General features: G+C 40.0%; 7 protein-coding genes across 13 annotated transcripts in view; 2 read left to right on the forward strand and 5 right to left on the reverse strand.

Moving 5' to 3' along the window:
• The window catches only part of LOC100700865 (flotillin-2a), a 22,275-nt gene extending 22,265 nt beyond the window's left edge, over positions 1-10 (reverse strand). The window contains exon 1 of one of the 2 annotated variants that reach the window (XM_005460854.4): positions 1-10. This exon is cut by the window's left edge and continues 204 nt beyond it. The gene's annotated coding sequence lies outside the window, so the exon portion shown is untranslated. The other variant, XM_003456133.5, reaches the window with a different exon arrangement.
• A 3,841-nt stretch (positions 11-3,851) lies between these two features.
• si:ch211-283g2.1 (sodium- and chloride-dependent GABA transporter ine) lies at positions 3,852-11,606 on the forward strand. 2 transcript variants are annotated; one of them, XM_003456132.5, is made up of 13 exons: positions 3,853-4,051; positions 4,468-4,602; positions 4,684-4,888; positions 7,038-7,170; positions 7,258-7,392; positions 7,516-7,619; positions 7,699-7,823; positions 8,759-8,871; positions 8,959-9,099; positions 9,204-9,303; positions 9,515-9,615; positions 9,721-9,888; positions 10,868-11,606. In XM_003456132.5, the coding sequence occupies exons 1-13, from the start codon at positions 3,877-3,879 to the stop codon at positions 11,018-11,020; spliced, it is 1,788 nt and encodes a 595-aa protein (XP_003456180.3). In that variant the 5' UTR covers positions 3,853-3,876; the 3' UTR covers positions 11,021-11,606. The 2 variants fall into 2 exon arrangements, with proteins under 2 accessions (XP_005460910.2, XP_003456180.3); XM_005460853.4 differs by lacking the exon at positions 9,515-9,615 and having other exon boundaries at positions 3,852-4,051.
• Positions 11,607-11,874: 268 nt separating this feature from the next.
• On the reverse strand, positions 11,875-27,995 carry dhrs11a (dehydrogenase/reductase 11a). Its single transcript, XM_003456154.3, has 7 exons — positions 27,598-27,995; positions 15,007-15,216; positions 14,139-14,233; positions 13,504-13,633; positions 12,802-12,894; positions 12,647-12,712; positions 11,875-12,565 (listed from the first exon to the last, which is right to left on the reverse strand). Exons 1-7 carry the CDS (start codon positions 27,727-27,729, stop codon positions 12,524-12,526), a joined length of 768 nt encoding a protein of 255 aa, XP_003456202.1. The 5' UTR covers positions 27,730-27,995; the 3' UTR covers positions 11,875-12,523.
• Positions 27,996-28,199: 204 nt separating this feature from the next.
• On the reverse strand, positions 28,200-38,203 carry ggnbp2 (gametogenetin binding protein 2). Of its 2 annotated transcripts, none has more exons than XM_013264648.3 (14): positions 38,073-38,203; positions 34,615-34,722; positions 34,338-34,418; positions 33,956-34,209; positions 33,623-33,721; positions 31,984-32,097; positions 31,650-31,859; positions 31,377-31,551; positions 31,102-31,290; positions 30,885-31,017; positions 30,634-30,759; positions 30,406-30,554; positions 30,089-30,301; positions 28,200-28,965 (listed from the first exon to the last, which is right to left on the reverse strand). In XM_013264648.3, the coding sequence occupies exons 2-14, from the start codon at positions 34,705-34,707 to the stop codon at positions 28,762-28,764; spliced, it is 2,040 nt and encodes a 679-aa protein (XP_013120102.1). In that variant the 5' UTR covers positions 34,708-34,722; positions 38,073-38,203; the 3' UTR covers positions 28,200-28,761. The 2 variants fall into 2 exon arrangements, with proteins under 2 accessions (XP_013120102.1, XP_005460909.1); XM_005460852.4 differs by lacking the exon at positions 38,073-38,203 and adding an exon at positions 35,522-35,669.
• pigw (phosphatidylinositol glycan anchor biosynthesis, class W) lies at positions 35,924-38,213 on the reverse strand. Its single transcript, XM_003456130.5, has 2 exons — positions 38,073-38,213; positions 35,924-37,688 (listed from the first exon to the last, which is right to left on the reverse strand). The coding sequence occupies exon 2, from the start codon at positions 37,683-37,685 to the stop codon at positions 36,219-36,221; it is 1,467 nt and encodes a 488-aa protein (XP_003456178.1). The 5' UTR covers positions 37,686-37,688; positions 38,073-38,213; the 3' UTR covers positions 35,924-36,218.
• A 190-nt stretch (positions 38,214-38,403) lies between these two features.
• On the forward strand, positions 38,404-54,881 carry myo19 (myosin XIX). Of its 3 annotated transcripts, XM_005460851.4 has the most exons (24): positions 38,404-38,889; positions 40,055-40,202; positions 41,231-41,379; positions 41,644-41,757; positions 44,440-44,572; positions 44,662-44,731; positions 44,822-44,924; positions 45,038-45,134; positions 45,267-45,343; positions 45,948-46,038; positions 46,178-46,343; positions 46,566-46,639; positions 46,725-46,846; positions 47,265-47,378; positions 48,111-48,287; positions 48,392-48,529; positions 48,637-48,744; positions 48,858-48,928; positions 49,015-49,088; positions 50,302-50,444; positions 51,699-51,828; positions 52,119-52,204; positions 52,317-52,640; positions 52,720-54,881. In XM_005460851.4, the coding sequence occupies exons 1-24, from the start codon at positions 38,830-38,832 to the stop codon at positions 52,831-52,833; spliced, it is 2,883 nt and encodes a 960-aa protein (XP_005460908.1). In that variant the 5' UTR covers positions 38,404-38,829; the 3' UTR covers positions 52,834-54,881. The 3 variants fall into 3 exon arrangements, with proteins under 3 accessions (XP_005460908.1, XP_013120101.1, XP_025766520.1); XM_013264647.3 differs by lacking the exons at positions 51,699-51,828; positions 52,119-52,204; positions 52,317-52,640; positions 52,720-54,881 and adding an exon at positions 49,179-49,324 and having other exon boundaries at positions 50,302-50,436; XM_025910735.1 differs by lacking the exons at positions 38,404-38,889; positions 40,055-40,202; positions 41,231-41,379; positions 41,644-41,757 and adding an exon at positions 43,949-44,001.
• Positions 54,858-59,566, reverse strand: znhit3 (zinc finger, HIT-type containing 3). 2 transcript variants are annotated; one of them, XR_001222976.3, is made up of 7 exons: positions 58,936-59,566; positions 56,963-58,355; positions 56,825-56,886; positions 56,132-56,163; positions 55,953-56,018; positions 55,412-55,489; positions 54,958-55,291 (listed from the first exon to the last, which is right to left on the reverse strand). XR_001222976.3 is itself a non-coding variant. In XM_003456153.4 (5 exons), the coding sequence occupies exons 1-5, from the start codon at positions 56,890-56,892 to the stop codon at positions 55,098-55,100; spliced, it is 438 nt and encodes a 145-aa protein (XP_003456201.1). In that variant the 5' UTR covers positions 56,893-56,996; the 3' UTR covers positions 54,858-55,097. The 2 variants fall into 2 exon arrangements, 1 of the variants encoding a protein (XP_003456201.1); XM_003456153.4 differs by lacking the exon at positions 58,936-59,566 and having other exon boundaries at positions 54,858-55,291; positions 56,825-56,996.
• Between the last annotated feature and the right edge of the window lie 9,289 nt (positions 59,567-68,855).

Raw genomic sequence — 68,855 nt, forward strand, 5'->3', positions numbered from 1 at the left:
GAGATTTTTACTTTGTAGTTGCGTCATGCTAAACGTAATGAGACACACTACTTCCGCTGATGAATTTCCAAAATAAAGTCATGTTCGCAAACCTGTGTGGTGAATACCGGTTTAAATTGGCCGTTTGGTTTTATTTTGAACATTACTTTTCTCTACTTATGTGCTTGTTTTGCTGCCACTTGACTCACGTGACCACAGCTCTCCCTACCTTCTTTAGGGCCCCTCCTCTCCGGATTGCGATATCATAACACTATAGGCGTGGTTGTTTAAATGTCTTCTCACGCAAATAACCAAAACAACACTCACTGTAATTTGCAAGAAACACTCATATTGGGTGACCATGTCACATGATATCACATCCAGGCACGTGAGCAGAATCCAACCAAGAAATTATGTTGGTCATTTCTTCTTCTAAAATATATGCACTTTCTATATATCCCTGCAACCTTCATTAAAAAAAAGCAACATTTTATGGATGAAGATGATTACATCTTGGCAGAGGTGGAGGCTGCCCTCCACTGTTTTGCAGTACTGTGCAAAAAGCTCTTAGAAAATGACAGATAAGAGCAGTGAGTCAATGAAACATCTGCAAATATATACTGTAGTATATAAGGTAAAATGATTTTTACCTTATATTACATCTCTGTTGAATGTTGGTCCATTCTGCCAAGATGATCCCACACTGCTTCAGTTATGTTGAGGTATGGACCCTGGGAAGGCTTAGGCCATTACTGATAGAGCTCCACTGTGTGTTTTTGCTGTGCATGTATCCTTTTACTCTTTTACTGCAATAGCAGTGTATTTGGGATCATTAAGAAAAGTGAAGCCAGTGTCATGCAGATGCTTTTCGGCTGGGATTGCACAGTGCATTAGAATCTAAAAGTACTTTTCTTTATTCATAATTCCATCAGTTTTGACAGGATCCTCAGCATCACTGGCTGAAATGCTGCCTCAAACCATGAAAGAGCCTCCACTGTGTATTACAGTTAGGCATTGACAGTTATACCTCTGAGGATGATTTCAACCAATAAGTTTCAAATTTGTGTCTGATTTTTAGTTCTGTTCTTGTGTATCAGGTCTTTGTAGAAAAACCTGATTACATGTCTTCTCACGCAAACTGGAAACAACCAGGAAACGGCAAGCAGGAAGTAAAGCTAATACAGGACACCACAGAAAATTAAATACAAAGTCAAAGAGGAAATAACCAGTACTGAGAAGGAAATACTCAAGGACCACCGAGACTAAAACCTGTCATAAAACCTGTACCTGTTTTCGTCTATCTTTTACATCACTGCCATCTTGTGACTGTAGTTTGTTGTTGTCGATGGAAGCCGCTTGCCTTGGATTCCACTGGACACTGTACTGGCTTCATTTCACAGGCGTGTCTATCTCGCATTAATGATGGTCAGCAGCAGTTTATGGTTGTTTGTTCATTGTTGCAATATGCCGCTGGCTCTACTTTCACTGCTCTGAGATCAATTAGGAGCCCCGCTAAATGTGGAAACAGAGATAGGAATCGCAATTAGATGAGTCTCTGTGATTCATCATAGGTCAAATATAAGTTTTACTTTAGTTGACCACCTTGAATAATGTGTGATATAGAAAAGATGGAATGCAGTGTGAAAAAGTTTTCACTAGCATGTTAGCAAGGAAAACCTTGAAGATGATGAGGAGACCTCAACTACAGTTTAACAAAACAGGCAAGTTGAACAGTTGCAGGTTCAGCCAGCACTTTGAGATTATCATCTCTGAGAAATCACTTAATTGACCAAATGCTCATAGTATAAGAGTTCATGAGTATTTTAATCCCCCCTGTAGGTGCCGTCAGATAACAGTTGCTACTCCTGCTTGCCTGTTTAAAATTGAAGTCCTATCGTATTATCTTGTCATGGTTAGTTATTTATTTTTTATTTTTTGTAATAAAGAAGCCATTCCACTGTATTATTGTAAGATACTATTTCATCAGTCTGAAATGAACTGGCTTCCTCAAAAGGCCTATTTTACCTTTGGTTTAATGTAAAAGAATAATGCTGCTTGATCTTAGTGTCACTAAGGTTTCATTTGTAACTGCTATTGATACATTTAATTAGAATAACTTTTAAGTTTCTCACATTGGTATGTTTTCCATATAGCTATCATACATGTTAGAGACTATGCTGCAATACAAAAGAACAGGGCAGACTCACAGGGTACTAACTCTCTGGGGCTGGAAATAGGCCACAAGCAGTGCTGACCTTACACAACCACCATAGAGATAGCATGTATGCCACACCCTTGCAGAAGATTGTTGCAATACCTCAGAGCATTACTGAAGTACAATGGTACCAAAACTTGCCCTGCAGGGTTGCCTTTTTACTGTTGAAGCCCTGACTTCTTTTCCTGTCTAGGCATTGGCATGGTATATAGCCTGCCCACATAACCTGATAAATTGAAATTACACAGACACCAGTACAATTAAACACTAAACAACAAACAAACATTTGAACCAATGAAAAATAAAGTTTTTTAAATAACAGAAGTGAAAATAAACTAAAGCTACTCTTGAATATGAGTGAAAATAGAAAACCAAAAATTATAAGAAAATAAATTACAAAAAAATAAAAATAAAACCAAACGTGACTAGCATGGCCTGCAACTGCTTGATGCCTGACATCCTGGAATTACTTTTCATCAGTTTTAAGTTTGTGCTTTTGCAAACTCTCTGTATGTCATCACAACAGGAAATAATTTACAGAATCTGTTTGTGCTTCTGTGTATGTGTTCTCTGTCCTCTGCAGTGATACTGCTTAACACTGCACCATCTTCCTGCCTCCAGATTGGCAGTACCTCAGAGGTTGAGGGTTTGTGGACCAGTTATGCCTACTGCTGCACCCCTTCTCTGCAGGCAGGATGTGTTTTCTCTTTAACCCACATCCCTGGGGGATGCTTCACACTAGCTCTTTCCCCAACTGTCTGTACATGATGCAATAAATCTTGCTTGCATAGTAGTGTTTATACTGTGATCGGCAGAGCATGTGTTTAATGTTCAAGCACTTGAAATGCTTTTGTTAGGAGACTCATGTTTGTATATTCTATGCTATTTTGGTGCTTGTTTCCACTTTACACAAGTAGAGAACATGTTTTCTTTAAAATGTCAACATTAGAAATATATTTTTCCATGAGTAACATGGGAAAATACAGGAATTCAATCAACATTTAACTGGCACACGGGTGTAAGAAAGAAGGCTCTTTTTTGGAAAGCTGTGTGATTTTGCTTGCTGTTTTTGTGAATGATTACATGTTTCAGGTCATCACTGCTTTGTGTGCTGACTATGCAGGGTTAAGGTTAGTGTACAGGAACATGATTTGTTTGGCCTTCATGACTCCATTTGAAATCTGTTTCAGAGCACATACTGTTGAGTATAAATTATGTAAATTCCTCAACATTTGTTTCGTGTGCTGCATAATTTACACATGTAAAAATCTTCACAGAAGACTTTTTTTTGTTCACATTTTATTTATTTTTTTTTTTTATATTTTATTTAGTAAGATAAGAGATAAGATAAGAGCTCATGTAGATATTAAATAAAATATAAAGTGAGTCCACATCCATAAATAAGAGTTGGATTTATTTGTATACATTGGCTGGCTAGGTGTTTTTCAGGTAGTTCAGTTTTTGAAAATAAAATTCTGCATTTTTTAATTTTTTTTTTTTGCCTCCATTTCTGTTTTGCAGTCAATCAAAGCATGCACTTATTAACAAATGTCAAACTTTCCTCTCTTTCTGAGCCCTCGGAGCTTTTATATACTGAAGTGTTTCTGCTAAGCTAATCATTAATGATTATAAAAAAGGGAGGTTATATCACCCAGAGACACTTAAATCCTGCTCAGCTGTCCATGGAGTTTGGGCCCAGGCGAGCAACGATGTTGACACAAGGAGCAGACGCAGATCAAGAGCCCACCAGGCCAACGTGGAGCAGACAGATAGAGTTCACTTTGGCCGGCATCGGCTGTGCTGTAGGTCTGGGCAATGTCTGGAGGTTCCCCTATCTTTGCTACCGGAGTGGAGGAGGTGAGAAATCAAACATTTGTTACATCTTCGAACAGAACTGTGGTAATGTGCCGCCCTCTGTAATCCCTGCACACACAGGTCTAAAAACGGGGTCCAAAGGTTGACTGTATGTGTTGTGTTGTTAGTGAGTGTGATTTCAAACTATTTTTTTTTTATTTAGTTTTTATTTTGTTGTTGCTGTTTTTAAAATGATTTTGGTGTGACTCTCACGTGAGGCATGATGCTTCATAAACCTATACTGTAATCTGGCTTTATGCGTGCAAATTTTGCAGAACCGTTAATATTTGTATGGGGTCAAGCTTTACCTGACAGTAATTCATGTGTACTAAAGTTAAAGTTTAAATGATGTCATAAAACTACGACAGTCTTGGCCTTCTTTCTGAAATTGTGTTTAACTCACTATCACTTCTTGTCAGGTGCCTTTCTGGTGCCATACCTGCTCATGCTGGTGGTGTTGGGGATCCCTCTGCTTTACATGGAGCTGACTGTGGGGCAGTACACAAGGAGAGGGCCTGTACTTGCTCTGGCTACTGTCTGCCCACTGTTAAAAGGTGCTTTGACTAAATTTTGGTGTCCAGTGTTAAAAATGTACAGCGGAGAAATTTATTTTGACACGTTTTATCTGACCTCAGGAGTGGGAATTGCATCAGTGGCCATATCCTTCATCATGTGTACCTACTACAATGTCGTCATCACCTGGGCCCTCTATTACCTCTTCAGCTCCTTCCAGGCACCACTACCATGGCAAAACTGCAACAATACTTGGAACACACCTAACTGCACCAATCACGCTACCAACAGCAGCTACTCCTCCACAGCTAGCCAAGAGTTCTTCAAGTATGTTTCATTGGATGTGATCACTGTTTCTGCAGATTATTAAATCCAACTAAATAATGACTGAGTTTGAACAGCATTATAAAATTAAAGTAATTTTAAAAAAGACTGAACTGGTTACACAAGGTAACTTCTGGGGATTATGTCAGAGGTGAAACAAAAAAAAAACTTGATACAACAACAAATGTAACTGAATGTACAACCTATCAGAGTCACGTGAGAGATATCGAAGTGAAGGTCACAGATAAGAAATGAGCAAACTGATAGATGATTTTACTGAAGTGTGATAAATCTTAAGACACATGTCACCTTTATTGGCTTTGATCTGTTTCACTTTCTAGTTTAAGCAAGGGAAAGATTCTCAGAAAGATTCTAACTTACAGTGAAAATCTTGCAGTAAACAGCAGATTAAGACCTCACATTTTCAGATTTACTCATAAACTCATTAACTCATTTCACTCCAGTTAATGGATAAGTGTAGGAAAGGAATGTGGGTTCAAGTTACTTGAATCCTTTAATTTCCATGTGTTTGTCAACCATTTATTAAATTTATGATCCAAAATCCTGCAGCTAACAGGAACTAGAAATAGAGAACACATTTCTCCTGTATTGGCTTCTCTTCACTGGCTCCTTGTTTATGTCACGTATCTGGGTCATTTTGACCCAGCTTTTTCAGTTTCTTATATTTTGGTATATAGTCTGCGTCTTTGTAAATTGTTTCCTGTTTTACTTTGAAGGTTCATGTCTGATGTCAGTGTGTTCAGTTTTACTTGCCCCCTGTCTCGTTAGCCCAAATCTCTCCCAGCTGTGTCTCCCTCCTGTTTCACATTCCCTGAGTACTCCCCTGTGTATATAAGCCCTGTGTTTTCCTTTGCTCTCTGTCGTGTCGTTAACGGCTGCTCACCCTCATTTTCGCTGTGTGTTCTGTTTTCTCGTTTGCCTGCCTGTTAGTCTATTTGTTTTCCGAGTGTAGTTAGTTTTCTGTGCTTCTTATTTTCCTGTACTAAACCGAGTATCTTAAGTTCACCTCTGCCTCCGTGAGTCCTGCGTTTGGGTCCAATCCTGCCTACCTGCACAGCACACAGTCATGACAGTTTAATCTGCAATTTAATTCAAAACTGTCTCCTAATATACAAGGTCTTGAATAATCAGGTAAAAGTGCACTTTGCTCTCAGATGGCTAATTTACTTGTAGTTCCTATTTATTTAAAAGTATTTGCACATGTGCATTGGAGTATTTAAAAGTAGAATGTGAAGCAGAGCCTTCAGCTTTCAGGCCCCTCTTCTGTGGAACCGGCTCCCAGTTTGGATTTGGGAGACAGACACCCGCTATACTTCTAAGATTAAGCTTAAAATTTTCCATATTGATAAAATTTCTACTTATGGCTGGATCAGGTGACCCTGCACCCTCCCTTACCTATGCTACAATCCGCCTAGGTTGCTAGTGGCTTTCCATGATGCACTAAATGTTTCTTCTTCACTCACTCATTGTGTGTTTATACACCATCCTTCATTTAATGATTACTTATTGTTAAACTCTTCTACACTGATTCTTCTGTTCTGTCTCCCTTCCCTCAAACCCAACCGGTCGTTGCAGGTGGCCACCCCTCCCTGAGCCTTGTTCAGGGAGTTTTTCTTTCCCACTGTTGCCAAGTGCCTCCTCTTAGAAGGTCATCTGAGGAGTCCATGTTAAGTGAATGGAACTGAATTGAATGTGTGTGTCAACTGTACTATGCAGTATTGCTCTTTCTACAGGAAAGTAACTTGTGAGATAAGTGTAAAAGTAGGAAAAATATTCGCATGCATGAAAAATCAAACCCATATTGTTTAACCTCTGAATGTAGAATTTTCCACATGAATGCACATCTTTACCTTTTGTAGAGAAATAACAAACTGTTCTGAAGATGCATACTTATAGTGGATATCAAAATAATTTGTATGGTTAAAAAGCAAGAAACTGCAAACACTGTGAATCAGAAATGTCAAAAGGTCTATTTTAATAACTTCCTGACATCTGATTGGATTGAATGTGTTTTCACAACAGGACAGACAGTGCGTTTGAATCTGGCCCATGTGTTTAGCTTTAAGGCATGCCTTTGGGCACTCAGCATATTAATGTTTTTCTAATTTCTTTTACTGTGGCACCTTTGCAGATATAAGATGCTGGAGCAGACTAGTGGAGTAGAGGATACAGGAGTGCTCCGGTGGGATCTTTTCCTCATTCTCATTCTGGCCTGGATCCTCATTTACTTTTGTATCTTTAAGGGGGTGAAATCAACAGGCAAGGTGAGAGAGAAACTGAGACCTAAGCCAAAAAAAAAAAAAAAGTGGAGCACTGGACCACAGTTAATACCATATGTTTTCTGTGTGCAGGTGGTGTACTTTACTGCCCTGTTCCCGTATGTTATTCTGATTGCCCTGCTGATCAATAATGCACAGCTTCCTGGAGCATTAGAGGGGATAAAGTTCTTCATTGTGCCTGTGTGGGATGAGCTGCTCTCAGTAGAGGTAAGAAACAAGAGAAGAAATGAGTAGTAGCTTTGGAGTACCCTAACTGCTCTAGCAGCGGGGAGGGTCGTGTTATTATTGATGATGTGTGTTGGCACTGATTAGGAGTGGTCTGTGTTTCAGGTGTGGGTGAATGCCGCGGCTCAAATCTTTAACTCCATTGGGATTGGTTTTGGCTCGCTCATGGCAATGTCCAGCTACAATGACTTCAACAACAACATTTTGAAGTAAATTCTTGACCGCCAGTTCTTGAAAATGGCTGTGATTTCTTGTTAATGATTTAAAAGACATTTTCTCTCCCCACAGGGACACACTGAGCATATCCATTATCAACTCCGTAACCAGCATCCTGGCAGGGTTTGTCATTTTCTCTGCCTTTGGGTACATGTCATACCTGCAGGGCATTCCTGTCAGTGATCTGGCTGTGGATGGTAAGAAAAAAAAAAAGGATGACTGTTTGTGTGATATTTTTTTTTTTTTTTTTTTTTTAAATTAGTGAATGAGTCTATTCTCAAAGGGTCTATCCTCCACTTTGCCTAATGTCAGCTGGGAATAAGTGATAAGAAAATACACTGCTCAAAAAAATGAAAGGAACACTATGAAAACACATCCGACCTCAATGGGAGCAAGAAATTATGCTAGATATTGATACTGATATGGACTGGGTAATGTGTTAAGAATGAAAGGATTCCACATCGTTCAGTTGAAGGGAAAATTTATCAACCCACAGAGGGCAGAATTTAACACAACACAGCAAACCTGCTGGAAATGGTACGCATTGATGTGCCATCCTGCAGGAGACACCTGTGAAACCTCAGTAGGGTGCAGGCATTGCCTCATGCAACCAGTAGTGACACTGACCGTAGCCAAATAGAAAATGGGGGGGAAAAATCAGTGAGAAAATATAAGGAGGTAGAAAAACCTCAGTGAGGGGGGGGGGGGGGGTGTTCTCATTGTTGCCACTGTAGTGCACCTGTTGTTAATTTCAGTTATACCAAAGCAGCTGAAACTGATAAACACCCCCTCTGATACTTATATGACCAGATTAATCTCTCAGAAGTTTAAGTAACCAGATTTTATGATTCTGTACTCTGATTAAAGTGTTCATTGATTTCTTTTTCTTTTTTTTCTTTTTTTGGGGGGGGGGAAGCAGTGTAGGTAAATGGGGACATAAAGTAGGGTTGGAGCTGAGGAAGGATTGGCTTGTCTTTACAGATTATTGATCTGGATAATATGTTACAATAATGTTACAGTAACACACATTTGATTGAAACATTTTTATAAAGTCACAGTCATCTGTCATTAAGAAGAATTGCTTGTACAGTTATAAATGGTGCTCTGACATCTTACATGTCTTATTATACAGGTCCAGGACTAGTTTATGTTGTTTACCCACAAGCCTTTGCCAACATGCCAGTGGCTCAGCTCTGGGCAGTGTTGTTCTTCTTTATGCTGCTTTGCCTCGGACTGGACAGTGAGGTACTTTACTGGTAACCTCAGGATGGAAATTCATGTTTGCATAGTGCTTCATAATGAAATTCTTATGTCCCCACTCCCACACTGCAGTTTGCAATGGTTGAAGTGATGGTGACCAGCCTCATGGATCAATTCTACAAAGATGTGATTCACATTTTCAAGAAAAAGGAACTGTTTGTTCTTGCAGTTTGTTTCGTAGCCTGCCTCTTTGGAATTCCTTGTGTCATGCAGGTACGAACTGTATTTTCTGCTTGAATTTGAACCAAATAAAAAAAGAAATTAAAGGGTGCTCATTTTCCCTTCCTTGCTGTCCTAAAGAGTATGCCTTTGTCCAGGTGGGAATCTATGTTTTCCAGCTGCTGGATCATTACACCGCCATAGTATCCATCATGTTTCTGGCATTCTTTGAGGTCATGGCCGTCTGTTGGATTTATGGTGAGAGACGTGTTTCATTCATTGCACACTTAGAATGATGTAGCACTTTTCTCTGGCAGTATCTTAACACATTTTATGGCCATGTGTAGTATCTGAGTTTCACTCTAATCAAACAGCGATTAGAGTCACTAATCTGCTAGCATGCAAATAAAATGCGCACAGATGTTTATTGACAAGTAAAGGTTGGTCCAAAGTACCTCTCCATCTGCAGGTGTAAAAAGACTTTCAGCCAACCTGGAGGAGATGAATGGAAACAAAGCAAACATCTTCTTCAGACTATGTTGGCTTATAGTTGCTCCTGTGCTCATCACTGTATGTTAACGGGCGTTTGTTATATTCACATGAATATAATGCAGATTTTCATCTGAAATAGTTAAAACTTAAATCCAAATTTTAATTGTTTGCTCCTCCATACAGGTCATCCTGATTTTCTCCATCATTCAATTCAAACCTGCCCGCTATGGCAAGTACGTCTTCCCTCCCTGGGCTCAGGGGGTCGGCTGGATAATTGCTTTGGCTTCCATCATCTGGATTCCTCTGGGTGCCATTCACACTCTGTGGGTGCTGCCTGGCTCCATCATGGAGGTGATGTACATATCATGTTCATATACACTATATTGCCAGAAGTATTCACTCACTCATCAAAATCATTCAAGGTCTTCCAATCACTTTCATGGCCACAAGTGTATACAATCACACACCTAAGAGTGCAAGCTGCTTCTGCAAACATTTGTGAAAGAATGGGTTGCTCTCAGGAGCACCATGAATTCCAGTGTGGTACTGTGACAGGATGCCGCCTCTGCAGTGAGTCCAGTCTTAAAGCTGTTAGTGGTCTTACAACAAAGTGGAAGCAATTGGGAACGACAGCAACAAGTAGTAGGCAGCGTAAACTCAGAGTGGTGACCTGAGGCACATAGTTCAGAGGTCACCAACTTTCTGTAGAGTCAGGAGAACACTACTTGTCTGACTGCATTGCACCAAGCAATGGATTATTGTGTAGGGTACTTTTCAGGAGTTGGGCTTGGCCCTTGAGTTCCAGCAGTAGGAACTCTTAATGCTTCAGCATACCAAGACATTTTGGACAATTTCATGCTAATAATTTTAGGGATGGCCCCTTCCTGTTCCAACATGCCTGCGTATACAAAGTAAGGTCCATAAAGACATGAGTGAGTTTGGTGTGGGAGAACTTGACTGGCCTGCACAGAGTCCTGACCTCATAGAACAGCATTGAAATGAAATATAGCGGAGACTGTGAGCTGGGCCTGCTCGTCCATCATCAGTATCTGACCTCACAAATGTGCTCCTGGAAGAACAGCCAAAAAATTCCCATAAACATTCCTTGTGCAAAGCCTTTCCAGAAGAGCTGAAGCTGTTATCTTTTACATTAAACCCTATGGATTAAGAATGGGATGTCACTCGTTTCGTGTGTGTGTGTGTGTGTGTGTGTGTGTGTGTGTGTAGTCAGATGAGTAAATATTTTTAGCAATATAGTGTAATACTCACGCACATGTTCATATATAATCAAGCTGTGTGGGGAAATAATTTTATTTCATTTCTCGTGCAGAAATTAAAGCTGTCCCTCACACCGTATGCGCTGAATGAAAAGTCAAACATGCCGTACTATGAGAGGGGAGGACCAAGTGGAAATCCACCCATCGCTGTCATCAGCCCCAGCTTCGATCTACCTGAAAAGCGTCCTGCTGAGACGTACTTCTGATGCCTCAGTGTTTTGCACAATGTTTAGCTGGCCACCTACAGTGGCAGATTACTGTTAAGCTTTAACTAATCACAGATTTATGCTTTCAATCTTTGTCAATTTTCTGGTCAAATTTAACCAACACGTGTTACAAGAATTTACATGATTGTGATCCATATCTGCTATGCAGATCATTTAATGCAACAGAATTTTTTTTTTTTCTGGAAAGACTGTGTTTAGAATTAGCTCTCACTGTGTGTATCTTCAGTGTACTTCTTTGTGAAAGAGCTCCAAAGGGCAAAGGAGTAGACTGCGCACATTTCACTGCCCTCGTTTATGGAAACTTTGCTAACACTGCCATCTTTTGGCCACATGAATTCAAACATGAGCCATACTTACATTGTAATAATGTACTGTCATTTTAAATTTACAGTATTTATAGTAACTTAAACCACTGTCAGCTTATTATTGCAGACTGATATGTGACTGGACACCAATGATAAAAATGATTAAATGCTGGTAGTTCACTTGTGAGTGCAGGGGTCATGCCACTGTATGTCAGGTGTAATAAAAGCAGTTTCAACGTCTACAGAAAACAGAAACATAACTTATGGGCGACTTTTTATTTATTCACTTTATTCAATGAGAAAGTTCCAACAGAAGGGTACATGGTTCTAGTAATATACGTGCACAGAGTTAGTTTCCTCCACTACAGAAGTTTCCAGTGTGTCCTCCTTGTAACTCAGAAATGAATACAAAGTGCAGAACATCTGAAGTTATACAGGCAAAAAAGGGAGACGCCCCTATGCTTCACATACAAAGGGTGTCTCTCCTTATGAATGGAATATGCTGAATATGAATGTGTTTGGAATGAATGTGTTAAATGTTTGTGAAAACATAAAGGTAGTAAGGGTGGCAGGATGCACAGACTGCTTATGGTTACTGTCGGTATGACTTATTTAGCCATGTCTAGCTTTTAGTTAATGTGAGCCCACATCTATCTCTAATCAAAGGTTAAAATATTTATTAGAAAAATGAAATGGAAAAAAAAACTTCTTATAAACAGCAATTACTCTTTCAATTTCATTTCAAAAAGATATGTCATATAAACTACAAAAACAAAACAAATGGAAAAAGAAATAAAATCGTGCAATCAATGGCATACGCTTTCCTCTGAAGTAATGGCCAAGCAGATGACCACACAGCACAGCAGCAACTCTCTATTTGTTCCTATTGTAGTCTGGATTTGGCTCAGTTCAGCCCTGAGCCCAACAATTCACACATGCCACTTTGCTGCACTCAGTAGTATTTTTGAGGTGGTTTCCAAAGTCCATGCCCTTCATTTTGTTGCACAGCCTCCTTAAGCCTTCCGCCTTTGTTGACCACCTTCCCTGCAGACCTGACACAGCTGTAGTTGATTTTTTAAATACCATCCCACCCCCCACCATCTTTGCCCAGCAGAGGCTGCTAAGGAGTCACTGTGGTGCTGTCTGTCTGCTCCTCCTGCAGCTCACTCTTCTGCTGCTATGACACCTGCTCTACTGGCCTCATCTGCACATCTCCGATCTGAGGATAGAAAACACACAGGAATCAGCTACCACTCAACTACAAGTCAGTACTGTAACAGTCCCAGACAGACAGAAATACCTGGACGTGAGGAGGGGCGCTGAGGACAAATGTGACTGCATTGGCTATGTCTTCTGCTTTCAAACACTGCAAAGTAGAGGGGAAAAGGTTTTATTAGCACAACAGCAGGTTGATAATTTCACATTTGTTGACTTCAGTGACATGCACAGCCTTACTTTCATACTCTCGTACACTGAAGCTGCCTTTTCTGGATCGCTGTTGTGGTGTCGGAAGGCAAACTCTGTCTCCACTATTCCAGGAGATATACACTGCAGGGCAGGAAAATGAATGACAAATGTGCTCTTTACATACAGGGTCATGGTGTCTACAAATATGAAGATGTCAAAATGAAAGCTTTTAAAGATACCACATATACAATAAATACGACTCTTTGTAAGTAAACACACGTGTGTGAGTTAAAAATGAACAGCAGGGTCAAATCAAGTATCTGATTGAACTTCAAAACATGCTTTCAAACGCATTTTATTGAAGTGAAGAGAAAACAAAATTATGATTGTTACACATTCAACATACTCTGCAGTTTATTTTTACATTTCCAGGCATTTGTGACTGGAATCGTCCCGATTTTGCAGACTAATGAGAAGGCGGGCTAGCGAGCCAATCTTTATCATCGTCATCCTCAGTGTTTCCATGGGAGTACATTTAACAAACATTTCAGACTCATCCAAACTGAATTCAACACAGTATCAGATTTTTTAAAGGCTTTTTAGGCTTAACACTCCCACTTTATGCTGGACTACTTCTGTGTTGTCTGCTCGGAGTCCTCTTCACACTGTTGGACACCGCTGGATTTATGTGATCCCATGTTTCACCAGGCTAAAGACAAACCTTTGCACTATAATGCAACTATAACTCACTGTGGCTCTGATGTGGGTGTTTGCCTCTCGAAGCTCTTGCCGTATTCCCTCCGTCAGAGCAGTCACAGCATATTTAGTGGCACAGTAGAAGTGCTCATCAGCACTTGGCACCACTCGGTGCCCACCCATACTGTAGAAAATGAGAAAGACGAGAAAAATATATGAGCCAGTAATTGCATTTTGTAGCTCAACGCCGATTCAACACCAAGTAGCCAATCCCTGTGTTCTCTGAATTTCCTGTGGTGTTCTTTTAAATGGCTTAACCACTGCATTGTTAGATTTCAAACTCTGTATCAGTTAATATCACATATCTCTATAGCCTTAAAACACTCACAGAGCTATAGCTCTGAACAACATTTGTGTCAAAGTTTAAATTCCCATTTTCAATTAAGGCAATTCTAAAAAAACCTATATTGATAAAATAAATGCTAATACAACAAATCTATAAACAGTTTTAAGTTCAATATGTGGGTGTTCTTTGCATTGCTCTACATCCAAAATGTGCCAGATGGGGCTTAAAATTGGCTTTACTTAATGCCTGCAGGATTAAAATCACCCAGAACAAACTGGCTGAGGTATTTTCACATTAATCTATAGCTTTGTTCCTAGAATTGTATGTTCCTTGTATAGATTACCTATTAATATTGATGATGTGGCCATCGTCCACATTCCTCTCCTTCATTGATTTGTATGCCTCACGGGTGCAGATGGACAAGGCTAAGACATTCACCTGCAGCAGAGGTGAACACAGCACATTTCTTTAGCTTTAAAATAACCTACAGTATGCATGTATTCACACATCGGTGTATGAACCATTCAAGAACAACTTAAAAAAAAGAAAAGAAAAAAAAAAGACAGAAAATGAGAATCATTTGTGAAATTTGCTTGTACTTTATTGTAAAGAATTTCCAATGATGAAAGCTGGCTAATGTTCACTGGGTCAGTGTGTTAAACCATCTGAACCTGCTGCTCCTGTCCAGCTTGTAGCCTCCAAACTGCTTCCGTAGTGACATTGAGAGAGAGCAGGTTACCACAAGTGTGCAAGCAAGATAGGGGGAGGTGACCAAACAAGGTCAGTGTGCAGATTAAATACAGGCTAAAAATACACTGCTGTACACGTTCACGTGGGCTGCCATGACAACAGATGAGCAAGTGCTAGAAATGCTGGACTCTGGAGACAGAGAGTTGAGCGCAGGGGGGTCTCCAGTGGTCAAGAGCTCAATGAATCAAAAGTCTCAACAAGAGACATAGTGCTGGCTTTCATTAGCAGGCCTCTGCTGTGCCAGAGTCTCTCCCCAGAGCCAATGAAGCGGCCTTTGTGAGGGGAGGGAGGGTGTATGTGTGCTTTTACTCACTGAACAACACAAAAACAAGACTTGGACTCAAAGTGAGCAACCATCCTCCTTCTGCTTCACTGTTTAATAACAGTAATCAATATCACATAAGGGGAAGCTCTAACCTTCCCTTTTTTGCGTTAATATTATTGTCAGCAATCCAACTCACATCAATCATGTTCCTCCAGCCCTCTGTCCTGCCACTGAGCAGAGGCTCATTGTGGGCCAGTCCAGCATTGTTGATGCATACGTCAACACCCTTGTGCAGTGTCTTGATTGCTGAGAACATGGACAAGATCTCCTCTTCATTGGACAGGTCACATTTGTAAGGGATCAGCGTGCCGCTGTAGCCCGCACTCTGACATTCTGCTGCCAGCTTCTGAAAAACACAAATCACACCCAGTTTGACTGCACTGATATATTTGTTAAAGAATAATCAATACAAAATGTCAAGTGCTGTTAATGACCAACTGATTAACTTTCAAGACCACGATTAAGATTACATCAAACAACCCACCCACTCAGGAGAGCGTGGAGAGAGAGTGGAGAGAGCATGGAGAACACACAGCACACACCGAAATTCCACTTTTGACCAAAATCATAATCATGACCCCTCATAAGAAGACGCCACTTTTGCACTGATACGGACAGGCTGAGCTCGCTACAGGTCGAGCAGGCTGCACTCTAACCAGGTCAGCTGGCTGTCCACCACTATCGGTGTAGGATACAAACTGACACAGATCCCCCCTGCCAGGCACAGCTGCGCCAGTCACCTGATGCCTCGCTCTGGGTGCCACTAAGACAGAGGCAGCAGGGGTGTGGGGGGCAGGTGGAACACCAAAATGATGCACAGCACTATAATGTCAAGGATAAAATGTTTCAAACTGCACCGATGTTAGAATTTGTCATAGACTGCATATAAAAGACAAACACTGCGAGTCACCTCACAGAAGCCAGAAATGACCATATTTGAACAAGAGGGTTGAGTGCCAAGTTATTAACCAACGCTAGCTAGCTTGGTTAGCAAGATACCTTGATAAACTGTTACAGGTTTATCATACAGGTATAGTAGGTATCTACTAATAAGTGCTAGACGACATACACTAAAATACAGACTGGAAACCTGTCCAGGGTGTACTCTTTCTCGAACCATCCTAGCTAGCTTGGTTAGCAATTGTAGTAGTGTCCATGACAGGATGTGAACAATCAACAGTAAATGTTGGTTTTGGTCTCAATCCCACATAAGAAAACAAAAAGGGATTATTTACAGGTAAGTCCCTTTGTACTGCTGGCCAGGCATGCAAGAAGCAATCCATCAAAGCCTTGGCAGAGATGCCAACTTGTGCCCCAGAGAAAAGATAAGAGACCCAAAATGCAGAGCGGCCACACAACATGTTGAGAGAGTGATGATTTATTCAAATGGCCCCGACACTCAGAAGAGAGTTTACCTGCCCAAAACACATCATTAGCTAATAAAGACCTAATCACCTTTCCGTATCCCTCCCTTCTCCTGCAAATGAACCCCGTTTTACAAGCAGAGCATGTTGTAAAGATAAGACACACATCTTCTCATTGTTCAAAGTTCACAAAAATGTGATCAAACGTGTCAGAGAAATGACTCGTGTTGAGCTGTTGTTACGTTAGGCACCTACATCAGGGCACAGCAGGATGTAGCAAGAATATAAATGATTAAAAACAGCAGGACAGAGCTGGCTGTCACTCACCAAATGTAGCACATACTGTTTTATCTACAATGTCTATATGACTATATTGTGGCACCTGATCTACACTACAGTCTGAACATGATTCCTCTGCAGCCACCCCTTTAGAGAACTCGTTAAAGCCTGTTTTCATAATCAGGACAATATTGGATTGAGGGATCATTTTGACGTTTTTCTCTAAAACGTATAATAGAGAGAATACCCCCCATCTTACATGTGGGAGCATGCAGATTTCACTGTTCGTCCTTTAAGCTGTTTAACTTGGATTATCCAGAAAGAAGGCATTACCCGAACAAAGCTGTTAAAATGCTAAACCGCTGAAAACACTACAAGCAACTCTTTTGCTCGTGCTGTAGACAGGTGAACCGCTCCCTTTATGCACATTACCTGTGGTAAGCTGTGAAGTGTGGTCTGTTTCACTACAATAAGTCAATTATCTGAGCTGCCTTTAGACCAGCCCTCTTTACTTCACACTTGCCTGAGTCCGTTTAGAGACTGGCCCTCAGGCACAAATGAGCAGGGAGAGAGCCTGCTGGAGAGGCTCTGTGGAGTTTAACGTAAAGGGGAAGCAAGGCCAGTCTTTTGTTAGAGAGGGGGAATTAGTTGTGTTATTGTGGCTGAAGTGGGAGCAGCAGAACAAACCGGGTGTGATCTCGGTCCAATGACAGGAAGTCTCAGGCTGTGAATCTCTGTGTGTTTGTGTATGTAGGTGTGTTCTGGCACCAGATGCACCGCTGTAGTCACTACCAGACCTCATACAGGCCACACCTACAGCAATACAGCATGCTGTCCTGCAGATAAGCAACCAGGCCTGAAAACACAACAGCAGCATAATTGGAAAATCCAAGATTCATTCATCACAATCCAAACTAAACCAATGAAATATGTTTTGGCGTATTGTGAAACAGAACTTTAAAGATACAGGCTAGAAAAGCCGTATGACAATGACAACCAGCAGTGATGTTAAATAGCAAAACACAATGAAAGCCGAGAATTTTGGGGGCAAGGTGTCCTGGTGGTGGTATGTTTCTTTGGACAATATTCACAAAATTTAAACGCTTTTACTAGAGATCTACCAACCAACTGGTCAGGGACTGACTTAGCTGGTCAATCTCATAGATGTCTAATTATGAGTGTATGTTTCAGGCATGCACAACATATACACAGACAGCTGCGCAGGCAAATAATCACTTGCACGGTCAGCGCCATGCACTAACCTGCTGTTAGTGTGGAAGATCTTCACTTGAGTGAAGACACCAGGTTTGGGAAAGTAAACCGTGGTGGGACCACCACAAAAACGTTTGTAATAACAAATCTAGTCAGATACCTAAATCATCTTCACCGAGCTGAACAAGGACATCAGAGCCAGCCACAAGCCAGCAGCCTCAGTATGAGGAAAGAAGTCTCGGTATGAGACTTGCTATTTATTGTATTCCAGCTTTTTTGTAATTGGGTTTATATGAAAATATCAATTTGCAGAGAAGAAAAGTAGAAAAGTAAACTGGACATAAAAAAAAGAATCTTTACTAGCCTGTCACGCTTTGGGGAAACAAAAATCTAAATCAGCCAAGAAAATTGCTGTTGAGACTAGACTGTCTTGTAAAAGCCTATCAAATAGTAGTACAGTAACTGATAACACAGGAGGTGAATGTAATTCAAACAACAAAATATGATATAACAGACTATTAGAGTAATGTATTTACAAAGTGCCCTGCAGCAGTCTCATGTACATGTAATAGTCACATTCGCGGCCTGTACGCCCTGCAGGAGGCTGGTCGTCAAAGCAAGGAAGGGCCATCATTGTTCCACACCACGTTCATCAATCATTCACTCACTCATGTGGAACTGGTGTAAAACACACCAGCAAAGCAGCTTAGAAGAGATAAAAATAAAGATGCCAAAGTGCTGAAGGCAGAAAAGCTATAAGTGGTGAGCCAGATCAATAGCACAAAGCAGCAGCCATGAGCTGAGAGAACTGAGAAATTAGATTAGTCTCAGGCTGACTCAATAGTTCTCTTGTAAAAAAAAGAAAGAAAAAGAAAAAGGGGTGGATTGTGTTATAGGGCGCTGTGGCTCCAAAAGATGTAATGCAGCCATAATTCAGTCAGTGATCCCTCCCCTTTTCATCCTTCCTGTCCCATCTTTTAAGTACCTGGGTGACACACAAAACAATTTAGCCTGTCACGATGCATTTTCATCCTCATTACAGAGGCTGTTGTCCAGTGATCACAAAAAGTGTTCAGGAGGAGGGAGGGAGAGCGTGTTGGCAGGCAGAAAGTGAAACAGAAGGAGAGAGAAAGAGAAAATGCATCCTGAAGCAGGCTGCATAAAGCTTATCAAAACACACTCAGTTTTCAGTATGCTTTACAGGAAGGCAGAAGAATATAAGCACAAGATGCCAAGTGCAAGCTTCAACGAAAAGTCAGGGCAATCACAAAACAGTGAACCAAAATAACATTTGGATATGTTATAAAAATATTTTAAAAAAACTTGTAGCCACAGATCGGGCTAAGACACTTAATTTTGCTAAGCTGTGTCGTTCACTCTTCAGCTCAACTATCATTCTGTGACATGAAAATGCACTCAAGTGTCACTCACAGTTTGACTGCAGGGTCAAGGGTGAAAGTAGGCTGTATAATAGGATTGCAGTAGGGTAGGAAGGACGGTTGTGCAATTATCTTGTGTTCATGCTGCCACTAAAAGGTCTAAAGGTTGAACAGTGTGGTTTTATTGTGCTTTTCTCATAGAACACTCTAATCAAGACAAGGAGATACGGAAAATAATTACAGCCTTTCTTAGTAAGTCACCAACACGCTGGGGAGTTCCCAGCAACGAGGGATCAAGAAGAAGGCGAAAATGCCTCCCAGCGCTTTGACAAAAATGTCACAGTGCACACAAATGACTTTCATTTGTGCGCACACTGACTTTGATTTCAAACACACTAGCATACAAATATAAAATCAATGATTACATGTGCATAACCAGTTTCACCTGGTATATGTATCTGGCTCCAAAGAAATGCTTTTATAACTCTGACATGCTAAAGGCGCTGCAGGCAGCCAGGTATTGTGTAACAAACTGGTGCAACCAGTGTGGTTACATTTTACTTTGGAAAAACCAAGAGATAATGCCCAAGTGAATGTAGACGCACGTCTTTAAATCTCTGAAAAGAGTTTGATGGGGACATTTTTCAACTATGTCTCAATAACAAATGACTACAAAATCCAGCCTTTATTCTTACATTCACATGGGCATCATATGATTAAAAAAAATGGCTCTCCAGTTCTTCTGTTTGTAGTTGAAACATGCTGAGGGGGTGAAGCTTCCATGCATCACATTGGTTTACCAGCTCATGTGATGGGTTGTTTGTGCACCTGATTGTGGCTGTCGTTACGGCAACTTTGCGCTCACTGCCACCCTGATGCTGGCTATGAACCACATCACTGCGCAAGTTTTGTTGATGACTTGAGCCCGGAGGAGACAACAAAAAACAAAGCAAAAAAAAACCCCCACACACTGGACAGTCGATCCAACACAAAAACTTTCAAAGTGGGCCAGCCTGGCCTATTTAACATGTGAGTCTAGAGTAGCCATAAAACGTCTCCAATGTCAGACAAACACCCAATTACAAATCCAGTTTGGCTGCTGATGAAGTGAAAACAATCCAATTTGCATTCTTTCACCCCTCACCCGCCCACCTCCACCCCACAGCCTCAAAAAAAGGCTGGAACTTGGTGAACTCGTTGCTGATTTGAAGTACATAGCACCATAAAACTCTATTCAAAGATCCTGACCTGCTGCTACAGCATTCAAGACATTTCAATCCTTCTGCACTTCACATTTTGTCACACACAATTTCACATATCATACATGCAAAAAGGAAGAAAACTGGATTCCAGCAAGTCTTTGACAGGACAGAACAGGATAGGACAGGAAGAGCTCCACCTATCACAGCAGGAAACCCGGGGAGGGAATGTCAGTGCCATTAAACTTCACACCTGGAAGGATGATAAGCACAGACAGGACAGCACAGCGGTGGTGCAGGGAGAAAGGCCCGTAGGGGTCACTGAGCTGCCTCAATCTATCAGACTTCTAACTGCTTCAGACCCAACTAATGGTGAAGCAATTAAGACCATTTAGAGCTTCCAAAAATCTATACAGAGCAGTGAAAAGCAGGTTGCTCTTAATTAAAAAATGCAGGAATACTACTTGTGTTTCAGTAATGCTTTAATAATGTATTAGAGTTATAAAGGTCTCTTGCTTTCCTCTCACAGGCTGTACAAAAGCCTGCCAGTATGCAATCAGTGAAAATTAAGTTTCAAACTAATGATTACTTTTGACTTCAGTAAGAGTAGAAATTGATTTCATATCAGTGTCAGAAATCTGCATCTACATGCAGTTTGGACTGCTGCTTTCCTATTTGAGAAAATGCTCTTATTTTTTGTGCCTATGTCAATGTTGCTCCTCTCGGGAGGGGTGGGGGCTGGGGACTGAATCCATGGAAACACAGTTTATTAATTAGGTATACGTCGCTGTCAGCTCACAGCTCAAGTGGAAAGCGTGCAGTCAGTGGAAATGCTTTCTGCATGGGTAAGACAAAAGCGAGCTGAAGGAGCTGTGAGGTAACCTGATGAGCTCAGGAGAAATTTGATATGAGGGGGAAAAAAAGGATATGTGGAAGGAGAGATAGCAGCAAATATATTAGTACTATACTGCTACTAATGGGAGCTTTGGAGAAAATGCTCAAACAGCTATCTAACTATGCGGTTTGCCCTAAAACTCACAAAAAGGAGAAAGAAGAATTTGTACTAAAACAGGGCCAAAATGTAAAGTGAGGCAGAGGGTTTTAGACAAATGGGTAAAGCTGTTTGACCTGACCCACTTCACATCCTTTCTGCAGTAAAATCTATTCACTGTGAAACAACAGGACAGCTTGCTCAGACACGACCTAGAGGAGGTGGTCAAGACAGCTTCAGATTTGCAGACAGAGAGACGTAGATTGCTTTATTACTGTGCCACCTCAGCTTCAGAAGCATGACTGAGCACCTTTTACCTCCTTCAGAATAAGCACAATGCTGAAGCAGGTCAGCCAGTCCCTGAAATTAAACTTCAGGCTCACCCGCCAAGAGCTTTGAGTTTTAAATTAGGATTTACTCACGCAGATAAAAGATGCCCGTGCCAGAGGCTACTGTTTTGTGCTACAAGCGGTGAGTCAGACGTCTGTTTGTTATTAGCCCATTGAATAAAGTGAGTTGGATCACAGGGACGAAGTCATAAAAATGAATAAAAGCACTTTATTCAAGGGCTATTATCTCCACTGACAGTCTCGATGAGGAAATACACATAATCTGCCTTTTGTATTTCATATTCTCAGTATTCTAATCCCAGAATGTTTTCTTTTGCTGAGCTGAATTTTTTTTTTCATCTTAGATTATCTCCTTTGGGCATACTTTAGGCAGAATCCCTGTGGCATCTATTGCAAACAAAACCCTGCATCAATCTGTTCAGCACTAGAAGCCGCAAATGATGTTTGCAAAATTTATCTGATCTAAAACTGCAGCTGCCAAAGCTTTGATTTTTGACATGCGCTTCATTTGTCCAACGCTTCAAAAGCAGGCTGGAGGTCTGGGTTTGATTTCATCTGCTTCAAATGGACCTGTGTACAGACAAATATATATTTTTATATATAAATAAAGAATTCAATTCAACATAATTCATTTATATAGTGCAAAATCACAACAACAGTCGCTACAAGGCAGTTTATATTGCAAGTTAAAGACTAATATAATACAGAGGAAACCTACAAACCCCTTATAAGCAAGCACTTGGTGACAGTGGGAAGGAAAAGCTCCCTTTTAACAGGAAAAAACCTCAGACAGAACCAGACCCAGGGAGGGGCAGCCATCTGCCACGACTGCTTGGGAGTGAGGGGAGGGAGATGGGCCAAAAGTTACAAGAGTCATTAGTTTAATAACAACTAATGATTAAATGCAGAGTAGGTAAGTGAAGAGGACACACTTGCGTCATGGGAAGGCCTACTGTCGCATAACTAAGGGAAGATTCAGGGTCACCTGATTCAGTGCTAAATATATACTTTGTCAAAAAGGAAAACTTTAAGGCTAGACAGGACAGGATTTTTTTTTTAGAAAGTAGAGAGGGTGTCTGTCTCTTGAATCCAAACTGGGAGCTCGTTCCACAGAAGAGGGGCTTAAATTTGAAGGCTCTGTCTCCCATTCTACTTTTTTAATAGGACAGGAAACACAAGTATGCTAGCAGTCTGAGAGACAAGACAAATGTTCTTTCTGGAATTAGAGTGGATTAAGAACAATGACTATGTAAGAGGCAGAGATCACTATCATGATGTCATTTACTGGTTTCTAGAATTGGATTCTGGGCACACTATGGGTCCGTAAGTAGACAGATTTATGAGAAAATTGGATGCCAAGTTGAAAAAAGTTTAAAGTTTGTTTAAGAAGTCACGTTAACAGTGTATGGGGAAACAGACACAGACAGTTACCTGGTAATTAGTGTTAATTAACAGACAAATCTATCACAAACATTTTAGCCACTGAGATTAAAACAGAGACTTCTGAGACTAACACACAGCAAGTCATATCACTTTCATATACTTGCAGCTAGCATGCTCCAAAAGGTACCAAAACATTTAACTTACAAAAGTAAGTTTAACTAATAAATATAAAGTCACCTAATAAAATAAAACTCTGTATAGTAGAGTATCTTGATGCACGCTTAATTTGTCTAGGTAAGGAAATCCGACAAATTTGATTCTGTACTTCTGGACGTTGTTTTCAGTGGGAGAAACTTGTATTGAAAACACAACATCCACATGGACAGAATCAACTTTCTGGGATAGGCATACTAGAGATCATATTCAGATTTTCCATGACTGTTTCTTCACATTGTGATGAATAGCAACCATGTTCATTCTCCTATGAACGTGTGTTTACTACTGCCTCCTAATATACCACGTAAGCAGAAACAACATGCACATACAGGCTGTGCAGGCCTGAGTGACTCAGAGGTCTTAAGATGAACAAATCAGCAAGTGTGCACTTTTTCTTTGGTGTCAGATGTTAGCCCAAACTAAACCATTCTAAAACAATTCTGCTTAGTTGTGTCCCTCCTCACCCCCTTCTTTTACGCTACTATGATGCAGTGCCTGCATGATGTGTGCATCATGCTTTTCTTGGCATATGTAAAGAGTGCAAGCACGCCATTTCTAAATGTTTAGCATCTTCAAAAAACACATGGACACGTTTTACAAGAGCCTTCTTCCAACAAAATAAAAGCTTCTCCCACTGGTCTTACAAGATTTCAAAGGAATAAATGAGAAGTCGTCTTTCCTCTACTTGGATGCGGTCTCCATTCCTGCACAAAGCCCATGGTGACCACATGTCTCCCTTCAGCTTGCCGCTCCCCTACTGCCTACACTATAGTTTCACAGACAACAAACCAATAGTGCTGCCACTACTCTCCACTCCATTTTCTCAGAGTTTTCTTACCCAGAAAACAAAAAAATCTTCTCACTTTACTCATTGTTTTATCTCATCTAACACGAGGGATAATGCAGCTGTTAAAAACACTCACTATAGCAACATTATTTCCCAGAGTAAAAGGAATAAAAAACTGAAGTGACTTCAAGAACAATTGCTTTGTGATACATTGCATTTCCCACTAGCAGCATACCAGCTCTACAGCAAGAGCCCAGTTTACACAGCAGGGAGAGTACAATACTGTCTTTGTCCTGCAACTCATACACACTCTGAAGTCTTGTACGAGTGATGGTTCTGCCTTAATCTGACAGAAACCTTTCATTCTTCACACCCTCATATACAAAACTATTAGCTGAAGCTTGTATCTATGTACTATAAACCACAAAAAAGTGCTTCAATGCTTGGTCACTCAGTGGACAAACCAATGAGTGTCTTCCACCTGACCCCCTCAGAATCAGCTGATATTTTTGTGCAATAACTGCAGTTTAAAAAAAAGTAACTTAAAGCAATGCAAATCAATTTGGGGGGGGGGGTTGGGGTTGGCCTATCCCAGCTACCATAGGGCGAGAGGCAGTGTACACCCTGGACAGGTCCCCGGGCTGCTGCAGGGCTAACACAAAGAGAAATACAACCATTCACAATCACACCTATGGGCAATTTTGAGTCACAAACACAAACAATGAAAAAAGACTGAAAACACCAACATGTCTCCTTGTAATTCACACTTTCACAACAACACGGCCTTTGGAGTTCCTAATACCCATGTTGCGACAATAATCCTGTAAAGGTTAGTGAAACTGTGTTAATGCAAACTGTGGAGATGCAGAAACTGCTGTAACGGCCACAATGCTGTTGAGCAAACTGTTTGGCCTTATGGTGAAAAAAGGTTGATGCAAAGTTAAGAATTAATGTAGATCTCTCACCACGGGATACTGAACTTTATTGTGTGTGATGTAACAAGGAAACATGTGAGTGACCCCTTACTGAGAAATATAGGTTGAACTGGGAGGTCTTTGGCCTCAACATAAAAAGTCAGTCGTAGTAAGATGTACCAAACCTGGTTATTAAAAAAAAGGCACATTCTTATCTCTTATCTTATCTCTTTGTTTAAAGGAACTCAACCATTGTTATCAATCCCAGCACCAGCTCTTAAATGACATCCAATCATTATTCAGTTGCTCGTGTTTGCATGCAGCTCGTGCTCACACCATGTGTGAGCTACATTAGCATAAAACAGCAATGAGAAACACATAACACTGTCATATATCATTATAACACATGATTGCATGTATTGTATGCTGTATAAAGACACCAGCAATTAAATGTAATTATGACAACCTGATACATGTTGGATAGCTAAGATCTACACCGGGCATGCTAGCATTAGCCAGCACATTGAGAGCTCAAGCTTGGATGTGATTGCAAAAAACAAACAGGTTCCAGTGATGCTGACTGTAGTTTTCACCCTGATGGCTAAAATGCCACTTGGTTGTTTATGTACTAAAGTGGAGAAATTACTTGATATCCAACGTAGCAGCTAGCTGGCTAACCTAAACTTGCATGCTTGCTTGCTCTCTCACTAATGTTGCCACTAGCAAAAAATACTACCTAAGCCCGCATCAGTACAGGTTTAGTTGTTCTTAGATGTTTGAACCTTGGTTGTGCTGGAAGCATCAGTTAAACTGATGGCTAACATCAGTGATTAATAACATTTTGACGCTGGGAGCAGAAGAAAAGCACCAAGTTACTGAGGAGTGAGCAACTGTCACATCCTTTAGTTTTCACTGAAACTTTAACCCAAGTTCTTCACAACGTGCTGTTAGAAGCAACCGAGAAGGCCAGAGAAGTTCTCATCTTTGAAAGTTGCATTAAAAGTCATTCAGTTTCATTCATTTTCATTAATGGATGAAAGGAATGTTGCATAGCAATATTTAATTTACTGGAATTGACTGATGTTAAAGGAAAGAAAATGTTAAGAATACAAATACTGACATACTTAAAGGATACATACAGTACAGCACCTTTTATATACACATATGACAGAGTTAACAAACAACAACACCACCACATTGGCTGTCTAAAAGGTGGCGATGTGTGAATGCAGTAGGCGTTCTGCAACACAGCACTGGAATCTGTGGGCTGACAAGACGTGAAGCTTAATAATTGGCCGACAGGTTAAGCAGGGTGCACCGCCTTACAGTTAAGCAAGAGTTAGTGGGACAGGGCCTATAACACCTGCCTCTGGGGAAACGTGGGTGTTACTCCAGTACTATAAAGAGTTTCTGCCTGTTCCTCTGTCAACCACTGAAATATTTTTGAATCAAATCTTCACTTTAATATAGTGTAATGCATTTCTTAATTAACTGTAAGTTGGCAGGTTCGAGAAGCAGATGACACAGTTCAAAGAGTTCATGTAAGTTCAAACATAATCACTCACAACACTAATTACGTTCAGTTATGAGAGGGGGACTTAAATAGTAATTGGATGAGTCTTTTACTATCATAGTGGGGGTGATGTAAGCCCTCTGTGATACCAGTAATTAAGCAAAATGTGTGTGCATCCAGACAGACAAAAAGAAAAGTTTCAGTGGAACTTTTTCAGAATTTATTTTTTAATAACATTGTCATTTTCCATCCATTTTGTTTATTATATTGTTTAACATAATCTAATGAGCTAAATTAAAATGAACTAAACAAGTAGAGACAATACTTGCACACACATTTTACAGCAACTTGAGGGGTGTAAAGCTGGTGGTTTCTATGTTTTGGATTTACTTTTTATTCATGTTTGACTGAAAAATGCTTATTACATTAGGCTTATTACACTGTTATCTATGTAATCTATGTAAAATTAACGTTTAATAGGAATTTGGCGGTTAATACGATTGTAAAACTCTATTTCTGGCTATGTAAGAAGAAAATATGGGTCATTTGTTTGTTTGTTTGTTTTTGAATCAGTGCTTTTCTTGTTGTGGGCTCTGTCCCACACAATAGTCAGTTAACTAGTATCTCTTACTTAATTGCAATAAAGCTTCTGACTGACGTCGCTGGGGAAGATTAACCAAGGGAAAGGGAAAATAATAATGGAAAACGTAATGAATTAGGGGTGTGGCTGGCTATGTGGTGGGTGGGGGTGCAGGTATAGGAGCATCACTGGCGTCTGATTTAATGGGTGGTACTTTCTCTGAGTGGAAGTCCAAAGTACAACAATGTCCCAGCAGTAAAATGGAAAATTGGCAACATTAGCTAGTCGGAATTTAGCTATTATTTATTCCCTCTTACGACCGTTTGGCCATTTTAATTTGAATTTCGGCACAATCGGTTATAAAACAGTGTCTTTAAATTTACCAAATAAATAATATCGATTTAACTAGCTGTGACACTGGGGCTAAAGGTTTCTAGCTGAAACTGATGTTAGCTAGCTGTAGCTACTTTGTTGTTGCTTTAAACAGAGCTAGCTTCTCCTTTGAGTCGAGCCGACTTGTTTCACAACATTAATTGATATTTTTCATTAAAATCACCCACCTCTATTTTGTCGACATTCCTGGCACAGCCAACAACCCTCATGCCTTGCTGGACCAGTGCCCGGGCTACAGCGGCTCCGATTCCCACCGAGGCGCCGGTCACCAGGGCCACTCTGCCTTTCCACCGCTCCATCTCTCCACCGGCACTGTAGCTACACAAAACAGCCGCCCCTATGCTGCACCTCTACCTGCTTAGTTCAAGCTCCTACAGCTGTGACTGCAGCTATTAGGTGCGATAGGTTTAAAATTAGGGCTGTAGTAAGTTCAGGCTCTTGTATCAGTCTGAAGCATCCAGGACAGCAGTAACCAGTGCGCGTAAACCCGGATCCACGAGCTCCTCTGGCCGAAATATGAAAAGTCCAGGCGTGAGTAAATGTTTGGTTCACATCACCTCCCACTTTCTTTTTCAGCCCTGGGGCCTATACTTTTTTTTGTGGTTAAATACCGCCCCCTGCCGGGCATTACTAGAAAAACAACAAAGGTATGTTGCTTTCATGTATTTCCTGCAAATCAAAGTTTTTACTTTAATTTTGGAACTCTCACGCGGTTAGGGTAACCATGCGAGAAAAACCAAAAACCAAACAAATCACACCACACAAAATGTATACTGCATATTAATAAATAATCTTTATTTAGTAAAGTCTGCACATTGCGCTTTAATGTCACACCCAAATCATTTTTATAAATGGATGTTTATTCTCTGTAAAATTTCATATTTAGAATTTCTGTACACATTTAAAGGTACAACTTTCGTCACTACACTGAGGTGTCACCAAAGAGAAACAAAGTAGAAAAAAAAGAAAGGGAACCCCCCCCCCAACAAAACCAAACATAAAATAAGATTCCTAAACTTTATCCCTACCGTCACAGCTTGCAAAGCTTGATTATTAATTCCACTGTGCTTACCCTGATTTCCCCCAGAGAAGACCAACAAATAGCTAAGCTTGGTCAAAGAGAGCTACAGGTAAGTAAGTGTCCAAGAAATGAGACGTGTGTTGGTGTGCAAAAGAGAGAAAGAGATGACAAAGATAAGAATCACATAAAGGAGAAGTGACTGAACAAGACACAAAAGGTACTCCAAGAAATCTTTCTAACAATGTTGCAGCAGTGGTCATGAGTGTTTTTTTTTTCCTCCCCCAGTAGGAAGATTTATTAGTGCAGTTAGTTAGTTGACACTAGTTGTGGCAAACCACTTTCCACAGACTGGCTTACTCCGCTCAGTGGCACGGCAGTAGTTGGTGAATTTCTCTTTCAGGAGCTGTCGGTACTGGTGGCGGTTGTTGTAGAAAGACTGGTTTCTTTCTAGAAACGCCTGGATTTCATCCTGCGTGAGACAATTCTCTTCATCGGAAGTCACTTCTGAATCATCCTGTTTTAAGAACACAAGCAGAATAGAGAACGAGAGAACGTGAGAGCCAGAACAGAGTCGTGAGCTTCTTTAGACTATAACTAAAGATGTTTGTTGTCCCATCTCTGTAACAAAAAGAGCTCAAGAGCTGAGAAACGTACCAAGCGTTTTAACTGGGTGGTTGAAGATGTATCTCTCCGTAATTTAAGATTTAGGTAAGTGAACTTATTTTTCTCAGTTAATCATATCCATAAGATAAATTTGCATGACATTGGTAGTGAGCCACATACAAAGCTGTAATACTATGAATGCTATAATTACATGAGTGGTACTGTAAGTGTTCGATGTACAAGTATAAATCCACTATTTTGGGGAAAAAGTATGTCCTGTAGATGCAACTTTTACATCCTGGTGACTTGTGGAAATTAAAGTTATGCATCTCTTGCAGGAGCTTAAAAATAAATGCCTGAATAACTATGTGGGGCTGCTGCAGACATAGTGGCCGAGTGGTAAGATATGCTTCAAGAAGGACTCGGTCCAGAATTATTGTATTAATTCTAATTTTAAAAACCTCATATGTAGCTTAATGCAGAAAACAAGCCAGCTTCCCAGCCAGTTTTTAAGGTAGGTGTGCTTAGGTTTAACTGGGCCATCCTTGAATCCTTTATATTCATACTGATAATCATTTATTGTGCCGGTATTCCGTTTTAAACTTATGCAAATATACCTGAAATCAGAACACATTCATTAACTTTAACTTGCATGTGTGATAATTTTGTCAGGCAGCAGGAATATAAGGTATCTAGGCTCATCTTCTTGACAGTCTCCTCACTCACAACACTCATAACAAATCTGCAGTTCACATTAGTGTTGCAAACTTTGCATCTGCACCTCTGATCATTCATCAGAGGCTCTTGCTGTAGATCGGAGTGAGGAGAGCAGCAGCAGTCAGAGTTTGTGCACTGGGTGAGAGAGATTGTGCTGCTCTGAGCAACTGTAGCACAGCACTTGTGTATAATTTATTCACACCATACTGTCTGACTGTACGTTTTTACCATCCAGTCTCCAAAGCTCAAAAATGGTATTGAGGACGTTCCTGTGTAGTAGTTATTACATCTCTACTGTTAACATATTTCTCACTTACCAGAAGTTCTACAAGACTTATATTTGCCATTGCAGGCCTCATGTGAAGGCTGAGGTTTTTCTGATGTACAGTCCACGGTAACCGTAGTGCAATACTGGCAAATGTATCGCCACATAAGGTGGAAAAGATTTCTTTGGTTCGACATGTGTGCGTTGAAGGCGGACTGTGGCCTGTTGTGTTCCCATCTGACATGAAACCTTCACCCTTCTGAGCCTGTGAAAATATGCATCATGTTAGTGGGTAAACAGTGCTAAGGATTTTACATACAGCATATAAAAACAAAAAACAAAACAAAACTGTGTACTTTCTCGCCTCACCTCATCGCTACAGAACCCCTTGCCCTTTCTTTTTTTCTTTTTACTCTTGCACTGTTCGTTTTCCTCAGAGTGCGGCCAGCAGTCAACACAGCTGTCTATTCCATCCTCCTCCTTGTCTTCAGCACAGTGATGAAGGTTTGGGTCATCTCCTTCAGAAGATAAAGAACCGTGAGGCAAAAATGTATGAACAATATCCTAAAATGAATCTTTGTTCTTCTCAAAACGGACCAGCTTCATCGTGGTTGCAGATTCCCTCGGAGCAGGCGACGTCAGAGCCTTCTCGCGATCCTGTCTCACTGCCTTCCATACTTGAGGAGTAGCCGCAGTCACTTCCATTGCTGTGTGCTGACAAATCTGGAGAAATGGATGAGAACATTTCTGTTTTCCAGCTTCAAACTAACTAAGACCTGTGTTACTTATGCAAAACCCTCCTTAAAAATACAGGACTGATGTCTGTGTGCATTTGTTTTTTGTTTTACCTTGTTTGGTGTTGTCTGGGCAACGACAGGAAGTGCTCCTATTGGTGGCGACGGTCTCATCACAGCCGGCTTCATCCTCCTCATCGTGGCTACCACAGACCTTGCAACTGCTCTCCACAGACTCAAGAGAACCCTGGGAGTGATGCAAAGAGAGATGTAGTTGCAGAACAACAAAGATAAATAAAAAAGGAAAGCCAGATTATTAGAGCATGATTACCTCATCAAGATTCTTCTCCTTGTCCTCTCCCTCCTGTTCAGATATATCAAATCCGCACTTGTTTTTGCGTCGATTTTTTCGCTTTTGCCTCTTTTTCTCCTGCTTCAGTTCTTTGGCTCTCTCCTCCTCAGACAGCTCCTCGACAAACTGCTCCAACCGGCTGATGCCCTGCATCTTCTCCACTGCCATCTATGCATGTAGTGAAAGGGATATTACCTCAGAGTTGCAACAGCCACAGTGTATTTATCACCTGATAAACACGTAGCCATATGTACCTCAAAACTTTTACGTAGTGCATCAATTCCCAAATGGAACAATATCTGCCAGGTCTGCTCCTCGGCTCGGAGTTTCTGCCAGATTCTGTGGAGCCGCTCATAGAGATGAATACCCAGACAGGTCAGGACTTCCTCTTGTGCAATGTCAATGGTTTTTGCATGTCTCTCTCTGCGTCTTAAGGAAAAAGTTAATAAATAACAATCAATTGAAATCAGAAATTATCAAAAGGTAGAAAATTATTCAAAATGACAGTGAATTTGAATCTGACTTACTCGTATCCTCCTGCGAACTCGGGCTCTGCCCTGCCGAGGAGATGAGCGATAAAGTCGGTTTCACAGCAGACGTGGATGTGGCGTTCATGGGGGCAACAGCACAGTCCCTCATACAGCGCAGCACAGTACCCCTTCTCTTTATTGCAGTCCACCTCCCCAACCAAGATGTTATATGCCCTCAGCACTTTATTTTTACAGTCTGTGCAAAACCTGAGGACATAAAGACAAAAAAAAAAAAAAAAAAAAAAAAAAAGGAGGAACACACTATTAGTTTCCTTTTGACGACGTAAAAAAGAAAATTTTACAAATAAATGTTAAGATAGTTAAAGATTACCTGTGTTTACGCAAGTATGTCTCCAGCGTCTCAAGAAGACAGGCACTGTCAATCAGTACCACTTCATCTCTGCACTCCTGAGACATCAGCTCCCACACATCCATCCAGCTTCCCCTGTAACATACAGTTATTGCACCGATGTCATTCCAGCGAAAAGTTATCAGCTCCTAAACCTGCAGAAACTGATGTTTCGGAAACAGTGGAGATAAAGTCTATCCAATACTGACATGTCATTTTAAATTACACGTTATAACAGTTTGGATATTTACACACACAGCAGATACAGACATGTCTCATCATCATTAGGAGTCATATCTGAGGCCAGTTATTTTAACTCTCTTTAGTGAGCTTCATAAAAGGGAAATCTCTAGCTCTTTGGCTTCTAAATGCTCTATGTTGATTTCTATTGCCAGTATACATATTATGAAAAATGCTATACTGCCGTGAATATCAAACAGAGAGGCTTACAGACAAACATGCTAATACCTTGATTCACATAACAGCATTATTATCAGCTTTAGAGGGATTGGCATAAGTTAGCCTGTTTTGTTTTCTACAACTTGCTGACCAAACTTAACAACCACCTTCAAGCTCTTCAATACCAACACAACACAACTGAATGAAAGATACGGGTGTAACCAGGTAACACAGTAACATGAAATGTTGCTAACTAGTTTGCTGGTAAATAACACTGAACTCATCAGTTGCCTTTTTCAGCAGAGCCACAACATATGCACAGTACCAATGCAATGTCACTTATACTGTCACGCAAAGGTTTAGCATCACTAATAAAACCTGAAGCACTACAATCAGCTGATTTCAGTTGTGTGTCAGAGGAGGAAAACAGCAACGAAGTTGTGTGAATATGGACATTTTTTTGTCCTTTGCATAAAAGGACAAGATAAATGGTAAAGTGGAAAACTGCATCCAGGACAGAAACAACCACATTATGCTGCTAACACCACCTCGGTTCTTTGCAAGCATCTGCACAGACTGCATGCTAACGCTAAGCTAGTAACTGCATTACTTTTAAGAAAAGTGTTATGTGTAATATGAGGAATAGTGATTTGAGTCTGCAGAGGCAAACATAATCCTTTGAAAATGTGTATCATGTTAATGGGTAAACAGTGCTGAAGATTTTGCTTACAGCATATAAAAAGCAAAACAAAATTGTGTACTTTCACACCTCCCCTCATTGCTACAGAACCCCCTCTTTTTACTCTTGCACTGTGCGACTCCAACACTGATCACAACAAACAGCGTAAAGACCTCAACAAACATGTACAAACATTTGACCCACAGCATTCAATTAATTCGCATGAGTGTTGCTGCTTGGTGGTTACTCTCAAAAGAGAGCCAAAGAGAACCCAATGAGAATCAATAAGAGAATTGATAAGAAAGGAATCAATAACGGATATTGATAATGGAATCGAAATTGCTAAATTCTTATCAAATCCCATTCCTAATGTGTACAGGGGCCATTTTCAACAAGTTTACCTGAATAACTGATCATGTTAACACAGATGAAAACCGTGTTTTGTCTTCCGTCACAATTCTCTTAATTCTTTCATTTTGTGAAAAACAACATCTGAAAGAACATGTTAATGAGCACACAGATAAAGGTAGGAGCATTACTCACCCTAGAGGTTTCGGCTTGTGTGTGTCTAAGGAGTGTAACTGGCAGCGTTTGTTCTTTTTACTTTTCGGAATAGCGTCAATCATGTCATTCAATTTAGCCCTGTTAAAAAAAATAGAATAAAATAAAAAATGTAAAAATTATAACGACTTTAAATACAGCATTAGTGTGAGTACAATACTATCATCTCTGACACTAAACTGGAAAAGTGGCAGTAGCTAGTGTCACTGCTTGCTAGAAACCTGAAAGCCTTGCGTTTACATATAAGAGTTAAAAATTTATATTGATTAACACTCTGACCTGTAATAAAGCACTGTATTTTTCTCTCCAGCTTACCCATGGACGTAGAAGAGCGTGTAGAGTTTCTTCACATCTGCCAAACATGTCTTGGTGACAGAGAGCATGCCTGTGGGTTTCACGGTGAGGGGCTCCAGGGCTGGGTTTCCCGATTCCACGAGATGTGAGAAGAGACGCTCCACACTTCGTCTGCAGCCCACGCATGGCACCAGCTGAGCTAGTACACTGTACACCTCTCTGGATGCCACCATCAGGGCAATATTCAAGTCCTGCTGCTTCAACTTGGAGTGATACTGTGAGCCAAAGAATCACCACTGTTAGCAAATAACAGCAGGCAAGCTACCTCTTTTAAGCTAAGCTTGTGTAGGTAATAGCATTTTTGTTTTTTAATTTTAGAAGAAAGGAGTAGAACAAAACTCACCTCAGAAAACTGTTTCAAGTGTGAAGTGTTTATTTCGTGACTGTCAACATCCATTACACTGTCAGAAAACTCCATTACCATCTGATGAGAGACACGAGGTAACTGTAAGGCTTAACCGTATTCCTGTATATCAAATGAGCATAATCACAGGCAAAACTGCCTCTTTGCTTTGACACTTTAACGGCACAGCAGTCACATGCTAGCTTCATTAACATTTCTTTTTTTTTTTTTTTTTTTACTGTGGCTATACCAAAAAACAAAAAAACAACTTTCTCACCGTGAGTGTTTCATCGATATACAGGGGGATCTGTCTTGCCAGAAATGGGTATTCCTCTTCCCCCTCCCTGCAGATTGCTACTAGGCGTGCCATGACTTCCAGTTTTACCTGCAGATTACACACAGCAAACCCACTGATCAATTTGAACACAGGCTACAACGAGCTAATGCTAATCTGGTGCAGGTTACTACCGGCCAACAACACGACCAAGCGATCTGACAAATCACCTGGTGCAAAGGGTGCTAATTATCAGCCATTTGCTGAATTTAACTACATGTGTAACGGTGCAAATGCAGATAGAGAAACTTGGATACAGATTTGTACCGAACTAGATTTATCCTGCCAAGTTAGCAAAACAACCTGGTAAACGAGAGCTTCAACAGATGACGAGAGCTGTATTGCGTTTAATGTCGTTATATCTATTTGCACAAGTTTGGACTAAAATAATTCCAGTCATTAAGACGTATTTATTGGCGCTGGCATTCTTATCGCTGAGCAGGATAAACCAGTAACCGGCGAGTAGCAGGTTATCATTAGCATGCTGGCTAATTTCATTTCCCAAAGCGCTTTTAGAAAGTGAGGAAGCCAGTCGGCGTATTGAGGACGCAATGTTCTCCTCATAACGGAGTGTATTACAGCTTAACAAATACTTTATATGTTACACTGTTGCTTTAGTTTCCCTACGCCCTGTCGATGCGAGTAAACTTGGTTAAGTTATCCGTTTGCTGATCGTCAGCGTCGCTAACCCTACAAAGCTAACGTTAGCAAACGTGAATACGGCTAATATAAAGTTCAGCTGGGTGACTGACACTTTCGTCCGTTTTTCTTACCAACACTTACACGATTGATTTTTATAATCTTGGCAGATAAAGGCGCACGACTACAACTAACTATTGATTTTACTTACCCTCTCCTGAAAGACTCCTTAAAGAAATAAACAACTGCGACAGTGACAGAAGCTGCTACGGTGGCGGAATCTTCATTACTGATTTCACCTTTGCCCTGCTCACGTAGGCGCTGACGTCTTAAAGCGTGCGGCCTACAGAGGGCACTATGTTGGCAGGAAAAAGTCGATTCACGTTCACATTGTAAGTGTAGATTGAAACAAACCATAATCTTAGTGTATCATAGAGTATAGTATATCATATTATAGTTCGTGGCAATTCAGACATAAAACTAAACTTAAATAAATTTATTCATTGTAATTTACTGGATTCTTTAGAATAAACTGTTTTATGTTCCGAGAGCCAAATAGCTCATAAGTTTGTGAGGATGGTGGGAATAGACTGATGATAATGCACAAAGTGCATAATTTTAAAATGATTAAACAAAGCATAGATTTTATTGTCATATTTCGTTGTATAAACTAGAACAACCACTGAGATTTGAGTAGAACATTACTGCGAGAAAAAGAAACAGGTGGTTAATAGCTGCATGTTACATTGAGGGTTAGGCCATAATTTTAGCTCATTTTGACAGTCAGATTTGACAGTGAAACAACTGTGATGGAGTTGAGCTTTATTCAAGGGGCCAAATGTCACTCCAGCAGTAACAGACATTTAAACAACCTTTAAAATAACACAAATCCTTTTCAGTCCACAGAATTACCAGAATTTGACTGTAATTCCATAGAAATGTAATACATATATCACAAAACAATTTATGAACATGTAAAGCAGCAAAAGACACAGTGAAAAATAAGTGCTACAACTAATCGTGTCCACAACTGAGTTGGTCAATCCTGTCATGACATTGGCAAGCAAGAAAAACAGCAGCTGATTCCTGCTGACAGCTTGAATGAGGCACAGCCTCCCTATTTCACCGCTCTTTTTGTCACCGTCGTAGTGCTTTTTGTACAAATTCCATGACGAAGGAACAAAGTGACAGCCGGATGCTCTTTTAGAAAACAACAGAATTATATCAGCCAAACCGAGGCAGGACAGGAAAAACAAGGACTGCGCGACACTCCAGAGGCAGAAAGGGAAATTGGCCAAGCGGCGAGAGACTGGTTCCACAAGGGTCTGACATGCGTGCAAAGCAGCATACAGGGCGAAACTTCCCAACAAGAGGCTAACGAGTGCTCTGAGCCACTCTCTAACGTTGGCTCGTGGCTGCATCACATAAAGTCCAATCTGAACTCCTGTCAGGTAGATGGCCACATAGCCCAATATAGAGAACAGGCCCTCTTTGTTAGCGTGCAGAAAGTCCTTTTCTCTGTCACTGTTGTGAATGATAAAAGCTTTGAGCCCTGAAGTCTCCAGAGTGAACTGATAAAATCCGCTGATCAGAAGGGCAAAGATCCACAGCAGACTGGTCGGTAAAACAACTAAAAGCACAGAGGCCACAACTCTGACGATGGCTAGTGTGAAGAAGAAATTCCAGTGGACGCCGTATTCTGTCACATGCTCGTGGTAGCTGGTCATTTTGACACTCACTAGCCTCCCCATGCCAAGAGCAACCAGGGGCCAGACAGACAGGAGCTGCTTTGCAACGTGACTCATCTTGGACCCTGAGATGTTCCTCCTCCGTGCTTCAGGGCACACCAGGGCATTTGCGAAGATAAACGCTCCAACTCCAAAGTCCATAACCCCTGTGCCATAGGTTTCCGTTTTAGCATATCGTCTTGGGAAGACACTGAAGTCTACAGCCAGAATGCTGATGGCTGTTTTGACATTTACAAACACCCTGAAGAGAGTCACAAAGGGAACCTGGTTGAATTCAACGTGACTCTGCAGGAAGGCGCTGACAGTGTTCTTCGGGCACCCACGGCAGATGTAGCAGAACACACAAGCCGAAAAAAAGGTCAGGCTCACGGCGACCTGGTGAAGAACGCTACTCAGAACAGTGCACGACAGGACAAGGGGTACAATGAGAGCACAGAGGTCTAGAAGCAGGTGAGAAAACAGAGGGTGTGGTAGTGGCAGTTTTCCTTTGGCTTGATAGTAAAGTATCAAAAAGAGCCCTCTGTTGACAACACACACTGGGGAGAGGAACGAGCCCAGGGCCACCTCCTCCAGGCTGGTCCCATTGAGATTGCTGACAAATGCCTCCTTCAGTTCCCTCTGAGCCATGGCCTGCACACATTTGAATTCATTATTTTAGAAGCTGAAAGAAAATTACTGGTAAAATCATTGAATACGCAACACAGACAGTGGAAGATTAAAGCATTATGTGTTGATTTTGCTGGGATAAGGATAGACTTTCCGAATAAAAGCCGAGCGTGTCCAGAGTTGTCACGGACATACAGGCGAAGCAGCCTTTATTAGTAGACACTGACATTTAACGAAGTACTGGGAAAAACAATGTACGTAGATCATCAGCTGGATATGAATTTCCATTTGAACGTACAAACATAATTTCACCAGTGCTTACTCGGTGCGAGATATCAATTCATTTCTCTCGCCTGCTCTACGTCCTTTACACGCTACAAAGATTATGTACAGTTTATAAGAACTTACCCAAGGTTTGTCTGTTACGGACTGGAAATAGCTTACAGATATACCGGTTTTACAGCATTTCTAATTACAACTGCTGAAAGCCAGGAGACTAACCCAACCATGATGTCTGCACCTACAGAGAGTGCCTTCGCTCATTTCCGTATTGGTTCTCTTGACGCATTCAGGGGAACTCGGATTTCTGGCAACTTCCAATGATAACGGTGCAAATACTTATGTGCATGTTGAGTTAAACGATTGAAAAAAGGTATTTACTTACTATTTGTTAGATGTTAGATTTCACCACCAAAGAGGCTTAGCATCATCGACAGCAAAGAAGTAATTTATTGGGCCCTTATTGTGGAAGCATATTGGAGCACGTAACAAGAAAACTGTTATAACAATTATAACATCTAATTGGCTGGTCATTAAAAAATTAATCTTGCTAGGTTATAAATATCCCAATTTTAGGGAACATGTTCCTCATAGAAATCCCAGCCGATGCTGGATCACAGGTACATCTGGGTCCGTGAATCAACAGGAAGAGGGCGGGAATAAATGCGTGGTTTGGGAGCTCGGGAGCAAGGCGGTCAGACAGACAAGCGGGACAGCAGGCTAGCCGAAAGTTGTCCTTGAGGAATTTCTTACAGTAATGGAAATATTGAATTTTAGGTCTGAGAATTAGAATAAAAGACCAACTTAATCAGTACAAAGCAACGCTTTTTGTCAAAGTAGTGTTTCGGCTTACTTTTATGAGAGACACAAGGGTAACGGTCAATCAATGAGCTCTCTGGACGACCGACGTGACGTTAGAGAAGGATATAGAAATGGAGGAGCAACGGTGAGTTGGGACATGAGTATGACCTGTCCACAGTTTTTCTGTTTAAGAGATTTGCCTTTTTGGTTTGTAAATTAAATAAATAAATAACTTAAATTAAAGGTAACTTGACTAGGAGAACATTAATGATGCTGTACCCGTCCTCAATTTTTGATTGGTTGGCTCTAATTTGGACTCTCTTTGGAGTATTTTATTAATACACATATACCTGAGACTTAATAACATTTCCGTTATGCAGCGTTTATGATGGTGAAGATGAAAATAGTGCATGCAGTGTAAGACATAAACGAAGCCACACTTATAAAAGAATAGCTGCGCATTTTTTGTTGTTGTTGACATTAATAACACAAAAGTATGGTAGCACTGTGAAACGTGACTCGAGATGGTCAAATAGACGTGTTTTGTGCCATTTTTGAACGTGTTAAGTATATTTCAGAGTGCGATGCCCCGGGCCGGTCAGTGGCTCGTTGTTTGTACACTATGCTTTACATGTAGGTAGTTGCCAGGTTGCAAGTATGTAATGTATATAAACATCATTCGCTAAATTGGCAAATTATTGATCATTATCATTATTATTATTATTTGTCTCCCTATATGTTATGTTTGTAATTATATTTTATAGGTTAACTAGCTTAATAAGACAAACATTGCTCTAACAGCGATTTCATGTAGGCTACCTGCTATGAGTCAATGTGCCCAGGGAATTAGTCGTGTAGTAATGGGCATTAAATTAATGCCATTATTTACGTGGTTTAAAAGTAGCCTTGCAGAATGATGGGATGTAGGCTACCTGCTGTTGGATTAAACCTGTCTGTACACACCTCAGACTGTTGACAGCAGTCGGGCAGCCTGTAGGCCCACGCCTTGAGTTAATGGCAAGATAAAGTGGAGGCCAAGGTCAAGGTGATGTGATTGAATGATTAAATAGAATATTAATATATTTAATATCCCTAGATTCCTTTAGTTCTCTAAAATTGAACCATATTCATAGATAAAATAAGTATTTTCCCTTATTTTGTTTATTATCTTTCACTTTACTCTGTATGTGGAAATGACTAACCATTATTCATACCTTTGGCATTTACTTAACTTGAGATGTTAAGTAATATTTCAGCATAGTTCAAATGTATGCTTTCTCATGTTTCTCATGTCTCGTGTTTTGTCTCAGGTGAAGGGATTAATTCAGAAAGTCCATCCTCCTCAGCGGTCCCTTAATGATTCACTGGAGGGAGAAATTCAGGCCTTCCTCATTGATGAAGACCAACTTCACACTTACGATGACCTCACCAAAGTCAACCCAGTGACCCCAGCGACAGGTATCCATGTCTAATGTCCCTATCTTTTAAATCACTTGATAATGTAAATACAATGATGTAATAGGGCATGCTTGTGCCTGCTGGTTGACGTATTTAAATGACTTAACTAAACTTGAGTTTAGGCAGTGTTTTCCACTGTATGGCACCCTAATCTTGATCTGCAGTGCTGGCAGTGTATTATTTGTCCACATCAAGATAAAATGTTAATGTGTGAATGACTGCTGATGTAGTGTTGTGATGCAGTGTTATACCTTTAGCTTTTTCATTACACCTTGTCAAGAGATGTATTCTAAAGCACTTCTTCAGTTGAGAATCAGAGAGGAGAAACACAGTTTTACTTGTATACAAGGGCAGCACAGAGCAGGGCTCTGTGACACGCGCTCTGAGACTGCCCTGGTCTTTATTTATACATCAGTGGGTGTTTGTTCCTTACATTGGAATGTGGATGTTTAGGTGTGTGTGTGTGTGTGTGTGTGTGTGTGTGTGTGTGTGTGTGTGGTCTTTATAAACGACTTCCCTAAACCTGCTGGTCTGGAAGTCCAACAGTTCATCTAAACAAAATGCACTTAGCCTAAAACAGACATAGATACGTTTATCCTATCATAAAACAATAAGACAAGGTATGACCTCTCCCATGCTCCCAGGATGTGGGTTTGAATACCAGAACACCCTGGAATGCACACAAAGCCTACTAAAGATCACACATCCTATCACTACACAATCGATTATACACCTCTAAGCATATATGGAAACTTATATCATTAAAAGATTATACTGACTACTAAGTACAATTTTCCATTGACACACCTTTACTTACGTTTTCATTCTTTTTATTTAAGCAAGTTTTGATATATAAGTGTAGTCATACTGATCTATTTTATAGATCATATGTCAAAAAAACCTTGAGGAAACTACATTACAGTACAGATTATTATTTTTAAAACATTGTGTAGGTGCATCTGTAAACATTTGTAACAATGCAAATTTTCCCACTTAATGTCTGATGATATTTGTTCTTTCCCTGGCAGTGCTGAAATGCCTGCAGGGCAGGTACAGCATGAAGGTGTTTTACACCCATGCTGGCTGCACCTTGGTGGCTCTTAACCCCTTCCAGTCCATTCCAGACCTCTACTCTCTGGATGTGATGAAGGAGTATCATTATGCTCGTCAGCCCCAGGTATTTCAAGCAGTCTCCCATTTGTTTTTTTTTATTTGGCTAGCATATGTAGATATATATTTCTGTAGATTTGTGCTATAATGGGAGAAGATGAATAGTGGTGCCATCAGTGATGGTTTCAAACCATCCAATGATGCAGACCTACTCAGTGAAACTCAAAAGTACTGCTTTTATTAACACCTGGAAGGTCTTTAAGCTATTGGGCGCTCTGCATGCAGTAAGTATGACCATACATTTAATAAATCTGGACATTTTCGCCTGCAGGAGTTCAAGCCGCATATCTTTATTGTGGCAGAAGAAGCCTACAGGAATGTTCGGGGCCAGCTGGAGCCGGTGAACCAGTCCTTGGTGGTCAGTGGTGAGAGCGGTGCTGGAAAGGTAAACCAGTCACATACAGCATTAAGCTTAAAGTGCAAGCTAACCCTGCTACACTGAATAATGAACCAGAATGTCAACTTAGTTGTTACTTTTTGCAACGGTTTGTCCAAAACAGAAGCACTTTGCATGATTTGAATTGCAAATCCTTAATAGACGATAGTTAACTGAAAATAGTACAATGACAAGCTGTCATATGTTAAAAATGGCAAATGTTTTGTGCAAATGATGTACTCATTTGCGCAAATGTTTTGTGCAAATGATGTACTCATTTGAATTTGATATATGCAGCATGTTGGGACAAGGGCAATGACAGTCTGGAAATGTGGTGTGATGCCAAAAAATATTGAATGTTAACTTAGATCAGCTGGTAACAGATTATTAACATAATTTGTGTTTTAAATTATTAAAAGCACCCCAAAGAGGCTAAGTCTTTCTGAAGAAAATTTTGAGTTCAGAATGATGTTTCTCATCATAAAACTGAATGAAGTGAAATCACTACGCAAGGGGCAATTATAAAAACCAGTGTCAAAGCCATCCTATTCAGGCCCTCAGGTGGAGACTGCATTAAAAACAGGCACAGTTGTGTGGTGGAAATCACTGCATACACTTCTAAAATCCTTTAACACTGAGCACAGTTCATTGTTGCTTCCACAAATGCCAATTAAGATTGTACAGTGCAAAAAAACCTGTAATGTTATGCAAATAATATTGAGCAGTGACACCACCTTGGTTTGGCCTGAGCTTGTTTAAGAAGGACTGAGGTGAAATGGAAAACTGTCAGGTCAAATCTTACTGGAAAGAGACATTGTTTTTATTTATATTTTACTTAGCTTAGCAACTTTTTTGAAAACTAGGTTAAACAGTACCATTAAAAATCAACTGCTCAAGTGGGAGTATGAGCCAGTTTACTGTATATGGACTAACCTGATTAGACACTTAGAGCCAGATTTAGTGGCAAAACCCTCTTTTGATGTTTTAAAAGCTGCTGTCGGGATTTACTAAAGAGGTGCAGTGTTAGTTTTGAGACTGAAAGGTGTAGACACAAGAACCTTTGCAGCTGGCCTTATTCCAGATGAGTGCAAGAGTTTCCTTTTCAGAGCACAAAATTCTGGGAGGAGAATATTTCAATGAATCACACATATGTGGTTTTTGGAATGACCGGGCAGAGATAATTGGAAGGAGTTTGTAAATAAGACAAAAATAAAAAAAATAGATGGATACTTTATAGATCCCACAAGGGAAATGATTGTGTTACAGTGGGAGGATAAAGAAGAAAAACGGTACAGTCTACAATAAATAAACAACATAGTAAAGGTAAAAGAGCCACAGGTGCATAGTGAGGGCCTTATACTGTGAGAGGGCAAATAATTACATACAAAACAACAAAAACAAAATGAAAATGTGTTTAAGTTGAAGAAGAATAAAAAGTGAGACTGAAATTGTTCAATAGAGTAGTGCAAATGGGATTCATAAATATGTACACTTTAAATCTAAGAAACTGCTGCAACAGTGTGTGATGCAGAAATATGTGTGTGCAGTCTCATGCCTGAGCGATGTGTTCACCTGTCATGGAAGGAAAAGAAAGAAGAGTTATGGCACAGTTTCACAGGAAACTCAAATGACATGCTGAAGCATTCTTTATGGCAGGGAGGTTGAATTGGTCTGAGGGAAAAGGAGCTCTGCTGCCTCAGTAGTGTGTGATTAATTGTCCGTGATGCAGATTAGTTTGTTCTCTTATCCCTCACTGACTCAAACACCTTCAGATTCTGGCCAACAATGCTTCTAGCCTTGTGAATCAGTTTGTTCATCCTGCTGGCCTCTCTGGGACTGATCCTATCCTGCTAGCAGACAATGGCACTTGCTACCACAGACTGGTAGAAGTCTGTCATATAACTGTGTAACACATATTTCTGCTATAGAGTAATCCAGATATTTTAATGTGGCAGAGCGGAGTTTTACTGAATTGAGCTTACTTTAGAGCAGGGGTGGGGGAACTCCAGGTCTCAAGGGCCGGTGTCCTGCAGGTTTTAGATGTGTCCTTGATCCAACATAGCTGATTTAAATGGCTAAATTACCTCCTCAACATGTCTTGAAGTTCTCCAGAGGCCTGGCAACTAATCATTTGATTCAGGTGTGTTGACCCAGGGTAATATCTAAAACCTGAAGGACACCAGCCCTTGAGGCCTGGAGTTCCAGACCCACAGCCTCACACAGCCTGGAGAATAGAAAAAAAATGGTGTCAAAGTAAGTAGTAAGTAGTCATCATTAACAGAGTGACAGCTTAGCATATTGTTAGGTCACCCACAGAACTTTCTACTCCCATCAGCACATTTTTTGCTACTGCAACATGACACAGTTTTTACCCTGTTTATTAGATCTGGCTCTTAGTAATCTGACATCTGTTTTGATTAATGCCCCAAAAATATTGTTCCTTGTTTACTGCAGTTCATCATACATGTTATAGTCTAGACAACCCAAATTCACCATCCCACAGGAAGTCGTATGCCGGTATCTGCAGTAGTTTGGCTGGCATAAACATCTCATGCATTCTTTCCAATCACAGATTTTTATTACTATTTGTTTTAAAATTATTTTTACCATGCCCAAAGTTGTTTTTTTGTCACATTTTAATATATGCTTAAAAAAACTCTGCTTGTCTGTTAATGATTTGTTTCTTTGTAGACGTGGACATCTCGGTGCTTGATGAAATACTATGCCACAGTGGCGTCCGTCTCCTCGGTGGTGAAGAGTCAGGACACAGTGGAGAGGATTGAGAGGAGAGTGCTGGACTCCAACCCTGTAATGGAAGCTTTTGGTAAGACAAAGAGAGGTGTTTCTGTTAATGTGAAAACTGAATCCCGTAAACAGTTGCCCATCATCATCATCAGCGTATGTTTCGTTTAGGCAATGCCTGCACACTCCGGAACAACAACAGCAGTCGCTTCGGAAAGTACATTCAGCTACAGTTGGACAGGTACTTACAAATGTTACCTGAAGTGGCATCATCTCTGTGTTCTCTCTTACTTTCCCACATTTGCTGTCAACGTGTCGTTTTTATTTGAAGGTGTCAGCTCTTAGTTGGGGCTACTGTACAGACATATTTACTGGAGAAGACCAGGGTGGCCTGCCAACCAGCTAATGAAAGAAACTTCCACATCTTTTACCAGGCGAGTGAACAGACCTGCACTACAGCTCAGAGATTTTTACTCCAGATATGTAGTAATTCTTTTCAGTATTAACATACAAGAACAGCTGAACAGCGAGCGATTTAATGTTTCAGATGATGAGAGGGGCCACAGATGAGCAGCGGAAAGAGTGGAAGATGTCACATGACCAAAGTTTTGTTTGGCTGCCAAATTCTGAGAAAACAATTGAGGGTTGGTGTCCCTTTTTATGTAAAAGGCACATGTCTACACTCATTTTTACATTTTATTTCATTTCTAGACCCAGGTCATTTTTTGTTTTTTTAGTAACAGCTTTTCATATATATATATTTTTGTTTTTAATAGAGGATTGTTTCCATGAGACAGTGAAAGCAATGGTTCATCTGGGCATCAATGCAGAAAGGCAAGGAGAAATATTTAGGGTAAGAAAGGATATCCTCTACTCTGCATTCTTTGCATTCACTCTGTTGACTGGATTGTGGGTAGATGTACTGGATGTTTTAAAATGTTATTTAAAGTGCAGTCTGTAATGTAGCTCTCGATGAAGGCCACAGACCAAAATGCATTATTCAAGTAACAAGTGCTGTTAGATCTTCTACCTCGGAGTAAAAGTTGTTGACAAGTATTATGTGATGCATTTTTAATAAACACTTCCTTACTGCTACTTACGTTATAGTGGGCTCTAAGTGCTTCTCAGAGGGTGGTCTGGGGTTTGCATCCCTTAGCTATGGTCATATAATCTTGCTGTACTATAATTAAGAAGTGCTTGTCTACAGATGGAGATTCTAAAGCAAAATCTGAGTTTCTAATACTTCCTCTCAGGTTAACGTTTGGACCATTAGAAAGTTTTTAAGCTAGTCCACTGAGTCAGTCTGGCTAAATCTGCTGTAGGACTTTTTTTTGGGCGGGGGGGGTGTCTCGTGGGTGGTGAGTGGGGATAACATGTTATCTCAACTCTTTAACTTTAAGTGATTTATGTGCAGTGTTCTTTTTCTTCCCTCTCTCTGTTGTTGTAACACATTACAGATATTAGCAGGAATTCTCCAGTTGGGAAATGTCAGCTTCTCCTCTTCAGCAGATGAATCACAACCTTGTCACCTTGATGCAAAATCTAAAAGTACTGGATATTGTTTTGCTTTGACATTTGTTATGAAACATTTCCAGATAATGAATGATTAGGTAGTTACATTTCCATGTTTTTTGTTGGATTGAGTAATAAGTTCCATGACATCACCACATCTGTCTCCTGCCTTTAGACTTCTTGCAGAGGGCTGCTGAGCTGCTGTGTGTTCCTGCTGAGGAGCTTCAAACATGTTTAAGAGTAAGGACTCTGAAGGCGGGGAAGCAAAGCGTGCTCAAGCCGTGCTCGCAGGCAGACTGCAGTGTGAGGAGAGACTGTCTAGCCAAAGTCATTTACGCCCAGTAAGAATTTCCATTTGACCATCAACAACTTCTATAAGTTGTAATAAACTGTTGCTAGAATGGATGATGATGTGAGAACGTGTTTGTGGAAGACTCTGCTGTCGTCAAAGACTTAAATGTGAAACCGTCATGCCGTTTTCTGTTTACAGTAAACATATTGTCTGTTTACAATCATTATAGCATCTCCATGCTTGAAAATAAGTGTGTGACTTTTCCCACCAGGTTATTTGAGTGGCTGGTTACATTCATCAACAACAGCGTATGTGCTGATAAATCAACGTGGTGCAACTTCATAGGTAAAAGCATTACTTTCTCAGATAGTGCTGAACATGAATTTCCAGCTCTATAGCCAAGCTCACAGAACTCCTCTGTAATCTTCAGGAATCCTAGATGTGTACGGCTTTGAATGTTTTCAGACCAATAACCTGGAGCAGCTGTGCATCAACTACGCCAATGAGAAACTCCAGCAGCACTTTGTGGCTCATTATCTCAGAGCTCAGCAGGTAGTTTTGTTTTCCTGAAGATAATCTGTTCAGATTTCTCAGTGGGCTGCAATTTTGAGTGCTTAAGCAGATTTCAGATTTGATCCGTCAACAAACTAAAGCGATTTCAACATCTCCTTTATTAGGCTATGGGATAATAAGATGTTTAAATGTATCTGGAGAAAAGTTTCAGAACTGTTATATTAGACATGAACAGCAGCTAGATCATCAGATTGTTTTTCCTGCAGCATTTTAGTATTTCATTTTGCTATTAAATCTGTATGTTCTACATAGATTTTTATCACCATCATCTGATAATGCCTTTGACTACAGTAGGTGGCACTCATAGGGAGCATTTGGTCAAACCAGCTAATGCAAAGAAAGCCTGACTATGTTGAACTTCTTTTTTTCCTTTTTTTTTAATCACTACTTTTTCCAGGAGGAGTATGTGTCAGAGGGTTTGCAGTGGTCCTTTGTGAAATACCAAGACAATCAAAGTTGCCTCGATCTTTTAGAGGGAAGCCCCATCAGTGTGTTCTCTCTTCTTAATGAGGTATGCTGGCCATCAAGAAACAAACAGAAGGAAATATCGTACAGACTCAAAAAAAAGCTGAAAAAAACAAAATTCCAACATTTTACCAAGCTGGGTTTAATTTTACACCATTTATTCTCTTGTCTACTTTTAGTACTAGGACATTTAAGAAAAAATGTGCCAGATAAGCAAAGTGAATACAACTTACTACCATCAGAATACCACCTTTGTGGACATTTCATGACCAGAGGTCTTTTATACTTTGTAGCTTACCTGAATAAATCAAGGTGATATGTATGATAGACGTGTCACTTGCACATAACTGTCTGATTTTTGGCGATGTTACTGGGGCACTTTCTTGTTAATATCTTTGATGTGAGGGCTTTGTTGTTGTTTTATTTGTCTGACAGACACCACAAAACACAAATGGAATTTCCAAAATAAATAAATAAATTAATTAATTAAATACTTTTTTTTTTTTAAAGGAGACTGTAAAAAGCCACCAAAATCAGACCTTCTATCATTAGCTAGATTTTGCATTCTAAATAACCTTTCGGTTGGTCTTCACTGAAAGGCAGTATGGGGGTAAAATCAAAAGAAGTGTGACTCATTTTGATAATCACCTAAACTCCTGAAAACGATTTTTCTGAATCCTAAAAACACAAGAAATCAGTCTGCATAGTTGTGTAAGGAAGTGTTAACATGTGCAAATTTATGTTACCATGTTTTGTTTTGTGTTTTTACATATTGTAGGAGAGTCGTCTAAATCGAGCCTCGGATGCAAAAACGTTCCGAGTTCGTCTGGAAAAGGAGCTATGTGACAATGCTAACATCAGCTGGGACAAGTTCAGCAAGGTGCCGCACTTCACTGTGGCCCACTACGCCGGCAAAGTTGGCTATCAGATAGAAGGCATGGCGGAGAAAAACAAGGTGAGAAAAGCTTTTAACTGTGTCAGACATAAGCTGACCATGTATTCCTTCACTCCACTTCTGCTTAGATACTGATTTTCATTTATTTATGTATTTATTTATAGGACCCAGTGCCACCAGAGCTAATTAGCCTGCTTCAAAAGTCCAACAACCAGCTTCTTCACCAGATCTTCAAAGACAATGAAACTGAGAGTCAGATTAAAAAGGGGCCTGGTAAAACCACTGTGGTCTCCAAGTTCAAGGTAGGATCCAGCTCTACCCTTCATAATCAGGGCAATCAGGGCACAGCCTCTTTTATGGTTTGGAGGCTTTAGTGCTGGCACTGGTAATTGCTAATATCTCATTGTAGAACTCACTGGAGACCCTGATGAAAATCCTCCACTCCACAACTCCTCACTACACTCGCTGCATCAAGCCAAACCCTGAGTGCAAGCCACTGACTTTCAAAAAGGAGGAGGTAGACAGTCTACTTGCATGTTTAATAATCTGTGTTTTAACACCACAAATACAACACTGACATGTTTGAACAAAAGGCAAAGGTTTCACTTGATCCTTGCTGATTGTTTTCAGGTTATCATTCAGCTAGAGGCCTGCGGGATTGTGGAGACCATCCATATTAGTGCTGCTGGATTTCCAATAAGGTGAAACATTTTTTTGTCTATATCAGTCTAATGTACCATTTCATTTCTGCTGGATGTTAGTTGACTTCTTGTCTTTTGGTGCACAGGATTCCTTTCCAAAGCTTCCTGCAACGTTACACACTGATCGCTAAACACATAAACTCAGGGAGTCACAGTGTTGGTGAGTACAGCTTGTGGCTGAATCCATTTCTGGTCAGTTTGGCATGTTTCATGTTTGGGGAAAATAGTGATTTTTTTCTCCTCTCTTTAGGTCTGCTGGTTTATTATGCTTTTCCTTCAGTAGCCCTCTTAGTAAACGTGATCCTCAGTACTCTACTCTCCTTGGGAACGTTTTTAACTTGGTGCATTAAAAACAAAATAACAAACAAAATTTGCAGCCTCTTATGAACTTTCCAGGTAAATGCATGCATGACTGTTGGAGCTTGCCTTGCATGTTTCTCAATTTTTTTTCTCAGTTATTATGCTTCAACTGACACTTCACTGACGCTTCACCGCTGTGTTCAGCTGTCTTTTTTTAGTTAGTAAAGTATAAGGATGATGGTCAAAAATGGTTTTGGAAATCTCCCAACTTTTTGTCCAGTGTGAGCATGGAGTTGACATTAGATGGATTTTAGTGATCTCAAATATTAATTGTACTTGTTTTAGTGCCATTTTTTTCACAGCCCACATCATAAATAATGTGATAAAATGTAAAGTGTGTAATTGTGTAAATGTGCACAGTGCTTTCTTTTTATTTCTGCGTGCTGTGTGAGACTGCAAGGATTTATTAAGGTCAAAAGAACCACCTGTGGATGACATAACACCTGATCTAGACATTAATGTTCCTCAGATCTTACTGGGTCACTTTAATAGCTGGATTTTGACAGACTGATCCGAAGGTGGATCAGAGTGTTTAAAGAAATGCATTCGAACCCAGGAGCTTCCTGCTGTGAGGCAGCAGTACTAACCGCTGAGCAATGTGCTTACAGTAAGCAAGCAGGCTCGCCTTAGTGATTCATCAGTTGGACAAATGCCTAAACAGACTTACAGAGCTGCTGTCACGTCTGTAACCTCTTAGCACGTGCATGCACAACCTGAATGCTGCAACATGCTGTGTATTATTATAAAAATTCATATGTCCTCTGTGTTCCTCTCCGTGTGCATGTTAACAGATAAAAAATTGGTGTTGAATTCACAGCACAGCAGCTATGGAAGCTGTGCTGTTGATTCAGATGTGTTTCCTGCTCCCTTGCTGTTCTTCACCCGCTACACTTTTTAACCTCACATGCTGTTACTGTGTGATAAACCTCAGTCTCACAGTCTGAGTGCTGCACAACTGTGAACATTACTATATCTGTAGTGCATCACTTAATCTAACTCGTGCTTGCCTTCAGTGTTAGATTTGGAAGCTGACACTTGTCCTCAGCGACATGTGGAGAAGATCCTCGGTGTGGCGTTGAAACACCGCCATCTGAGTGAAGAGCGCAGTACATTGGTGCATTGTGGGAGGACTAAAGTTTTTCTCACACAAGTGATGGTCAGTCATTTAAAATCTGTGTGTTTCATTACAAACAAACAAGCTTATTTATTTTTAGAATTCCTTCAGCTTCTTATTGTGTGGATGCCTCAAAGGCATCCACACTATTGAGTTCCTGTTCCTGTTTCTCTTTATTCTTTATCTTTATTATTCTTCATCTTCTAGTTGCTTCCGTACGTTTTTTGGCACTTAGCACAAAAACTGAGGGAGTAGTTATTTACACCGTTCAAATCTTAAAAAATTCTGCCCCTTTCTGCTCTTTCCTGCTATGACTTTTGGTGCTCCTCACTTCTATACTTTTTAAGATATTGAATTTTTTATGCAATATTTTTTGCCCATTTATTCCACATTATCCATGGGGTCACTGATTTTGCTTGCCGGGATGAGCTGCTCAGTGAGCTGAGCAGCTGTTCTCAGACTGGGAGGCCCGGGTTCAAATCCCGCTTATGGCAACAATTTTTTCAGTTATCAATTCAACTTATTTAACTCTTTTCAACACCCCAACACCTTTTTCTTCACCCCTTTTCAGCAGAATTGTGAGTTTTTTCACCCCTTTTCAGCACAAATCCCATCTTTTTCAGGTGTTTTCAGCAGAAACCTCTTTTCAGCAGAATTTTCTGCTTCTATACATTTTTTCAGCAGAAATTCTGGTGATTCACCTCTTTTCACTGCAGTGTTCTTCTTCTTTACCTCTTTTCAGCAGAAATTCTGCTGATTCACCTCTTTTCTGCAGAATTTTTAGCCTTTTCACCTCTTATCAGCACAATTTTCAACAACTTCTGCTAATTTCAGAAGAATTGTCAGTCTCTCCACCTCTTTCTTTGTGAGAATGAGTTTGGCTCAGTGAGATGAGTAGCCCCCTTGAGATCTGGAGGGCCAGGTTCAAATCCTGCTCGTGGCAACATTATTTTTCAGTATAAATTTCAGCTTCTTTACCCATTTTCAGTAGAATTTTTTGCTTTTAACCACTTTTAAGCAAAAAGTTCTGCTTCTGCACCTTTTTATAGCAGAATTTTCAGTTTCTTCACCACCATACAACTTTTTGCAACTTTTTTTTATCTTTTTCAGCTTTTTTCAGCAGACAGCTTCAGGGTTGAGGCATCCACACAGCATTTTCGCAGGAAATGCAAATTTTTCTAGTTTTTTTGTTGTATTTTGTTTGTTTGCTCATGCAGTCTGTAGTTAGTGGTATAAATGTTCCAGTTTTCTTTCTTTTCTTTTTGAGCACACTGACCTGTCTGACTTGTCTCACAGCTAGATTTACTGGAAGATCAGAGGAAGAAGATCCTGTCTCACTGCGCCTTTACCATTCAGTGCTGTTGGCTGCGGTACCAGCGGCGCAGACGACACACCCACCGCCAATCTGCTACTTTGATCCAAGCAGGTGAACTCATAATGAGCCTGTGAAGTAATGCAAATTGTGGCCCTGTTCCCACAGGTTCTCTGCAGGCTTTGACCTGACTGCCGGGCCAACGGTGACCAGCTGGCGGTGTCTGCACATTCTGTTTTCAGGCTGTTTATCCCTTTAACGACAGAGCCTATCACAAATAACTACTTCAGCTGTTCAGTACAGCTGTTCTATTATCGCTGGTGCTTTATTTATTTATTTTTTGTTCATGTTCTGCAAGAGAAACAAACCTTTAGAATACGTAACTCGTTTTAAACTGCCTGCAGCGGTGCGATCCTGGCTGGTCAGGAATCGGGTCCGAAGATGGAACAGAGCAGCTGGAGTCATCCAGAGCACCTGGAGGAAGTGGAGGGTGAGATTTTATTTGAACGCTTAACCTCATGTGTTAAGTTTTACTGCTTTTTCATTGTGTGAATCTGTAAATAACTTTGCTCTTATTATTATTTTTTTACATCTTCTTGCAGTCACTCTTGAAATCCTTGGCTGAAGCAGAACTTGACGATGCAAAGGACCTGGTGGAGGAGGATGCACCCGCACTGAATCCTGTCGTCAGGGAACGGGGCTCAGTGCAGCTCTCCATCATCCCGGAGCCCGTCGCGGTGCGAGGGTGGCCCATGGGCCTGGCTCTAGCCTCTGCACCTTCCATGACTGTGTCTTTGACAGCCACAGGCTTCCAGAAGATGATATCTGTCATCGCCTCCCTCAACTTGCCATCCAGGAGGGGAGAGTACCAGGTGAAGACCAACCAGTACACGGAGGAACTCGCCTCCATAAGGGCTCAGCCCAAGGTGAGGACACAAACACCTTCCAGAAACTTTCTGTCATTTTGTTCATCAGATGATCTTCTCTTTCTTGTTTTCTCCACAGGGATCCATAAAGCTGCACTGTCAGCGATCTCCACTTCTCTACGCTGACAGGCAGCCGGACCTGAAGAGCGACGTGACGGGGTTCAATGAGATCCTGCTAGAGAAAACTCTGTAACCGCTCCCTCAGTGCAAAACACTACTTGCAGTGAAGCAACTGCTTCTCCATAATCTGACCTGACATGAAACATGGAAACAGGAAACATGGTATTATTTCATGCTGCCACTGTGTATGTAGGTTAAAACACTAATTGCCATGTTTGTTTGTTTTTTGTTTTCTTTTTTTTAAATGAAGGTCGAAACTGATCTTACCCCGTCTTACAGGGATGAACAGAATTATAAAACCTGCATCCTTGCATAATGATTATTTATCAGAAGTGTTTATGTAAGCTCGTGCAGTGCTAAAAATCACCTCCATTTGCCTTGCGGCCCCAGAGATGACAAAATATATATGAATATATCACCTAAAATTCCAAATCTGAGTCAGGAGAGTGGATACAATCATCAGCTGCATTTAAGATAACGTACCCCTTTCTTCTTCTTTCAGCACATGGTGTAGATGGGATTATGACGATGCAGGATAAACACTAACTCTTTTTAAAAGAAATCTAGGTAAAACTGAAAATTTAAGGCATTATCTTGGCGGGGGGTTTTTAAAGAAAAAAAAAATACCAGGGCTGCAGGCTTTTGTCTCCTGATAGATGATCAGAGTATTAGGCCTCGAGACAAGTGCCTTTCTTAGAATCCACGATCAAACCACATATGAGCTGTACATGTATTTATTGGGCTGATTATTTATCTGTGACTTAATTTTTCCAGTCTTGTGTTTCTGATTCACGTTTAGTTTTGTGGTTTCTGCTGGGAGGAAAATGGTAATCGAGCGAATATTGCACTTTGAAAGCATGCACATTCTTATGTAATCAACAAGATTACACGACAGGGTGTCTACAGGCATGAGCAGGTAAAATGTATTTTATTAATTTTCATTCTCATACCATTTTAATAGCCCAGAATCTTTATCTTGACTGATGAGCAGGCTCTGATATCTTCAGGGTGTCCAGCAGTGTAATCAACAGATTGATCCTGCATATTTACACTTTGCTGGCCTGAGGCTTCAGGGATTTTTATATTTTTGAGGCAGTTGTTTTAAACACCATTAAAATTAGTTAATCATTAGCCTTTTTATTATTGCCCCTGAGCAGCTAAAGGCTGATGGTGTACCGTCATCACCCCACCAGGCAGGCAGCGCGGACATTTAAGTTTGTGAATGCAATAACTGGAGAATGAGGTGATACCATAGGTGTGTCTACTAAAAATGTTGGACAAGTTTGTATGTCAGTGACCTCGACCTTTTCAACGCAATAAACTTGAGAACAACATGACATAGGATTTTGAAATTGATACTGTAGGTGTGTCTACTATAGAACTGAGAGGAACCACTGGTGGTCGACAGTATTTTTATGAAAACAGGCAAACAAGGGTATTATTGTACAAATAGTAAAGTCATATGATATGATCTAACTATGTTGAGGCAGCAAAAACAGTGGAATAGTGTGCCAGAAATTCTCAGTAACTTGAGTAAAAGCACATCAGACACATCCACACTAATACGTTAAGGGTTTATATTGATGAGTATTGAAGAGCTTTCAAGGAGCCGTAGACACCCTGCATAACAGAAACTTCACTGATGTGAACAAGGATGAACCCAGGTTTATTTACATCGCTGCTCTTTGTCTTATGCACGTCAGCAAAATATGACTGAACCACTCTGTGTGAATTTTTTATCTAAAGCAATGCAGTACTTTAAGATATACCAAAGTCTTTTTACACTACAGTGTTTGTGTATGACAAACTTGATTTTTCTTATATTATCACAATCACCTTTGATATTTAAACTTTGAACAAACACATTAGCAACAATCATAGAAATCATTGGAGCCTCTCACTCTACACTTTAACTTCAAGAGATTTCCTTTTTTCGTTTTACCCACACACATTTTCATGACTTGGATATGTAAACGTCTCCAGGTTATTATCAGAAGTTATAATATGGAATTTGTGTATTTTAACTATGTTTTATTTCTTCTGTTTCTGTCAGTAGTACCACAGTATCTACGGATACAAACTTGACTTGTATGTATGTTTAAATGTTTTTGTTGAAATAAATGTCAATTTTAAAATGTTTGGATTTCCAGTCATTGCTTTCCCCTTGAACTCTTTACATGTGAAGTCTTGTTAGTGGTGACTCTGGGAATTTTTACAGTTTGAAAAAGTTGTGGCTTTTATTTGAACATTATATACATACTGTCGTTTGAGAAGTCACAACACAAACTGCAGCAACAACACTACAAAAATATATTTAAAAAAAATGCAAGCTGGATTTTACAAGTCAGCATCTTCACTTGATTTTGCGTCATTTTCTACAATTTTCAAGCACTGATCAGAAAATTCCACAAACAGCGGCTCCTGCATAGCTGATTTCATTGCATCCTCTTTACGCTCTGCACCATCTATAGAGCACAATAACTGCCTCAGATGAGGGTTACAGAGCAGGTCCTTTAGCTCTTTTGACTGGCCTGGAGATAAAGAAAACAGCAGTCACTCTCACACACTACTTTGTGTTAACATGCCATTGCTGTTGCATGAAACTTTTAATTTCAAGTACAAAAAGTGAAGAAGGGGTGCTGGAGCAATACCTAACATCTGGAGCCTCTGCAGAGGAACTTTGTCAGTGATGTCATCTTCATGCAGAAGATCGTCGACGCTCCAAGGCTCTGCAAAGACATCAAAGAAGGGAAATTCTTTTTAGGTGTTAGGTTTACTCGTAATGCCAGACAGGAGTACTGTCACAGACCGTAGCATGATTTCATTTAGTGAAGCTATGCTTAAAAGAAACTATTTGGAAACTTTAGGACAAATATTTATGACAAATGTATAAATTCATCTTCCCCAAATGATTGTATGCCTGTGTCTGTGCTGTGGTCACTGTAATGTAAATATTTTTTAAATTCAGATCATAACCTCTAAATACGGTATTATTTCACAACTCTGACTACATGAATAAGATTAATTGCACTGAAATCTAAAACGGTGCTCAAGAAAAAGCATATTACCCTTTTGATGAGGGCAAAATCATGTAATACTCCAAACATGTTTCTTTTAAATGCAGCTGTAATATTACTTATTTAGTACACAGACCATATAACCCCAGTGCTGATGAGAGGAATGTAACTGTACCTGTGCTCACAGCAGCCTTTGTTTCAGGATTTGAAGGGGCAGGCTTGTCAACAGGAAGGCAGGTATCTGTGAACAGGAAAAGAAAAAATTGTTATTGATATGATAAGAAACATTTCTTTGGAGTAAAGCCACAGCTCATGTAAACAAGTGAATGAAAATTTTAGAACAAGCTAATTTACCTTTATGCTTCTTGTAACAGCCAAGTGAACAACTGTAAGAGCCAAAACACTCATAAGGATAAAGCATATCGAAGTCCTCAACACTGTTTAACACATTTCACATGTGATTATTCTAAACACGCATCTGCATTTATTACAAACTTAAAACGCACTCTAGAGTCAAACAATCAACGGGAACATGACAACGAGCGGGTAATGTCGATGCCAATCACAGATTGTGACAAACACCATGCCAGCAGGTGGCAGCAATGTCGCCAGTTTGTCTTTTGTCAACCGGCGGTACAGCACAAAGAAGAAAAACTGCACTAGCACTATTTGACCTGAGTGGGTTACCGTCCCATGTGGTGTACACAGTATTAATAAAAACAATGTTTTTCTTACTGCTAGGTTAACGTCACACACATTTTGTTAAATGACAATCTGTGAATACAAATATATTTGATTTTTATTAACCGGATTAACAAGAATCGAGTTATTCAGTGAAGTTCAACGTCACAAAAGTAATGTACCTCTCATTCTTTCGGTAGACAAGCTGCTTATTAGCTTTTCTTTCTAATTACAGAAAATCAGATGAAAGAACTGACTACTGTAGTCTTTGTTCCTGAAAGTTTATCTGTGGTATTCGTAGCTCAGCAAAACAAATGCTAACTATAGGTTAGCCCGCTAGCAAACATTCAGTTAAAGTTTACTTACTATCTTATTTTGCAGGCTGGACATCGGTATTTTGGAGTCCGTTCGCTGCACACACTGCATAACTGCATTTTTGAGGGAGAAAGAATAAATTATGAGGGAAAACAGTCTGTTAGCGTGTGGTAAATGAGTGGTAGGTACCAAAAAATGACGCTATTCCGGTTGTTTAGTTGTTCCTTCAAAATAAAAGCATCACATGTTAATTTGACTTTCCGGTAGAAACAAAGTACAAAATAAAATCCAAAGACGCCCGGTAAATATCGCGCGTCTCCAGGTCCATTTTTAATCTGTCTTCGTTTCATATTTAGAGCAACTCAAACAAATTTCCGCTGCGGATACACATTCTGATTTGATTGCGCGCGCACACACGCACGCAAATACTATGGGATCATTATAGTAAAATGTTTATCCGCAATCCCAACAGCAATTGGTGTCTACGAGCTGAACTAAAGCAAAGGCTATTGATGGACACTCAACAGCTTCCAATTGCCCAGGTAGATAGTGCTTTATAAGCCAAGCAAAGATGGGACCAGATGTGTGTCTGCTGAGTAAAATCCCCAAATCATAAAAATGCATTTAAAAATTTATGATATACATGTAATGTACACTGTGGGCTACACACACTTGTGATATAATAAAAGGATGGCATGCCGCCACAGGAAACCTACTTATGTAAACTATTTTTGGGTACTGAAGATGTCTCCATAGTAACCAACCACCTGTTTCAACATCCTTATTTGAGAAAGAACAACAAATTTGGTATGTGAATTGTATACAGATATTTTTTATTTATATTAATACATTTATTTAGATAAAAAGTTTTACTTCTATTGATAAGAGATTTTATCTGAAAAACAGCAGACTGTTGTGTATTTTCCTTAATCCCTAATATGTTCAATTATGTTTTTATTTTATGGATCCATTGTTATTATGTTATAAAGCAAAAAACGCCTGTTAATAAAAAGCATTTAAGAAAAACCTTAAATAGAGAAGCACCAGCCAAATGTCTTTGCTCTGCAAATTATACTCCCCCTCTATGATATGATATGTCCATGTACCATGTCCTTTTAGCGTTCTGATATACAAATAAGCACTGCAGCAGGCCCCCAGCCACTCTTCCTGTTTATAGAACAGGAAGATTTGGTTCAACTGATCAGGAGAAGAAACAGAGCCTTGGAAATCAAACCATGTTTCAAATGAAAACATGACACCGAAGTTACTAAACACTCCTGTTGACTTTAATTACCATCAACTTTTTATTTGATTTAAAATCAGCATATCTCCTGCACCCACAATGGATATACATATTTATACATTTAGCTTTCAAGCACACAATTCACTGACCTACATAGCTTAACACAAACTATTCTTGCACAGCTGTAACTTGAGGGGAGGGGGGTCTTGTTACAGGGAAACCTATGGAATGGAGGGCTGCCTCGTGACTGATGGGCGCGTTCCCGGTGTCACAGCACTCCAGTCATTGGATCAAGAAGGCAGAGACACTTGGCCATGGTCAACATCAGAAATCCGAAATCTGTGTGGAGAATTACAAAAAAAAGAAACATAAATACATTGTTTAGTAAAACAAAGAACAAACTTAATGTTTCCCTTTTAAATTTAGGTTTGCTGATATATAATTTTTTAATGTGTAGGGGGAAAAAAAGAAGGCAGGCTGGCGCAACAGGTATTTTTTATTTATACATGAGCAGTTTGTTCTATGACATATCAAAAAGCCCCGCATATTTTAATTTTTGTTTTGACAGACAAACAGCCCGAAAACTCAAAGCAGCCAAAAATAGCGCTAAAGAGAAATTAACTGATCTGGTTATTGACAAATGATAACATGTTTTTTCCTCCAATGCTAGCCTGAGCTGTGGGGACCCTCAGTCCATTCTGAAGGCCACAATGCACAATATCACTTACTCCGCCTTTTTCAAGGACGGATCGCGATCTCCTGACTGCTGTTACAAAGGCAGGTGTTGTCGCTCCTCTATGGGTGTGAACTGTTTTGCCATGGCGTCGTTGGCTGGGCTGTACAAATTCCAGGCAGGATTGTTTTTCTATCACAACCGTTCAACATAAACAACGTTCAGACGACACCAATCCATAGCTACCTGTAAACATCGCAGAAAAAAGCCATCACGATGACGAGCTCTTGGTTCTCCTGCGTTTCATTTGGCTATTGTGATATTTTTCTGCAATCTTCCTCTCGTGCCCTGCAGGGCAATGGCGGTTTGTGTTCAGCTCGATTTCCCTCTTGGATCTTCCTTTTCCGCCAGCGTGGGCCGAATACTCTAGCAGATTGTAGTAGTCGTACTGATCGTAGTAGGCCTCCTCGAAAGAGACCAATCTTTCAATATCTGTCGCCATTTGGACACGGAGAGCAGCACTTGTTGGCAGACAGTTTCTTGCAGCGAGTAAACATATGATGTCACGCCGTGTTTATATACATGCAGTCATGTGATCACGGCTGTTCCACTTCCTTCTGTTTTTGAGGCGAGCGCACGGACATACCAGAGTTTGTAAATTTAGAGGGAACACCCCCTTTCTGGACTTTCGTTTTCAAAGGGAGCGCTCGCGAGGTAGTTCAGGATGAATCAACGTTTAGCCCGCGACATTTACATTCCGCAAACAGTTTTGCTAGACACGTTTGAGATAATTTAAATATGCTTTATATAGATATTTCCGGGTTTCAATTGTAAACACATTTCTGTGAAATTTAGCAACATCGCAGCACCATGAGCCATTTTACGGCATCCGCCAGTTTGATTTCAGGCAGGAAGCCAGCAGCAACAGAGATTGACAGACCACGTGACTTTCGCGCATTGCATTGTGGGTACGAATGGCAACAAAATCAAAACACTGTACCCGCATGCGCGAAAGGTGTCTACTTCCGGTCGAAGCGTTTTACGATAGATACGGGTCAGAGTATCTGTTATGATGTTAAGAATAATACCTATCTCTTAAAATGTTTCCGATAATGAAACATTTAATATAATGTAGACAACAACAAAAAAATAAAAAGATAGTGGTCGTGTCCAAATTCATGGGCTGCATCCTCCTGAGGACCCGGCCCAGAAGGTCGGGTAGGCCGTAAGTAAACGGCTGTGAAATTGGACGGTCTAGCCTCCTGATTAACGTCACCGCTGTCTCGGTGGAGTTTAATAAACTCAGCCGTCTGCTCCTTGCTATGTAAAATATAACAGGACACTGGCATAAATTCTCGACCATCTCACACTTCTGTTTAATCAGTTTTCTGTTTGACGTTTATTCAGCTGTGTGAAAACCACCCGGGGGATTAATAAAGTTTTATTTTATCTAATCTAATCTAATATCTTTAATCTCAGCCAAACCGATTTACTCACGAACAAATAAAACACTGAAAAAAGCCAAACAATATCCTTTTTAGGTTGTCTAAGTGACTTATATATTACATTTAACCTGAGTAGCGAAAGTCCGCGGTGATCTGAAAATGATGTGCCGGGAGTTGTGCCGTTCTCGGCGGCTTCAGTGACCCTCGAGCTCTCTGTTAGCTATCAAGCTGGTGGGTAACAGACGTCTCCGAAAACGTCGAAGCACTTTTGCAAATATGCAATACCTTGATAAACCGAGCAGATATTTGAAGTTTACACAGCTACATTCTCGCCTGAAAATATGTTAAAAGTTTATTTTGTGACCCAGAAAGATTAATAAAAATAATTTTAAAACTTAGTAGCGGCCGCCATTGCCGGAAACTGGAGTTTGGCTGGGCCGTGCTATGAATTCTGGGATATGGTGGGCCACGAAGGACACACCCGACCCATCCTTCAAATTCGGGGGAAAGGAGGACGCATTTGTCGGCTGCATTCGGAGGAGTCTACGAATTTGGACAGCCTTCGGCGCGTCACTGTGACGTAATCGGTCTACAAATGCGGCCTCAGGAGGATGCAGCCCATGGATGAGGAGCCAAGATGTCGCTCTGAGCAGTCACGTATCGCTGAGCTCTGCGAACCTGGCCTTTCTTAAAATATATATTACACACAGTGAACAGAGACTTTATTTACGCCTACGCAATAGTCATCCTTTACTTCTAGTTTTGGTATCTATTTGTGAACCAAAATGAGCAAACCCGAGAAGAGAAAGAACGAATCTAAGAAGCTCCAAGCTAACAGCGGCTCCGTTAGCAAACTTGCTAATGTTAGCCAAGCTGCTCAGTCTTCCCTCGCTACTGAGAAGCCTGCCGACACTAAAAATACTCTCATCGACTCCATGCACGACTATTTGGAGGCAGTTTCCGAACCGCTTCAGTATTCACGGATGGAAGAAGAGTTTCCCCCTCTCCCTGTCACTCCATGTGCCTCTCCCGCTGGTAAGCTAAGAAAAGTCGCGGATACGGAGACATCTACGGTTCTCTCCCAGCTCTCATCACTTACCATGTTGATTAACTCGAGGTCGGACACTCTTGAAAAAATGGTGAGTGACAACTCCATAGTCATCTCCGAGATGAAAAAAGCTGTCCAAGAGAACACTGAACACATCACAGCTGTTAAGGAGTCATTTGATGTTGTCTGTGCTGAGTTAAATGATATGAAGAGCAGAGTTGTCAGCGTTGAAGCACAGCTCGAAAAATATAAAGCAATAGCTGAAGCACAGGAAAAGCGCATCTCTCACCTGGAGAGCTATTCACGCCGTTGGAATCTGAAGCTCTACGGTCTGACCGAGAGGGACAAGCAGGACGTGCGGCAGGAGGTGATCAAAGTCTGTAGATCGGTCCTACCGGAGATGCAAGATAAATTCCCCGACGTCGTTGACACCGTCCACCGCATCGGTCCCAAGAAATCCAACAACAACCAACCCAGGGGAATCATCATTCAGTTTACATCCAGGATCCACCGCGATGCTGTCTGGCGCGCTGCTAAGAAGTCCACCTACCTGAAAGGTAACAACCTAAAGCTGGCTGAGGATCTGTCCCCTGACGACCGCGCCCGCAGAAACAGACTCTGGCCCGCTGTGGAAGCTGCGCGCAAAGAAAACAAGCTGGCGTTCTTCGTAGGAGGTCGTGCATTCGTGGAGGGAAAAGAGATTTTTCCACCCCTATAATGTGATCCAAGGTATTTTGAGGTGAAAACTGAAGTATCTTAAGATTAACTTGGTTTCACTGCCGTTCTTTTTTTGTTTGTTTGTTTGTTTGTTTGTTTGTTTGTTTTTGTTGTTGGACTCATAAAACGATCAGAGTTAAACTGATACAGTTTATTTGTTATAAGTTTATTGGTCTTGAGTTTGGTTGCAATACTTTTGCTGTAATTATTATGAGCAAGCTAAATAAGCTTCTTTTTATTTATTTTTTTATTCCTTTTTGAATAATTAGTTATTTAAATGGAGCAAGTAAATTTCTAATAAGCTCCCTTTCAATGCCCATATGTGAAACGTTTATTTATTTTATTTTATTTATTTTTTTACCACATTGGTTTTATTGTTTTAGGCTATTGTATTCTTATTATTATTCAAGTTCACAATTTCCTTACTCAGGGGTTGCAGTTCTCATCTTATATAGGACTCTCTTAAGTGACCAGGTTCCCAATTCAACTTCTCTTCATTTACTTGGTCTAAGCTTTTTCTTATTTGTCACTTTTAATTTTTGTTACTATCCTTATGTCTCTGTCTGTTATTTCTTTAAATGCAAGAGGTTTAAGAAACAATGTTAAACGTAAGGCTATTCAACAGAACAAGAAAAAACATTTTGGAGATCGCAATGGGGAGATGATCTGTGGATGTCCCATGGTACAGAGCGTGCTGCTGGTGTTTGCATACTTAAAGGAAGATTTAATGGTAAAATCTTGAATTCTGACATAGATAAAGATGGTCATTACATTTTTCTAATAGTTGAGGCTGCTCAGTCTATCTATATTTTAGTCAATGTGTATGGTTTTAACTGTCAGAGGGAGAATAAACTATATTTTGATAGGTTGGAGGAGCGCCTACTGCGCTGGTTATCTAAATATCCCAATTCTTTTATTATTTTTGGTGGAGACTTTAATACAGTGTTTAACAGCTATTTGGACCGATGGCCTTCTAGAAGTTCAGACTCTAACTCATTCATAAGACTGTTTGCACAAAGATTTAACTTAGTCGATTCTTGGAGGGATTCTCATTCATCTCAGATAGCTTACACATGGTGTAATAAGACTCAAACCAGGCACTCACGTATTGATTATTGGCTTATCTCAAAAGATTTAGAAAAAGTTAAAACAGATATTTATCCTACACCACTCTCAGACCACAGAATGGTTAGCTTATCAATCCCGTTGTCATCCTCCCTAATCACTAAAACCTCTTACTGGAAGCTAAATAGTACCATTCTTGAGCATAAAGAAGTGATTTGTGAAGTTCAGAGATTCATTAAACTTTATTGGAATAAAGCTCTCACAGATAATACATTTTGTAGCAACTGGGAACTTTTGAAATATGAAATTGGAAAATTCTTTAGAAAATATAGCAGTGATTTGGTAAAAAAAAAAAAGATCTGATGAGACGCAAGTGATACAAAAGATCACATGCCTTACTTCCAAACCAATAGACACTCTCAGTGAATCTGATAAGATAGAACTGGTTGACTTGCAGCATAGGTTAGATGAGATTTACAAACGCAAAGCTGACGGAGCATTTATTCGGTCTCGCAGAAAATGGCTCGAAGAAGGAGAGCAGAATTCAGCCTATTTTTTCAGACTTGAAAAGCATCAATCTAACACCAACTCCATCCTACAACTAAATATTAATGGGACAATTTCTAATGATAAGGATACCATAGCAAAATATTGTTCAAACTTTTATTGCAAACTTTATTCTTCTAGTTATTGCCCTGAAGCTTGTCTGACTTTTTTTAATTCTTTAGACAAAATTACTCAGCTGAATGAGGAGGATAGTCAGCTTTGCGACAGATCAATTTCTTTGATCGAGGTTGCAGATGCTATAAAACATCTAAAGATTAACAAATCACCTGGAACTGACGGCCTTACTGCTGAGTTTTACAAACAGTTCGCTGACAGTTTAGCCCCATTTCTTTTAGAAGTTTTTAAGGAAAGTATGGATAGAGGTGCACTCCCTCCCACTTTATGTCAAGGTTTGATCACCCTCATTCCAAAACCAGGAAAGGATCCTTTGCTCTTAGACAATTGGCGACCAATCTCTTTACTGAATAATGATTATAAGATATTGGCACAAATTCTGGCTAATAGAATGAAACCTGTATTAGATAAAGTTATTGATGAGAGTCAGTCTGGTTTCATGCAGAATCGTCATATCTCAAACAACATAAGATTAATTTTAGACATAATAGATTACCCAGAACTTGTACAGGATGATAGTCTTATTCTTTTTTTGGACTTTTACAAGGCGTTCGACTCCTTAGAGCATGAGTTTATTTTTACTGTTTTAAATAAATTTGGGTTTGGTCAATCCTTCTGTAATGCCGTTCGGACACTGTATTCCAATAGTAACAGCTCCATGAAGCTTGCCACTGGTACTTCCCCAAGATTCTCTCTAAAGTGTGGAGTGAGGCAGGGTTGCCCCCTATCCGTATATTTATTCCTTCTTTCTGTGCAACTCCTTAATTCACACATTAAACTCAGTTCTTTAAAAGGCCTGGTCATTGCTAACAGAGAAATACTCATAAGTCAGCTGGCAGACGATACAGCTCTCTTCCTCAGAGACGCCTCGCAAGTTTCAGTGGCCATTAACAATATACAGCCATTCTCTAAAGCTTCCGGGCTTTCACTCAACCTGCATAAATGTGAACTTCTACCAGTTAAAAGTTGTTTAGCAACTTCAATTCATGGAATACCTGTAAGAAACTCAGTAAGATACCTTGGAATTCAAATTATAAAAAATGAGCAATCCAGATGTTACACAAACTTCGCTCCTATTATAGATAAATCCCAAAAAATCTTTAATCATTGGCTACAGCGAGACCTGTCGTTGAAGGGAAGAGTTCTGCTATCGAAGGCTGAAGGCATCTCCCGTCTAACCTATGCTGCCCAGTCACTACATGTTGATAATACAACCTGTAAGTCAATTAACAAATTATTATACAATTTTTTATGGAAAAATAAAACTCACTACTTGCGTAAATCAGTAGCTTTAAATTCATATGATAAAGGAGGTATAAATTTTATTGATTTTGGTGCTCTTAACAACACCTTTAAAGTAAACTGGATTAAAAAGTATTTAAAAAATCCCACTTCTATCTGGAACTTTATCTCACATCATGTCTTCTCTAATTTAGGCGGCCTTAACTTCCTACTGCTCTGCAATTATAGTATTCCAAAAATACCACTGAAACTTTCTCACTTTCATCAACAAATTCTTTTGGCATGGGCACTGATTTACAAACACAATTTCTCTCCACAAAACTGTTTTATTTGGAATAACTGCAATATTATTTATAAAAATAAAATGCTTTTTTTTAAATAACTGGTTTAATAATGGAATAATCTTGGTTAGTCAGTTATATAAAGAAGATGGACTCCTATATAATTACTCTGAATTCCTCAGGAGATACAATGTACCGATAACGCCTAAAGAATTCTCAATAGTGTTCGATGCCATCCCATCTGGTCTGTCCATGTTACTCAGAAGCTCCCACAGTGCTCGACTACAGATCAGATCAGAGCTTGCACAATATATAAGGACAATCTCCTCATCAAAAAACACTTAGGCTCTCAAGACTGTTAACATCTGTAACCGTTTGAAACTGCTAACTTGATTTTGGCTCTTGCAAACTTTTGTTTATTTGTGTTCCCCTTAATTTACTTTACTTTTTGTACTCACTTTTGTTTCACTGTTCCTGTCACTTTTTTTGTTCCTCATTGTAATACCATATTGTTATACTTTATGTGATTCCTGTTTTACTTGACTGTATGTGTAAAATGTGATAAATAAAGTTTAAAGGAGGGAAAAAAAAAAAAAGAGAGGCTGCAGCCCGTGAATTTGGACACGACCAGTGACGGATCAGGACTCCCCGATCCTTACTGCGCATGTGCACGGGTTTTCTTCTTCTGCTGTTCGTTTAATGGCAGTTTACTCCCCAGTGTTCGAGGATACTGCCACCTGCTGACCGAGCGAATGAACCCTATTGTAAACTGAATTAGCGTCATTACAAACGTGTGTTAATTTTGATTTATTGATAGTCGAGTGTCTTTATGCTTGTCTGTGTGGAGAGGATTGTTGGAATAGTGATGATGGTGTCCGCTATCACTGTCAATTGTCAGTAAACACTTCATTTGGCTGCTGAATCTTCACGTGACATATTACATATTATTAACTCTGTAATTAGGCGCCATTCTTCTTATTTTACGGCGCTGTTGTTCAATCGGGGAGCGCTCTCTGTTGAGGAGAAAAACATGAATTTGTTTGTATACGGATTATCCATAGTTTAAATGTCCTGGTAGTCGAAAAGGAGGCAGAGCTGTTGAGAAATGCTAGGAGCTAACTGGGCGCTAACCATATCATTCAAAAAAAAAAAAAATATATATATATATATAGAGAGAGAGAGATTTTTTTTTTTAAATAAAGAACTTTATTTAACAAACAATGAGTATACAACATGCGAACAGATGAAGTATACAAAAGAACAGAACATGAACACACAAGACCAGGGGTAAAAAGAAAAAAGTAATAATTATATGAATACACGCAAAAATTCACAGATATATATTGTTTTGAGAGCCTTTTTGTTGGTGGAGTCTGACATTGATTGTATGTACATTTCCACATCCTTAAAAAAATTAGAGAAATATGGTGTGAGTGAGGTAGATATTCAGCTGTCAGTGTTTTTATATAACATTAAAGTCCCTGAGGGTATGGCACCAAGCACCATTGAGAATTCCTGAACACTGATTGGAAAATTATATAGTGCAATAAAGTCGTTGTAAGTAAGAAGTTGTCCCTCTTTATTAACCAGCTGAGCCACCAATAGGATCCCATTTTGGACCCAAGTTTCCAGGAAAAGTGATTTATTTTTAAATAAAATGTCTCTGTTGTTCCAGATAAGGTATTTGTGTGGTGAGAAGTTGTGTTTATAAATGAGGGTCCACGCTAAGAGGACTTGCTTATGGAAGGATGAAAGTTTTACAGGGAGTTTCTCAACATTGTAATTACAATTTAAAATAAAATTAAAGCCATCAAAACGAGAGAAAATATGATATGGTAAAGTTCCAGATAGAGGTAGGGTTTTTAAGAAAATGTTTAGCCCAATTAATTTTGAAAGTGTTATTTAAAGTAGAAAAGTCTAAGACGTTAAGCCCACCTGACTCGTACTTATTCATCACAACAGTTTTTCTAATATAATGCGTACGGTTTTTCCATATAAAATTAAAGAGCATACAGTCAATATCTTTACTAATTTTCTTACATCCTACAGATGTAAGGAGAGAGCAGCATATGTTAATCGGGATATCCCTTCAGCTTTAGTAATTAACACTACCTTTCAAAGACAAGTCCCTTTGCAGCCACTGGTTGAACTTTTATAGGGTTTTCTGTATAATTGGAGTGAAGTTTGAAGAGCATCTTGATTTTTGGTCTTTGGATATTAACAGTCCCAAGTATGTGATTTCTTGTTTAACAGAAATATTACAGATAGTATTTGCAGGGCAGCCTTTAATTGGTAGTAACTCACACTTTTTTAGATTTAGGCATAAACCAGAGGCCTCAGAGAAATCACTAATCACACTAAGGGCTGGAGGGATTTGGTTTGCAATCTTCAAGAAGAGTGTGGTGTCATCGGCTAACTGGCTGATGACGAGCTCCTTATCAGCTATGGTGATTCCTTGTACAACACTGTTTGAAATATTAGTTGCAAGAATTTGTGTACAAAGTAAAAATAAATATGGTGAAATAGGACATCCTTGGCGAATACCACGTTTCAGGTCAAATCTCGGGGTGGAGCCGTTAATCATTTTAATAGAACTATTGCCATTTGTGTATAAGGTTTTGACAGCTTTACAGAAAAATTCTCCAAAGCCAAACTTTTCCAAAGAGTGGAAAATAAATTGATGTTCAATTGTATCAAAAGCCTTATAAAAATCCAGGAAGAGAATGAAGCTATTGTCAGGTACCAATCAGAGTAATCAAGTAAATCCAAAACCAGTCTAATGTTATTAGAAATGTGTCTATTTCTCATAAAGCCTGATTGTGTCTCATCGATAATTGTGTCCAAGACCTCTTTAATTCTGTTAGCAAGTATTAAAGCCATAATCTTACAGTCATTATTGAGCAGGGAGATGGGTCTCCAATTATCAATAAAAAGTAAGTCTTTGTTTGGTTTTGGAATAAGTGTTATGAGACCTTGAGTAAGAGTAGGAGGGAGGGTGTTATTCTCTATACTTTCTGTGAAAACCTGCAGTAAAAACGGAGCCAGGAGATTAGAAAATGATTTATAAAACTCTGCAGTCAAACCATCTGTGCCGGGAGATTTATTGGCCTTAAGTGCAGAAATGGAATTACAGACTTCCTCGACAGTCAGAGGGCTGTCACAATAACTCCTATCTTCCACAACAATAGAATAGTTTTTAGGTTTTTAATATTATTGAAAAATCGCGTTGAGACAACATCATTATATTTTGAGTTATATAGTTTAGAATAAAATTCGGCACAGAAATGTGAATTTCTCTAGGATTGTCAGAGACAATGCCATTAATATTTAGTTGATGAATAGAGTTTATTTTTGATCTGTATTTTTCAAGCCTGAAAAAGTAAGCAGAATTTTGTTCGCCCTCCTCCAGCCACCTCTTCCTGGATCTTACAAAAGCACCCTCAGCCTTGCGTCGATATAAACCGTCCAATTTATTTTGAAGTTCTAGTAAACTTAATTTATCTTCATCTGAGATTTCTTCTGAGGACTTCTGGTAATAAGAGGCAATTTTGCTTATCACTTCTTGTTCTTCAGCTTTCCTTAATTTAGTATTTATTTGACTCCCATATCTTCTCAAGAATTTGCATGCTTCAAATTTAAAAAGTTCCCAATTGGTACAAAAGGACTTCTCTCTGTTAGCTTTATTCC

Source organism: Oreochromis niloticus, linkage group LG10 (genome assembly GCF_001858045.2).
Source record: "Oreochromis niloticus isolate F11D_XX linkage group LG10, O_niloticus_UMD_NMBU, whole genome shotgun sequence".
Classification (NCBI taxonomy): domain Eukaryota; kingdom Metazoa; phylum Chordata; class Actinopteri; order Cichliformes; family Cichlidae; genus Oreochromis; species Oreochromis niloticus.

Excerpts from the sequence above, each read along its gene's own strand:
- dhrs11a (XM_003456154.3), bottom strand. The coding sequence starts at position 27,729 with ATGGAGCGGTGGAAAGGCAGAGTGGCCCTGGTGACCGGCGCCTCGGTG. Across the intron at positions 13,634-14,138 it reads CACATCATCAATATTAATAG|TATGGGTGGGCACCGAGTGG; the intron begins GTAATCTATACA and ends CATTTTCTACAG. Across the intron at positions 12,566-12,646 it reads GCGCCCCTCCTCACGTCCAG|ATCGGAGATGTGCAGATGAG; the intron begins GTATTTCTGTCT and ends TTCTATCCTCAG.
- si:ch211-283g2.1 (XM_003456132.5), top strand. The coding sequence starts at position 3,877 with ATGGAGTTTGGGCCCAGGCGAGCAACGATGTTGACACAAGGAGCAGAC. Across the intron at positions 8,872-8,958 it reads GCCTCGGACTGGACAGTGAG|TTTGCAATGGTTGAAGTGAT; the intron begins GTACTTTACTGG and ends CCCACACTGCAG. Across the intron at positions 9,889-10,867 it reads TGCCTGGCTCCATCATGGAG|AAATTAAAGCTGTCCCTCAC; the intron begins GTGATGTACATA and ends TTTCTCGTGCAG.
- znhit3 (XM_003456153.4), bottom strand. The coding sequence starts at position 56,892 with ATGCAGTTATGCAGTGTGTGCAGCGAACGGACTCCAAAATACCGATGT. Across the intron at positions 56,164-56,824 it reads CCAGCCTGCAAAATAAGATA|TTGTTCACTTGGCTGTTACA; the intron begins GTAAGTAAACTT and ends TGGCTCTTACAG. Across the intron at positions 55,292-55,411 it reads GCAGAGGCTCCAGATGTTAG|GCCAGTCAAAAGAGCTAAAG; the intron begins GTATTGCTCCAG and ends CTTTATCTCCAG.
- pigw (XM_003456130.5), bottom strand. The coding sequence starts at position 37,685 with ATGGCTCAGAGGGAACTGAAGGAGGCATTTGTCAGCAATCTCAATGGG.
- ggnbp2 (XM_013264648.3), bottom strand. The coding sequence starts at position 34,707 with ATGGCACGCCTAGTAGCAATCTGCAGGGAGGGGGAAGAGGAATACCCA. Across the intron at positions 31,860-31,983 it reads ACATACTTGCGTAAACACAG|GTTTTGCACAGACTGTAAAA; the intron begins GTAATCTTTAAC and ends TTATGTCCTCAG. Across the intron at positions 30,555-30,633 it reads CTGCAACCACGATGAAGCTG|GAGATGACCCAAACCTTCAT; the intron begins GTCCGTTTTGAG and ends TATCTTCTGAAG.
- myo19 (XM_005460851.4), top strand. The coding sequence starts at position 38,830 with ATGAGCTCTCTGGACGACCGACGTGACGTTAGAGAAGGATATAGAAAT. Across the intron at positions 41,758-44,439 it reads GTGAGAGCGGTGCTGGAAAG|ACGTGGACATCTCGGTGCTT; the intron begins GTAAACCAGTCA and ends GTTTCTTTGTAG. Across the intron at positions 48,745-48,857 it reads TGACTTTCAAAAAGGAGGAG|GTTATCATTCAGCTAGAGGC; the intron begins GTAGACAGTCTA and ends GATTGTTTTCAG.